Source organism: Sebastes umbrosus, chromosome 16 (genome assembly GCF_015220745.1).
Source record: "Sebastes umbrosus isolate fSebUmb1 chromosome 16, fSebUmb1.pri, whole genome shotgun sequence".
In the NCBI taxonomy this organism is placed as follows: domain Eukaryota; kingdom Metazoa; phylum Chordata; class Actinopteri; order Perciformes; family Sebastidae; genus Sebastes; species Sebastes umbrosus.
The window spans coordinates 3,139,188-3,211,276 of record NC_051284.1 but is presented as its reverse complement, the minus strand read 5'-3'; the positions used below and the strand labels follow the sequence as shown (position 1 = coordinate 3,211,276).

At 40.1% G+C, this 72,089-nt stretch overlaps 1 protein-coding gene across 1 annotated transcript; it reads left to right on the top strand.

Annotated features, from left to right (window-relative positions):
• The first annotated feature begins 46,321 nt into the window (after positions 1 to 46,321).
• gsc (goosecoid) lies at positions 46,322 to 50,198 on the top strand. The gene is made up of 3 exons (XM_037796482.1): positions 46,322 to 46,830; positions 47,804 to 48,063; positions 49,454 to 50,198. The coding sequence occupies exons 1-3, from the start codon at positions 46,503 to 46,505 to the stop codon at positions 49,601 to 49,603; spliced, it is 738 nt and encodes a 245-aa protein (XP_037652410.1). The 5' UTR covers positions 46,322 to 46,502; the 3' UTR covers positions 49,604 to 50,198.
• The last annotated feature ends 21,891 nt before the right edge of the window (positions 50,199 to 72,089 follow it).

Below are 72,089 nucleotides of genomic sequence, written 5' to 3'. Positions count from 1 at the left end.
GCGAGGACGTACTCCTTGACGTCCCTCTCCATTGTGGCCCACCAGAAGTGTCGTCTGAGGAGTGACAAAGTCCTACTCATCCCAGGATGGCAAGCGAACCGGGAAACGTGTCCCCACTGCAGGACCTGGGAGCGAACTGACACAGGAACAAACATTCGATTAGTAGGGCCAGTACCTGGATCCGGTTCTTCACGTTGAGTCTCCCGAACCGCTGACTCAACCTCCCAGGTTAACGTCCCCACCACCAAGGCTGCCGGCAGAATGGTGTCTGAAACACTTGGTGACTCCTCTGATGAAAACTGCCGGGATAACGCGTCAGGCTTGATGTTCTTGGAACCAGGACGGTAAGTAATGGTGAAGTCGAATCGACCAAAGAATAAAGCCCACCGAGCCTGGCGGGAATTCAGTCGTTTGGCTGACTGGATGTAAGCAAGATTTTTGTGATCAGTCCATACAATAAACGGGATCTCCGAACCCTCCAACCAGTGTCTCCATTCCTCCAGGGCCAACTTCACTGCTAACAGCTCACGATTTCCCACGTCGTAGTTGCTCTCAGCTGGAGACAGGCGTCGAGAGAAGAAAGCACAGGGATGTAACTTCTTATCTGGTCTGGAGCGTTGGGAGAGAACAGCCCCCACACCAATGTCCGAGGCATCAACCTCCACAACAAACTGAAGAGAAGAGTCAGGTTGCACCAGGATGGGTGTGGACGTAAAGCGGTCCTTTAATAAGGCAAACGCCTGATCCGCCTCAGGAGTCCAGCGAAAAGGAACAGCAGGAGATGTGAGCCTGGTCAGTGGCGCAGCAATTCTGCTGTAATCACGGATAAACCGGCGGTAAAAGTTGGCAAATCCAAGGAAGCGTTGTAAGAGCTTTCTGGAGGATGGTTCAGGCCACTCTGCCACCGCCTTGATCTTGTCCGGATCCGTCTTCACCTGCCCACTCTCAATGATGTAACCAAGAAATCCAACAGAGCTGACGTGAAACTCGCACTTCTCAGCCTTCACAAACAGCTTGTTCTCCAGTAGTCTCTGGAGCACTTGGCGCACATGAAGCTGATGTTCTGCGAGGTCAGAGGAAAAAATCAAAATGTCATCCAGGTAGACAAACACAAACCGGTCCAAAAAAATCTCTCAAAACATCATTAACCAGTGCTTGAAACACTGCAGGAGCGTTAGTCAGTCCAAAAGGCATCACTAAGTACTCAAAGTGACCCAGTGGTGTGTTGAATGCTGTCTTCCATTCATCTCCTTCCCGAATCCGTACCAGATGGTACGCGTTTCGCAGATCCAGCTTGCTGAAGACAGTGGCTCCCTGTAGTGGTTCAAAAGCAGAACTGATTAATGGCAGGGGGTACTTGTTCTTTACCGTGATATTGTTTAACCCTCGAAAATCAATACACGGGCGGAGAGTCTTGTCTTTCTTGCTAACAAAAAAGAATCCTGCCCCTAGAGGCGAAGAGGAAGGTCTGATGAGACCTGCAGCCAGAGAGTCATTTATGTAGGTCTCCATAGCACCTCTCTCAGGACGTGACAGGTTGTACAGGCGACTCGAAGGCAGAGTGGTACCAGGTAGCAGCTCAATAGCACAATCATACGGACGATGAGGTGGCAAGGATAACGCTCTTTCCTTACTGAAAACCTCACCGACATCATAATATTCAGGGGGCACAGTAGACAAGTCAGGAGGAACACAGGGCGGAGGAGCAACACTAATATCTACTGGTGGTAATGCAGACTGCAGGCACGAGGAATGACAAAAACTACTCCAACCCTTAATCTTACTAGTCGACCAGTCGATCTGGGGGTTGTGTAGCTTTAACCATGGGTGTCCGAGAACAAGAGGAGTCTTAGGGGCAGAGAAAACAAAAAACTGTATTAGCTCACGGTGGTTTCCAGACAGAATTAGAGACAGAGGTTCAGTGCGGTGAGTTACTAATGCTAAGGACTTGCCGTCTAAAGCACAGACTCTGACAGGAGTCTCAAGGGGTTCAATGCTGATGCCAGCCTGAGAGACTAACTCAGTATCTAAAAAACTCTGCTCTGCACCGGAGTCAATCAACGCTAACAGGGGCAAGGACATTTTACTCATACACAGTTTAGCAGGTATTTGAGTTCGAGGTCTAGTGTTGGTGGGGGCATCAGTCTTACTCACCAGTATCCCCACAGCTACTGGTGAGCCCGCTCTTTTGGGCGGAGAGGACATGCAGCAAGGAAATGTCCGACTTGACCACAGTAGATACACTCACCCGCTCGGATCCGTCTCTGACGTTCAGCGGGAGTGAGCTTAGCCCGACCCACCAGCATGGGATCATCAGAGAGAGCAGAGGAGCTGGAACCGGGGCCGTGAGTCTCTGACGGGCCGGAGGCAACTCTCGCGAGAGTAGGAGTAGCAGCAACGGAGTTCACGGGAGTGTGGGATTTGTAGTTCTTCTCCCGGCGTCTCTCCCGCATACGGTTGTCCAGTCTTATGGACAGATCAATAAGAGCATCAAGGGAGTTAGTTTCATCACGGACAGCAAGTTCATCTTTTAACTGCTCACACAAACCGTGTAGAAAAACTCCTTTTAATGCCTCGTCATTCCATCCAGCCTCCGCAGCCAGAATCCGGAACTCCACAGAATAATCCGCCACACTTCTTTGACTCTGTCGTAGGTTAAGCAAACGTTTAGCAGCGTCTCCAATACATACAGGGTGATCAAAAACCTTCTTCATTTCACTCATGAAACAATCATAGGACAAAGAATTTATCCCTCCTCTTCCCAACATTGCTTCAGCCCAGTCCAGTGCTCTCCCTCTTAACAGTCCCATAACATACGCTACCTTGGCTTGGTCTGTGGTGAAGGTGACTGGTTGTCGGGAAAAAACCAGAGAACATTGGAGCTGGAATCCTTTGCATCTCCCCAAATCACTGGCATATGGTTCAGGTGGGGGAACAGGTGATTCTCTGAGTGGCTGAGGCTGAGGAGGAGGAGGCAGAGCGGGGGATGGTGCTAATTGGCCTGAAATTGTCTCCAAACATTTTCCCATCTGAGACATTTGATTCCCTAAGGTGTGTTGGGTCTCCAATAAACCCTGAAGTAACTGGTGATGTTGTCCTAACAAAATATCATGGCTGCAAACAGCCTTCTGAAATACATTTGTGTCTGCTGAGTCCATAGTTAGGGCCAGATCGTTCTGTTATGTTCTGGTTTTAGACAACAGCGTGGACTCAAATGCAGCACACAACTAGAGTTTGAAGTATGAACAAAGGAATATTTATTATTAACCAAAAAAAGGTTCCAGGTTGATCCAGGAGCAGAGAGCAGGAGTGAGCAGGCAGGAAGGTAGCAGCCACAGCTGGTAGAGGCACAGACCTGAGCACAGAGCAGAACGAGGTAAGTCCAAAACAATCCAAAGGACAAGAGCAACAGCAAAAAACAAGAGCAACAAAAAGTGAGCCTGATTTAGATCAATACCACGGAGGGCGACGGAACGATCTGGCGACGAGTAGCAGGAAAACCGGGATATATATACTGCAGGTGATGATGATTGGTGGCAGCTGCTCCAGCCGAGCCCGCCCAGAGGAGGAGGATGAGGAGGAGGAGGAGAAGGGAGGCCACACCTCCCGACACACTGACAAACTAGACAAACCAGGGGAAAACACACAAGAGACAAAAGGACAGGGAAACATAGGAAACAAAAGGAACTCCTAGACTAACGGTAGTGAACATGACAGAATGCTTGTCTGTCTCTATGTGATAGTCTGGCGACCTGTCCAAGGTGTACCCTGCCTTCGCCCATTTTGTGTTGATTTTGGCAGTCCCTGTGGACAAAAGCAGTAATGTTTATGAGTCCCTTTAGAACTATTGATTTGGTAAATGAATCAGTTATCTGAATGTTCCCTTGCTTCTGTCCAGCAACTGCAAATCATAATTAATTACTTTTCCAAATCTGGGGGAGGTGATTAAGCTGCTAACCCCCCTCCCCTCCTCCCCTTTTAAATGATTCAACACACAGTACAATGGTAAAACAGTCAGCAGAGTTTTGTTGAATTCTGGTGCAGTCTAGTGCTTGGAGACGTCACACAGAGACACTGATGTACCCTGCATTCAGTGCTTGTTGTGAACTGTTGTGACTGTGGACTGGACATTTTTGTTGTTCCTGGGTCTTTGTTTTGGGAAGATCCCAGGTCAGTGTGGTCAGAGACTTCTCTCCACTTGAGCTGGGACTCATGATATAATGCCCACTGGAGCGGTGCTGGTGCACAAACACACAGCTGCTCTGTGGTACTGGAACCTGGCCTCTTGGAACGGACTTCCTCTCAAATATATTCTCTATAATCGCACGCTGCTGCTGTGAGGCGTCCAAATAGAAACAGATCTGGTTACCTTTGTTTGGTCACTGACCGGACAGCAAGAGTCACAGTGGGAAAGAAAAGCAAGTACTCACTACTTATGGTTTACTTGACGGAGACCATAGAAACAACCAGGACTGCCTTTTTCCCCAGCAGTCAGTCCCATCCCTGCCAGACCATCTAAAAGTTCAGAGTTCTTTGAGATTATCATACTGAAAGATACCACAACGTTGCATCAGAAATGTATTGTACAATATGCATGGCATTTAGTATGTAAGTGAGGTTGGCCACACGGAATAAAACACTTGCTCAATTCAGGACACTCTGGGGTTTTGCAGCTACAGTCTTACTTGGCAACACTTTCTCACTCCCAAGGCTGCTTGATCAGTGCCCCTCGGCATCGGAGACCGACGTTACTTTTGGATGGACCGGGGACGGCGTGTCAATATACGCTCGTTACATGCATAGTGTCCTTTCAAAATAAACTTCATGTTTTCACAGGAAGTTAGGTTTAGGCAACACAGCACTTTGGTAGAGTTAGGAAGCTGTTGTTCATATATTTCAGAATAAAAGCCTTGTGTTAACAAATTAAGGAATTCTGTCCACAGAAAAAAACGCTTGAGGGCTTTTATTTTGAAATGAAAGCAGTAAGTGTTGATTTAAAAATATTCTTTACTGTTGACAGACAAAGACTTTGTGATAGCATTAATTACATTATTGGATTATTTCACAATTCCATTGTTATATTATATATTTAGTCTCTTTGTTCATTTGATTTTTTTTAAATGATTGAGTTATTTATTTAATTTTGAAAACCTTTGGCCTCATCAGTCGAATTTATTAATTTTACTGGATCCCAAATCTCTTATAGTCAGTTGAGAAATCTGCAGCTACTGATTGGGTTTTAGAGGCAATGTAGATCAATCTCACTCAGTCTTATAGGCTGAGAGAGATTCATGCAGAACATTACTGACAGCTTAGATGTCACTCGGTCGTTTAAATGGATGATGTCAAATGCTCTGCAGTTTCTCAACTCGGACTCTGTGAAATATGTGCGAGCTGAAAAAAGGCTTAAAGCGTGCTAGATTTTCCCACTCAGCAGCGGAACAGTGCGAAAAAAGCTCTATATTAACTTAACACATGGTCTGAGAATGACTCTTTGTTTCCTCCCTTTTCCACAGCCACCACTTAAAGCTGTGCAGAATAAATAAGCTGGCAACGCGAGGAAACACTAGAGAGACAGAGTGTGTTCTCTGGAGTCGTGCCACCGCTTGGTTGTCAATGGGAATGTAAGTAGGCCGCAAGTGTGAGCAATCACTGGAAATTATACGCTTTTAGAGGGATTTGATATAAAGGTATTAAGCCGGTCTGAGATGTTTGGCAGCCCAAATCGATGGGAATTATATTCATGGACATGATATGCACCACAACTGCGGCTTCTTGTCAATTCCATCGTATTGCACATTTTCCGACTGTTTGAGTGTATGAAGTGGATCCCAGCAGATTGGTGTAATAGGATAAATGTGGCTATGGAGTGGGCTCGGGTCCGGTGAGGGCACCACACGGTAGGTGGGATGGAAACTCTACTCTTCAGCCCGTCTCCCTTTCCCAGTGCCTCTGCCTCGGCTTGTAGCGTCATTGGAAACTTGAGAAAGCCTCTAACAGGCTGCTGAAGGGAGGATGGTTAGGATGAGCCAGGCCCACATTCATTGAGACTCCACTTTTTTCCCTCGTTTTCACCAAAGCCCTCTACGATAGCGAGGGGGGAGTGGGGAGGAGGGTGAACGGCGAGTTAAAAATTATGTCTGCTGCGTTTAGCATACGGGACGCTATGGTTCAGTCTACCATCAACTCCCAGTGTGGCCAATTGCAGTCGGCACACAGCCATGCAATCAGGTCCAAATTTCAAGCTCGGTTTAGTTCAGCGTCCAACGTGGTTTCTCTGAGCACGCGATGCCAGGGTGTTATGACAGTACACTCGTGGTTATCAGGTCGTGAAACGGCTGAGATGTAACTGAGATCAACCAGGGTGTCCTTGTGTGTGTGTGTGTGTGTGTGTGTGTGTGTGTGTGTGTGTGTGTGTGTGTGTGAGATCACCAGCTGGAGAGGTGATCTGCTCCTGCCGCTTCACGTCTGATTGTAAATGGTCAAACCTGACGCTGAAACTCAATAGGCCTTCGTACCCCAGCGTTTCCTCCGACTGCTGACATACATGCTTTGGAAATTGGAAATCTCTGCAGTCTGATCAGGTCAAAGTAAAACCCCCATCTCGCTTGTATGTATCTTCACTCTTTACTCTTATTTCTAAAAATGAATACTACAAATTAAACGGAGCACAACAGCATGGCCATTAACTCTGGGTTGTGCTGTACAAAAACTTTTGTATCATGTCCCAAGAAAATGTTTTCTTCTGATGAACTACTACGTTCATCAATTAACAATGAAATTTCTGCCATATTGACAGGTTTTAGGCGTGTTTTTGGTGTGTTAAGGGTACATTAAAGTTGGTTACATATTTTTCTTAAAGGGATAGTTCAGGTGTTTTGATGTGAGGTTGTATGAGGTATTTATCCATAGTCAGTGTATTAGAAGCCAACCCAGTCGCTCAGCAGTTCGTGAAATAGCGTTCTTATCCCGTTTGAAACCACAAATCAAAGTTGATTTATTTGTCACATAACTTCCGTACTTAAGTTACGGCACTTCCGGAGTTATTTAATCCCGAACCATAATCTTTTCCTAAAGCTAACTAAGTAGTTTTTGTCACGTAACATCCGAACTTGAGTTACGGCATTTCCGGTGTTATTTAATCCCAAACTGCGATCTTTTCCTAAACCTAACTAAGTAGTTTTGATGCCTAAGCCTAACCAAGTCGATCTATTCCTAAACCTAACAAAGTAGTTTTATTTTGAAAAGACTGGAGCGGATATTTAAATTTCTTGACTATTTCACAAACTGCCATGAGACTGTGTTGTAGAAGCAGACAGGAGTACCAGCACGGGAGCAAAGCAATGGACTGCTGTGGACGGGGCAGCACCTAAAAAAAAATCAGTATCAGTTGAAGTGTACACTATATTTAGAATATTATCACCGCTCTACCTCGCCGTAAGACAGCCCTTTCCGACGGGGAACTGAAGGCATAATGGATGCTTTCTTCAAAGCCACCAGACTCCTTTGACAAAAACAGTAATTTTACCTCACAGAACACATTAGTTGCTGGTCTACCACTGCCTTTATCGACTAGTTTATTTGTGTTATGGTGTGACTTTTTAAAGGGTCGGTTTGGATTCTTTACTTGCTCGTGCTTTGAATTGACGACTCACCCACAAGTAGGTGCATTGCGTACACAACAAATTCCTTCACAGGAAGATAATCCGAAAATGCTTTGTTAAGCAACAATTTAGCGAAAAGCGACATCTTATAACCTTTTTTGCTGTGGACTCCACCGAACTCCTTAACGCCAATCGATAGAAATTTTTTTCTAGGACCATAGAGAGCCTGGAGAGGTGAGTACTATATACAATTGATATTGTTTTAGGGTGAACTATTCCTTTAACATTCAAGCAGAATATAAAATAACACCTGCACCTTTAATCGTCAGCAGTTAGACTGTACCAAGCGCTGCCACATTAAGGGGGATTTGGGAGAGAAGACTTCTGTTTGTGTATATTAAAGGTCCCATATTATAAAAAGTGACATTTTCATGCCTTTTATATTATAAAGCAGGTTTAAGTTCTATATAAATACTGTTAAACTATCAAAACGCTCAATATACGGAGAAATACACACAGCCCGTATTCAGAAACGGAGCTTTTGGAACAAGCCATCAAGATTTCTGTCCATTTGTGATGTCACAAATCTACAATATTTAGACCATTTTTAAACGTAAACGTAAACATTCTAAATGGGTCCGAGTTTATTTCCCATTGCAGTGTATGTGAATGACATCAGCTGACAGGAAGTGAACATGGACCCAAGATGTTGCCTAGCAACGCAATTCCGTTGCAATTCCATTGTAGTGTACTAAAACGAAGCGTTTCAGACAGAGGGTAAATACAAGCATATTCAAGCAGACAGCATGAGGAAAATAAAGGGTTTTTTTTAAACATTAAAGTATGTTAACATGTTCTAGTAGAAACCCAAAATACAAATATGTACCTGAAAATGAGCGTTATATGTCCCCTTTAAAGATCATTTTGCAAACGAAGCTAATAGTTAGTTGTTGTTAGCTGCATTGGTAATATTTAACCGGCTAGGGTTTATTCGTAGATATTTTATGCTTGTTATTATGTGTTATTATATGTTATTATGTGTTATTATGTGTTATAATGGTTTGGCCAGACACTATAATGTTACCCTTGTATGTTATTTGCAGTTCAGCTAATCTCTTATGTCCAATTTATGAACTATTGTATTTAAATCTATTGGGGGTGTAAAGCTCACATTTTTGAAAGCCTGTGCATCGTACCTGCACGGTTCCTCATAGTGGTCATTTACAAAAGGAACGTCCAGTAAATATAATCCAGAAAGAATGGACTGCGGAGTATACAACTAAAGCCTTACAAATATGGTGTCTCACTAGCTTTAAAGCATCCTGACGGTCAGGAATTATAATATATCCTTAAAGACGTTGTGCTACAGCATGAGAAGCCATGTGCACATTCATGTAAATCAAAAAAAGTCCCGACGTTATTAATTAAGGAAAACCCACCCCAATACAAGGCAAGTGTTAAAGGGTAAAACATTTAATTTCTTTGTATATAAATAAGTCAAAGAAGGACTCACAAGCAATACAACTAAAATGACAAATAATTATTTAATTCTACAATATCACATTTCCTCTCTCTTAAAATGGAAGATCTCATTTAAAAAAACAACATTTCTTACGACTAAATAAAAGTCTGCCGCGGGGAAAAAATAACAGCAAATGGAGTAACTCTGACCACATGTCATGAATATGAAACAAATTAAACATTATGGCAGGAGGTATGCCCCTCTAATGCTCTATCTCCAATACATCTCCTCTATCAATACAATCTAATCCAGCCGAGGCTGAGGCCGAGAGCAATATGCACTTAATGGAGAGGGGGCATGTTTGTGCTGACGGTGTATTCATAAGGTATAGTGGACAAATGAATAGATTTTTTTATTTATCACTGCCATGCTGTTATCAAATTCTTATGTTTGCTACGAGGAGCTGACCTGACGCGAGACGCTAAAATGCATTTGTGGAATTACAGCGACCGGGCCGAGCCATTACTCGCTGTAACAGATAGCCTGTTCCTGAAATGCACTTCCAACTTTCATTTCTCGCTCAGAGACTTGAGATTTCCCCAAGCCTCATGTAGGGATAAGAAACTTTTATATTGCTTGTTTTTGACATATGAGTGTGTTAAAATTGCCTGCCGATGCAAAGCCATTTGCCTTGTCAGAGGTTTTGCAGCTGAGCGAAAATGTATTTACTGTCGTGGATCTGGTGTGACTTCTCATCTCCGAGGGACGTCACAGAGGAGAACAGAACGATTCCAGGTGCTCTGGTAGTCTGTTACCTCCAGATAGACTGTGTGTGTGTGTGTGTGCATATCTTAATGTATAATATGTCCCTTTAACAGCACTACTGCTTTTCTTAGCTTCTTGGGCAGTAACAATAATAATGTTTTTGTTTTTAAACTGGAACTTTCAACTGCATCTCATGCTCTTCCTCAGCAGCTGGTTGTCATGTTGGTCTTGTCGTGGTCACCAGACAATTCAGCAAAATCCAGGGCTGGTTTAAGGCCATATAGGCTTGTCGCCCTCTAAAAAAAAAAAAAAAAGAAATAGTTAAAAAAAATTGCATTGAGGTACAACGGAGTATTAGGGCCACATTGAGGGGAAATTTTTTTTTGATTTCGAGTCATAATATTACGAAAATAAAGTAATAACTTTACGAGAAAAAAGTCGTAATTTAATGAGAATAAAGTCATAAGTTTAAGAGAAAAAAAGTCGTAATATTATGAGATTAAAGTCATAAGTTTAAGAGAAAAAAAGTCGTAATATTATGAGATTAAAGTCATAAGTTTAAGAGAAAAAAGTCGTAATATTATGAGAATAAAGTCATAAATTTAAGAGAAAAAAAGTCGTAATATTATGAGATTAAAGTCATAAATTTAAGAGAAAAAAAGTCGTAATATTATGAGATTAAAGTCATAAATTTAAGAGAAAAAAAGTCGTAATATTATGAGATTAAAGTCATAAATTTAAGAGAAGAGAGTCGTAATATTTTGAGAATAAAGTCATACGTTTATGAGTAAAAAGTCGTAATATTATGAGAATAAAGTCATAAGTTTAAGAGAAAAAAGTTGTAATATTATGAGAATAAAATCATACGGTTAAGAGAAAAAAAGTCGTAATATTATGAGATTAAAGTCATAAGTTTAAGAGAAATAAGTCGTAGTAATATGAGAATAAAGCCATAAAATTATACATAATTTATATGTAATTTTACGTGTTATTTTAGAGGGGAAATAGAGCAGCGTGCCGCCTGTGTGAAAATGAGGAACGCGGAGCGTGTTGAGCAGTTATACTTTAGTAAAGGTTTCACAAATAATGAAATACTTACATACAATGCAACATTATCATCAGTATCACGACCTTGAAAAGATTGTGCAAGAAACTGCCAAACAGACCTGATGGGGAAACTTCCTCTTTTGTGGAGAAGGAAATTACTTTTTTTCTCGTAAAGTTATGACTTTATTCTCGTAATATTACAACTTTTTTCTCCTTAAGTTATGACTCTATTCTCGAAATCTCTGATTTTTTTTTCCCTCAATGTGGCCCTAATACTCCGTCGTATTGAGGAAACAAACGAACATGTAAATAAATAGATAAAGAAATACACTTTTCACCCCCTGTAACTCTCTTTCTCACACGTTTTAATCTGCCCAGCCTCACTTATTAATAATAAAAGATTAACTTTTAGTGAAACTGATTAAACACTTTTAAGCCAACAATATTAAAATCCGAATTTCGCCTAGGGCACCAAATAGGCTAGAGCAGGCCCTGGCAAAATCTATCTGCTGAGGAAAACTGCTAGATGCAGTTGAAATTACTAGAAAAAGCTAGCAAGTGGACCTTGAGGGTAAAAAAAAAAAATCTAAATACTGTTTCCAAGGTCAAGAATTAACTTTCACCGCAGAAACTAAAGTAAAATAAAAAAAATAAATAAAAAATGACCCCCTAATTAAAACTTGGACCCCTCAAAAGAGGTCAAATAAAAGTGTGGAAGGGGGGAGGTTGAAACATTTATATATCCTTCTTACCTGTGATGATAATTATTACAATATATTTCCCATATTCATGCCTGGATGAATTTTGAAATACGATTTCAGACACTCCTAAAGCGGACCATACCATTTATTAACCTTGATGCTAGTTGAACGTCTCGTCTGCCTGCCTGAGCTGCAGTGGCACACATCCTTCTGTGCGTCGCGCGAAGCCAGTGGAGACGCTAATGTAGATAGCGAGCTGCTATCTCAACACAGACTCACAACAGTTCTTGAAATAATCCCAAATTTCCCTTTTTTTCGTGACGTTCAGCACGATTTATATTTCTTTTGTACGTTTTCCTACGAATGTTCAGGAACACATGACACACGTGTCAATTTCTACTTCATTCTTCAAAAATGAAACTACTTAGTTAGGTTTAGGAAAAGATCGCAGTTTGGGTTAAAATATCTCCAGAAGTGGAGTAACTTAAGTACGTAAGTTACAATAATAAATAAATCAACGTTGACTGCTGCTTTCACACGGGACATTAACAGTGGTCAACAGCCGATTACATAAGAATTGATTTTGTGCTGACCGTCACGAAAAAAAGGGGAAATTCTTGTCTATGTACGGGAATCAATACATTCAATTTCATGACTATTTCACAGACTACTGTGCGACCGGGCTGGCTATCTAGATATAAATACACTTTACTTCCCTACCTTCAGAGTTTCTTCAGTGTCTCCACTGTAATGGATTTGATTTATCATCATCTGCAGACTTTACGTTAAACAAGCAGGATTGTAAGAATTCAGTTCACTGAAGCAACGCGCCTCATGGGTGCAAAAGCTCCGTCCACAGACAGATTTCCCTCAAAAGTGAATTATTTGTTGGACCGTTAAAATAAGTACAAGTTTTTGTTGTTCAGTAAGGAGAAAAATAGGCCTCCTTCATCACTAGTAGCAGAGTTTTTGGAGGTAAAAAAATGTTTTATTTTATACTTTTCATGCAGAAATTGGTGCCTTTTCCAGGGATAAAATTGCCTTATTCGCACTTTGGTTAGAACAAATGTTTCAACAAAATCCTAAATCTGCGGAGGCCCTGAAGTCCCAAAAAATTATAACTTTTTATCTTGTGCACATACGATCTGCATCTGATGCCCACGAGTTATAAGCTTTAGATATTAGATCAAAATCTAGGGCTGTCAATCGATTCAAATATCTAATCGTGATTAATCACGTCATTGTCCATAGTTAATCACAATTAATTGCAAATTAATCAAGCATTTTTGTATCTGTTCAAAATGTACCTTAAAGGGAGATTTGTCAAGTATTTAATCTTCTTATCAACATGGGAGTGGACAAATATGCTGCTTTATGCAAATGTGTGTATATATTTATTAGTAGAAATCAATTAACAACACAAAACAATGACAGATATTGTCCAGAAACCCTCACAGGTACTGCATTTAGCAAAAAAAATATGCTCAAATCATAACATGGCAAACTGCAGCCCAACAGGCAACAACAGCTGTCAGTGTGTCAGTGTGCTGACTTGACTATGACTTGCCCCAAACTGCATGTGATTATCATAAAGTGGGCATGTCTGTAAAGGGGAGACTCGTGGGTACCCATAGAACCCATTTTCATTCACATATCTGGAGGTCAGAGGTCAAGGGACCCCTTTGAAAATTGCTATGCCCGTTTTTTTCCTGGATCAAATTTAGCGTTAGTTTGGAGCGTTATTTAGCCTCCTTCACGACAAGCTAAAACCTAAAAATCGCAATTTGCGTTAATGCGTTAAAGAAATTAGTGGCGTTAAAATGAATGTGCGTTATTATTGCATTAACTTTGACAGCCCTAATGTGAACACAAGACATGGATCTTATGTGCACATCTGTGGTGTACTGGCATAGTATACTATATGATAGTATAACACAATGAAACTTTACTGACTACCAGATGATTTTTTTTCTCCCCTCTCATCTGTTGCAAAAGACAATCTGTGAAAACGGAGAATTCCATTAGAATTCCATTAAACGAAATGAACAGTGAGGGAACAAAAACAAACTTTAGCTCTATGAATGTTAATGTTTGTATTGATTATGTATTAGCTCTCCTCAGCCTTCCTCCTCCTCCTCATCAAAGCCAGTCACCTCAAGCTCTATAATTATTTTCACATGGACTCTGAAAAGGCAGGTTTCATCAGCCGCTCTCGTCTGTCACCTAAAGCAAGACAAATGAGGGAGTCGTTCGTATGCATGTACTATTTCTGCACAGACTACACAAAGCCCATACATTAGGCCAGCTAGGTTCACTGCAAAGGCTAGCGCTGGTTTCCTGCAGCCCGAGATCAGATTCACCTCTTTGATTTTTTTCCCTGTGTAACGCACCCCTGCCAGCTGCTGAAGCCGGTGTCACAACGGCTTAATTCTCCTGCTGGGGAGTAATGATGAATTCAGCGGAACACTCTAAGTTACAGCCCGGTTAATGTGAACGCTTTACAGGACACGATGAAATGCCATATGTTTTTATTTAGATGGAAATTATGCAGCCTGTCTCTGACACTGTTCGTGACATACAGTTAGATGTAGATATTGACATCGCTTTTAGACACATGAGCTGAGATGAATGAATTAGATTAGATAGATGCAGAGAGGTCGGGAAACATCGTAAGCTTAAATAGAGACAGACAGTAGATGAGATCTTTAATAAGACGTACATAACTGAGACAGTGTAAGAACATAAATAGATATTATCTTTAACGTAGATGTACACATGATTTTGAGTTTCCATCATTCTCTCAGTTCAGTTCATTGTAATTCGGATGAGCCTTCACTGGAAAAAGACAAAGTAGAATATTGCTGCAGAAGTAGATGTACTGTCATGTTTTCAGGGCCGTAGTTAGAATTTGGGCTCAGGAATACTGGGCTCATACATTTAAAGGTCCCATATTGTAAAAATAAGATTTCCATGTCTTTTATATTATAAAGCAGGTTTGAGTGCTATATAAATACTGTGAAAGTATCGAAGCGCTCAATATACGGAGAAATACACACAGCCCGTATTCAGAAATTTTGCGTTTGAAACACGCCGTTTTTCAGAATTCTGTCCATTTGTGATGTCACAAATATACAATATTTAGAGAATTACACATTTTTAAACGTAAATATTCTAAATGTGTCACAGTTTATTTCCTGTTGCAGTGTATGTAAATAACATCAGCTGAAAGGAAGTAAACAAGGACCCAAACTGTTGCCAGGCAACTGTTGCAATTCCGTTGAAATGCAGTAAAACGGAGCGTTTCAGGCAGAGGGTAAATACAGGTATATTCAAGCAGACAGTATGAGAAAAATAAAGTTGTTTTTTTTAACATGTAAACATGTAAACATGTTCTAGTAGAAACACACAAAATACAAGTAAGAACCTGAAAATGAGCACGATATGGGACCTTTAAACTGAAAGAGATTCACATAAAGAGGTTAAAGTGGTGAATGAGAATACTGAGGTATGTGTCAAAATATCAGTGATTATAAACAGGATGATAAAACATTTGTTTTTCATTTAAAACACATTTTTAACAACAATATAACTATTTTTAAACTGTTGTTAAAACACCTAATGTGCAGCGCTCGGTCTTTTTCACAACAAACATTTTTTTGTCATAGTAGGAAAAAGCACAGGTGTTATTAATAACATGTGTCCCAGTTAAGTGGTGACAGTGTGACAGTGAGCCAGCAGGAAACGGCACCAGGAGCCTGAAACTGAAGCAGCAATGTGGAATTCAGCCGTCGTTCATGTCATTATTTACACCTGTGCTTTTCCTACTGTCACACGTCAAAATGAAAAAAGGGCCGACTGCTGACAAAACATGTCTTTCTCCACTTTGTGTCATGAGAAATGTGTCAACAGAACAGCGTCCGGTAGTAAGGGCTCCCCTCGGTGTTCCACAGCGGTAACTGCAATAAAATGAGAACTAAGATTCATTCTTTTTAGTTTTACTTTAAAAAAAAATTCAGGGAATTTATTGATGTTATTGTTGGACATAAAGAGGTGGAAATGAATTGCAAACACTGTAGTTTACCATTTATTTTTCTGATTATCTCAACGAATTCTGACACAGCATGCATTGCTGTCTCTTCACTTTCTACAATGAGAGCACTTTAGTTGACAGTGCTGAGGACACCGAGGTGATGCATGTCCTCGGTGGAAATCTGGTATTTTAATGACCAGAGAAGAAGAGCTATATTCACACATATGCTGAGTTCTGAAGACTGATTCAGACGAAATATCTTTAACTTTGCATTTTTGTACAAAAAAATGTATTGAATGAAACATAAAAGATGGATTCTGTATTTCCCCACCATATCCTGGCCGTGTGGAAGCCTTCGAAATACAATTTAGGGAGATATAATATATTGAAAATGTTGATGTTGCTAAATGAAATAAATACATTAAAAACATTTTTTTTTTTTAATTCTTTGGAGACAGGGGTTGCACTGAGGGACTTGAGCTCATCGGTATTTCTAGAATCTTGGCAACAGCCCTTTTGGACCGCGTGGTCCTGGAGCACGAAACACATCGAGTTTAGATGTGTTGAAATCAGGGCTGCAAATCAATTGAATATTTAATTGTGATTAATCGCAAATTAATCGCACATTTTTTTTATTTATTTCAAAAATGAAAAGAAGAAATGGCTACATTTATAGTACATATTTTTTTAAGGTTATTGCATTTGAACATTTCCATTTGATGCAACTTTCTAATTTAACCTATGGAAGTCAAACACTGCCTATATTGAAATTAAATCATTAATACAACTGAAATTTCATTTTCCATGTCTCAATGCATTTACAATAGGAAAAAAAAAATGAAATCCAATTTTCATTTGAAAATATGAATATTATTATAATCGATTAAAATATATAATCGCAATTAATCGGAAATTAATCACACATTTTTGTATCTGTTCAAAATGAACCTTAAATGGAGATTTGTCAAGTATTTAATACTGTTATCAACATGGGATTGGGCAAATATGCTGCTTTATGTAAAATGATGTATATATTTATTATTAGAAATCAGTAACAACATAAAACAATGACAAATATGTCCAGAAACCTCCACACGCATTATATACAGGCATGATTCTCTGTCTATTTCTAAGGTTAATATAGATTTGTCTTCCCTATTTTAGTTACATGTTGCTTCCCCATGATCCCATTATTGTGATGCATTGGCTAAACCCGGCTAAATATCGGCTCTATATATCTGATTAACATCCATTGCCAGATATTTAAAAAAACTGATATTTTGTGTTATCTTTTAGTAAAATACATTCATTCTCCAAATGAAGCAAATAGAAAACAGAAACTTTAAAAAAAAGAAAAAAAGGCATATAAGGCCCAGTCCTCAACCACACATATTCCCCTTCCCTCCCTTTTGGATCATTCCGATCGTTCCTGCAGCCTCGGCCTGAATCCACACGGGCAGAGCGTCGGAGCGGAGAAGACATCTAGATCTGTGAGGCTTAGTAACATGGCGGCGCTGCTCGGACCACCCGTAAGGATCAGATAAGTGTATGTGGCAAGCCTGGCCCGGATCAGCATGGCACTTGGAATTACACTGATGTGCCCCCCCCCCCCCCCCCCCCCCCCCCCTCTACCCTCTACAGCCTTATAACCACACTGTTCCCTTGTAATAGAATTCAGCAGGTTTTGAGCTCTCCTCTGCGCTTGTTTATTATTGTTCCAAATGACAGAGTGCAGAGTTGAGGGTGGAGGAGTCGGGCCGATGGTGGTGGTGGTGGTGGTGTGTTTGACTGTGTGCCTGTTTTGGGTTTTTCTATATTCATAAGAACCAAATGTCATGTCAGGGATCAGGAGAAGAGGGAAATCATCCAAGGTGAGGATATGCTATATATGCTACAGCTGAGGCCTTCACAAGTACAAGTGCAAGTGTGTGTGTGTGTGTTGCACGGAAAACTAACCATCGTCAAACTGGAATACGTCAACTGTCAGTCCACACTCAGAGCTGAGTTTTAGCCCAACAGCTCAGGAGGTTTATGGGGTTTTAAAAGCCACATATCCTGAAGGTGCCATCCGTCCGCTCATCTAACCGTCCTCAGTCTGATGGGCAATTTGCTACTGACGACAGCTGTTCGTGTGTGTGTGTACACACACACGCTTCATTGATGAGAGTGGGTGAAGAGGGGGTCAACAGTCACTCTCCTGCTCCATGCCCCCTCAAACCAGCTAACCAGAGCTACACAACAACCAGGAACAGTTTGGTAACTCCGCTGTGAAAAAAAAAGCATAATTTTCCACATCAATTCTTGGGTTGTTATATCTCTCTTATTTTCTTTATATGCTGTATATGACAAGGTGTTTATTTATGCTCATTTATTCAGTTCCATCCAATAACAACACAACAATGAAAAGAGAAATGCTACATTTACAGTATACATATTTTGTTAAGGTTATTGCATTTGAATATTTCCATTTGACGCTACTTTATACTTTAATCTATGGAAGTCAACCGCTGCCTTTATTGAAATCAAATCATTAATATCGCTGACTTGTCTCAGTAAAGAGAAAAAACAATGCAATCTAATTTTCATTTGAAACTATGAATATTAGGGCTGTCAATCGATTCAAATCCCTCAAAAGTGAATTATTTGTTTGACCGATAAAATAAGTACATTTTTGTTCAGTAAGGAGAGAAATATGACATTACCAGTAGCATACTTTTTTAGGTAAAATGTTTTATTTTATTGGGGCCTTTGCCAGGGATCAAAATCATGGCCAGAATGCACCAAATTGCATTATTCACCCTTTGGTTACAAAAAATGTTTCAACAAGATCCTAACTCTGCAAAGGCTCTGAAAAGAACTGCATCTGGTGCCCACAAGTTATTAGCTTTAGATATTAGATAAAAACTAGGGCTGTCAATCGATCAAAATATTTAATAGTGATTAATCGCAAAATTGTCCATAATTGAACACAATTAATCGCAAATGTTTTATTTATTCAAAATGTACCTTAAAGGGAGATTTGTCAAGTATTTAATAGTCTTATCAACATGGGAGTGGACAAATATGCTGCTTTATGCAAATGTGTGAATATATTTATTAGTAGAAATCAATTAACGACACAAAACAATGACAGATATTGTCCAGAAACCCTCACAGGTTAGTACCTGTGAGGGTTTTAGCATAAAACAATATGCTCAAATCACAACATGGCAAACTGCAGCCCAACAGGCAACACCAGCTGTCAGTGTGTCAGTGTGCTGACTTGACTATGACTTGCCCCAAACTGCATGTGATTATCATAAAGTGGGCATGTCTGTAAAGGGGAGACTCGTGGGTACCCATAGAACCCATTTACATTCACATATCTGGAGGTCAGAGGTCAAGGGACCCCTTTGAAAATGGCCATGACAGTTTTGCCTCCCCAAAATTTAGCATAAGTTTGGGGCGTTATTTAACCTCCTTCTCGACAAGCTATGTTCCAACTGATTATTCAGGTTGTCTAGTTTCATATGATGCCAATGTCTTCTCTCCAGCTTTAAAACTGAACTTGTTACAACCTAAAAATCGCAAGTTGTGTTAATGCGTTAAAGAAATTAGTGGTGTTAAAAGTGAATTTACTCTGACAGCCCTAATGAATAGGCAAAATTGCTGCCAAAATGAGAGTCCTGATTTGAGCTTATTTCAAATAAAAAATGCTCATAATGCCAAGACTCTCCCGAGCCCTTTCGTGAGTTTGCAATTTTATTTTGACACTAATTATGTTGGGGTTTTTTTAACCTAAAAATTTAAATCAAAAATCAAATTTCAGAACTTTTATTTTAATCTTGTCATAAATAAGATGCACACAACTGCAAAATTAAATTTCAAATTGATTAAATGATTTAATTTTAATCTTTGCAGCAGAGTCACTCATACACCTTCATTAAAGGGACTGCTTGTAAGAATCAGAAATGTCTTGTTAACAGCGACACCTGTGGCCGTTAAGTCAACGAAAGTCAGCATCCTGTTGCTCGCGCTTGTGCTCGCTCTACATAGACATGAACGAGCATCACTCAAAACAGTGAGGCGACACACGTCAGCTAAATCCACAATATCACTCTATATTTCAGCTGCTTGGCAGTAATGTTAGCTGACCAGACGGAGGTCTCTCCATGAATCAATGCTCATCCTAGTGTTGGCTTTTCCTGCTGCAGCCTCCCGACCGCGGCCGGAGGGAACAGGGGAGACACCGGAGATTTGGTCGGAGATGATAACATTTCTCTCTGCGGAGCCCCGTCACTTCACAAGACACGGGAAACCTCTGTTGGTCTGGAGGAGCTGCAGCAGTTATTTCTGCACAAACGTCCACTGTACATTCACTAGATATTCTCAGAGCTAAACTAACTCTTCTGCAGTGTAGAGTGTGCGCGCATGCACGTGAGGTGGAGTGAGAACGAGCACGGTGTGTGAGTGAAGGCAGGCAGAGGAGTACAGCAGAGACTCCGGCCCTGGAGACCAAAGCTACGGTCTCCCCCGCGTCCTCCGACCGCGGCCAACACTGTTTAACAGACGGGCTTCACTAGATACAACTTTGCGGTTTTGGTGTTTCCGTGTAGTTTGTGTTGGAGTCTGAGTCTGAACAGCGTAGCCACACGCAAGCGCGCATGGGACACCTACCCGCAATGATTTATACGTGTAAGAAGTTATAAACAGTCCCTTTAAACATAAGGACTATTGTACTTAAGACACGTATTTGTTTCTTTGTTATTAGTTATATTGCAGACATATGTTCAGAATAGGTTCAGAGGGTGAATACAGGTATATTCAGACAGACAGGAGGAGGAAAATAATGTGTTTTTTGAACATTAAAGCATGTAAACATGTTCGAGTAGAAACCCAGAATACAAGTATGAACCTGAAAATGAGCATGATATGTCCCCTTTAAGTCTGAAAAAAATAACCTTGATGATGTCATCAGGGTTATCTTGGGGCTACAGCTTGGGATACAAATGGAAGTCCTGTGTAAGGTGCAGGCTGTCAGTAGCGGCGAGCGAAAAGGGAAGAGCCAAGCGCCAAATCGCTGTCCGACGGGCGGATTGAGGAAATGTAGCATACAGAAGACCGCTTGCCGGGTGTCGCGGAGTCCTTCTGATCGAGGCTCAGCCCGTGGACGGTGTGAGGCAGGTAACGGTAAGTCTGCCCGGGGGGGCTCAACTCGGCAGGTTAGGGATGGACGCTCGGTGTGGGAGGATCTACTCGCGGGACCTCTCCCCGGCGCTGGCTGGCCCCCACCGGGCGCATTTCATCCGAGGCGGACGGACAGCTTGGAAAGGTCCGGCCACGAAGCTGCAAGATTTACAGCGCCCCCCCCCGCCCGGACCTTTTTTACAAGTTTAGAGGGAAAAAAATAACTATACATAAGACATTACAATTACAATCATAAAAATACAACACAAAAACAGTGATAAAGGTGCCAACGCCCAATGTGGGGCTCAAATCCATGATTTAGAAACAAATCTCTGAATTTCCTTTACACGGCATTTAAGGCACATGATTATACATACTTCTTCTGTACTTTTACATGCTTTTTACAATTTTGAATACAGGGCTTGTAATGGAGTATTTCACAGTGTATTTTAGGATCTCAAAATTTCTCCCACCAATGACAGCAATTACACTAGACCCAACTTGAAAAGGAAACACACACATAAATATTATATTTATATAAACAAGTTTAAATGTACAGTATTACTGGGTCCTATCTTAGTAGAAAAAAAAAATGTTTAACTGCAGTTTTCTGTGTTCCATTTGCCAAACCTCCGTGACTTTATTCTTCTATTGCATTATGGTCAGAGGCTGTGGCTTTAACCAGGAGATTGGGATCATCTTCTTGGCTCTTCAAAGTAAAACAAGTATATTTTATTCTTTACTCGATTACAAAAGGTTTTGTAGGATAATGCCAAACAGGATGGAAGTCAAGGGGTAAATCTGTTCTTAGGATTTGTTTTATTTCTTCTTGTATGTTCCTCAAATATTACTACAGTTTTAGAAGTCCCAGGTTATAGGCCATGGGACTGATGTCCCCGCTGATCTCCAGCCTCTCCAGCACGATTAAGATGCCATACTGAATTTTGATATCAGCTCTTTCAGTTATATTATCCATATTTTACCTGTATTTTACCAAAATGTTGTTATGCTCCTTTACTTTAAAGCAAGACTATCTAACATTTGCTCAACAGCGCCCACTGTGGCCACAAGTGAAAGTTACAACCTACAGTATAGGATATAAATCCCGCCTCCTCCATGTTAGAGGATGGGATATGGGCAAAACTAAAAAGTCAAGTACACATCAAATAAATTTTCCCCAAAAATGGTTTCTGTCATTTTAGGTAGTTCTCATCACACTGATGTTTGTTCAAGTGTTAATTTTTCTGATCAGTTTGGTTTTAATTAGTTATTTGATGTTATAAAAAGGGGGAGAAATCCTGATTGATAGCTGTGATTGACAGCTGCTCTGAGTGGTGCGTCGTGGAGCCAGAAGAGTGGAGTATGTAGTGGAATGTAACTTTGACTTTCCATAACCGTCACCAGTCTGTGTAATAGAACATGAATGTAGTTATAGAGATATTATGGTTGGCTGTTGTGTTTTGGCTTCACTTTAGCACAGTGGGAAGAAGTGGAGACGCGTCGTCCATCTATATATACAGTCTATGGTTAGTACATGTGAGCATGCCCCATTGGCTAGCTAATGACCACCGCTCTGCACTGCTCTCACACAACGGTTACAGCTGATATTACCGTCCTCACTGACTGGAAGTGTAGCACCCCCCCTCCGGTTCTCCCCTCAGGTTAACACTGTTATAACTCTGCCAGCACTGTTGCCGTTGTTTTCACTGTTAGCGCTGTTACCACCGTGAGCCGCGAGCTCAGCTGTCGCCATGTTGAGAGCCATGCGGAGGCAATAGAAATGCTCTGAATCTCGCATTTAGCACCTTAATGTTTGCGAACATTAGCCAACATTAACCACCATAAGCTACCGGTCATACCAGACCAAGTGAGGCTGTAGAATCCCAGAGTGTACTGAATTAAGCAAGGATGCTATTTTTCTTATCAATTCAACTGCTAATTAAATTATATATTAATTAATATATATATATATACATATATATATATATATTAATTAAATTGCTAAATGTTGTTTGAATGTTAGTTTTCTTGTCGAGTTAGAAGGTCTTTGCTTTAACAATGGAGAAACTGAACATCCCTTAACCATAAAATACATCAATTCCAGAAAGCTCACTGCATTACACCTTTAATTAATCACAAACACAGCACATCACAGCACTCAACCACACCCCTGGTATCCACCTCCTAAACAACATTGTTCCCAGGACAGACGAGATATATAGTCTCTCCAGCGTGTTCTGGGTCCACCCCGGGGCCTCTTACCAGCTGGACGTGCCCGGAAAACCTCCAAAGGGAGGCGTCCAGGAGGCATCCTGATCAGATGCCCAAACCACCTCAGCTGGCCCCTTTTGACGCGAAGGAGCAGCGGCTCTACTCCGAGCTCCTTCCGGATGTCTGAGCTCTTCACCCTATCTCTAAGGCTGATCCCAGATACCCTACGGTCGCTTGTATCCGCGATCTCATTCTTTCACTCAGTCACATCAGTTTCAATTCATATTCAATTCTAACTAGTTTTTGCTGCTGTACGTACTCAGTGCATGTTTGGCCCCATCCTGTCAACCTTGTCAAGTCACCCAATGTATTATGCTCTGTCTTTTCTCACCTATTATGTGAGAGTTTTTTTGCTGAAAACAGCTGCTGCAGCTGGAAATGAGGTTGAGACCAACACATCCTTACTCCCGACTCGTCAACCACCACCGCTCGGCATCGGAGACCGACGCACGGTGTTCCCCTCTTGCGTTACTTTTGGACGGACCAAGGACGGCGTGTCAATATACACTTCTTACATGCATAGCGTCCTTTCAAAATAAACTTCCATTTTCACAGTAAGTTAGGTTTAGGCAATACAAACTTAAGGTGAGGAAACGGTCGTGGTTGACGTTAACTTCACCGACTAGCAACTCACGGCACTGACAATACCGATGAGTCATGTGACTAAAGTCTGACGTGACAAAACAAGTCAACGTTACTTTTAGTTTCACACGGAACATGAACACCGGCCTTCTGGTTGAAAGTCTTGTGTTTCCCACCCGTCCTGAACGGACTCTCACGCTATTAATACTACGTCACTTTGCGTATATGTGTATGTATGTATATAGTATGTATATATAAATGGATTTTATTTTATTTTATTTTATTCTTTTTAATTTTATTTTTTTACTTGTGTATACTCTTTTTATTTCATTTATCTATTTTTTGTATATAATATGTTTTTCCTGTATCTATACTGGCTTATTTTATATTAATATTAGGTTTGTTAAGTTTCTTTGTACCGAGAATGTTATTATTGGGGAGGTTTGTGAATGTTTGTTCTGTTGTTTCAAAATGAACAAAAAACAATAAATATAATATTGAAAAAAAAAAAAGAAATAAAAAATACTCTGTCACTTGCTCCGACCGTCGAATAACGTTGAATGTGGATGGGTTTACATTGGAGTTAGTTGAAAGCCTGGTTCGTCACATGCTGTTGCTAAAGGGTGCCTCCGACGTCGGTTTCCCGATGCCGAGGGGCACCGACCAAACGGCGGTATTTGACGATTTGGGAGTGAGAACAGTTTGTTGAGACAGAACAGCAACAATAAATTTGACCGACTTCAAACATAAACTATGAGCTAAAAAGCTGAAAGAAAACTAAAAAGCTCTGAGGGAAACTGCCGAGCGGTTGTTAATTCTCTGTGGGTTTGTCACTGCGAGTGATCGCTCAGATTACACGTAATCATTTGATCCACTGTTAATACAAACAGATTTATTGGTGTTACTTTCCTTATTTCCTTATTGTATATGTCTTCCAAGCATCCCCCAGGGTTTGAGCTCCCAACACACACACACACACACACACACACAGCTGCAGGTCTAATGGCTTTAGCTCTTTAAGACGTTTGTTCCCCGGCCTCCTCTATTGTCAGATTAATTACAGAGCTACTTATTAGTCCATTCTAATTGAGATGGGATTAGGCGACTCCATGGGCTCCAATTGGCTCGTCTCAGTGTTTTTCAATGGACTCCACTGAGGAGGCTGCCGTTTGCATTTGTATTGACACTACACCTACTTAGTGCCGCTCCATTTGTGCAAACAGCTCATACTGACTGGATACACATAACCGAAATCTAAAGGATGTTGTAGTTAGTGAAAATAGCTGCTATTATGCATTGATCCAACGGGGAGAATTGTGAAAAAGTATTTTTTCCTGCAGCTGCCAGTCACAGTAAAAGTCTTATTTATCCCAAACATTGTATGAACCCCAGCATAATTAAATAACTCGGAGTCTGAGGGGGAATCAAAAGTGCAACTTGATATACAGACTTCAGCAACAATTGAATTTTCAAAAAATCATCGGTCACCACCAGAAAGTCTCTTTAGGAACATGGGGAAACTTTATCCCAGAGTTCCCCCCCCTCCTTCACCTGGGCAGGACGCTTGCATTTCACTGCTGATTTAATAGAAACGAAACAGGATGGATTTGAGGATATTTCATTAATCTTTCTTCTCTTTCGTTGCAGAGGAAATTAAGGCGAATAGAGTTCAAAACAGAGGTTTTTTTTCCCTCTTCCCTCCTTACTCAGGCTAAAGTCTGCCAGGGACTAGTCTCTCTCTCTTCTCTCTCTCTCTCTCTCTCTCTCTCTCTCTCTGGAAAGTTAAAACCCAATTAGCCGGCCAAATTCCTGGCTGATCCCTCCGACTGAGTGGATGTGTATTCTGCTGCAGGTGTAAATATACAGTAAGCAGAGGGGTTAAACTACCAGGGATTTTACATTCTATCCTTCCCTCTGTAATACTGAAAACAAGGCATGTAAAACATTGTTATATTCAGCATGTGATATATCCAACACAGTCTCACGGCACTTTGTGAAATAGTCACGGAATTTCATCTATTTGAGTCGTGTTTATGGACACACCTTTTTTATTTTGGTGACGCTCAGCACGACTTTCAACTTATTTTTTGGCGTTTTCCTACAAATGTCCAGCAAGAGGTGACGCATGTGCCAACTTCCACTCCAGTCTTTTCAAAATAAAACTTCTTAGTTAGGTTTACGAATAGATCGACTTAGTTAGGCTTAGGCAACAAAACTTCTTAGTTTGGTTTACGAATAGATCGACTTAGTTAGGCTTAGGCAACAAACTACTTAGTTAGGTTTAGTAAAACATGGTGGTTTGGGTTAAAATAATACTGGAAGTGCTGAAACTTCAATATAGAAGTTACGTGACAAATAAATCAACTTTGACTTGTGGTTTCACACGGGACACAAACAGTGGTCTCCTGGGTGAAAGTCCTGTGTTTTTTTAATCCAGACACCCACCTCGACCTCCTCTCTAAGTGACGTTCGCCGCTCTATATCTCGTGCTGACCATCACGAAATTTTTTTTTAATTTGTGTCGATGTACACAAGTCAATACATTAAATTTAGTGACTATTTCACGAACTGCTGTGCGACTGGTCTGCTATATAACATGCATAGGTCAAAGGTCATGATAAGCACTGGGACATGTTTTCAGTTGTAATGGAAGAGAGACATAGTCTAACAATACCACAGTGTAACTAGAAGTGCACTCGCGAGAGCGCAGACCTCCGCAAAGGCCGGTTTTATGAACGCGTCATCACTTACACTGCGCATGTCTTAAAAGCCTGTGGTGTTAATGCACAGGCTGAGCAGAGTTATTAAAAAACATTCCCGAAGCCGGATCATGATCCAGATCGCCACCAAAATCTAATGGATTGTTCATTGTGCCACACCCCACCACTCCAAAAAAGTTCATTCAAATCCATCACAGACTTTTGGAGTAATCCTCCAAACGGACAAACAAACCAACAAACCAACAAACCAACGCTGGTGAAAACATAACCTCCTTCCTAGGCCTCCAGCCTTGGCGGAGGTAATAAATACTCTGTTAAAGTAAAAGTACTCATTATGTAGAAATTGTTAAATTATTATTATATATATATATATATATATATATTGTATTATTATTTCACTGAACACCAAATGTGGATGCATTTGTAGAGGAAAATGTAATTTCCAGTACTTTATATGCTGTTGGGTTAGGTTTAGTAAAACATTCTGGTTTGGCCTAAAATAAGTTTGTTTGTTATGTCATTTAAGTTACAGACGTAAATTTGAAAAAAAAAATGGTTTCATATGGGACCCATCCACCCCATCCTCCTCCCTACGCGGACTTCCGTGTACCATGATTAGAAACGTATTTGTGAAATGTCAAAAACAAATTTCCTCACAATGTGTTTCCCACGCTATAGATAGCTTACAAAATATGAAGCTTTGTTAATTTATCTAGTAGTTTTATTTCCTAAACATAACCAAGTAATTTAATTCATTTGTAAGTAAACAAAGTAAAACAAGTCGCAAACATCAACCAAAAACATGTGGCGTTCGTCACGTGACAATTAAACGTCACTAACGTAACTTACAAAACAAAACACCGATCAACAACGGTTTTGAACACGGGTCTCCTGTTTAAAAGTCCAGTGTTTGTTGGACCCATCAACCGCCCACCATAAGTTGTTTTTTTCGCTTTTTATACTACGTCACCAACTCTTCCCGTAGCATTTATACATGGCATACAAAAGACACACGGAAATCAAGAAAGGCGTACTTTTTGCATGTTAAATGCCTTTCGCATTATACTGTATGCCTCTTTGTGCATGCAGTTTAGTTGTATGGGAACAATTATATAGGAGACATGGTTTCAACAAACATAGTTTCTTTTGCTCAGTTTCACAAACACAGTTAACTGCTGCCTTACTTCATATTTCGGACATAAATGTTTATTGTCTCCCAGTTTGCATGGACCTTTGTATTTTGCATTTGCTCATGCTGTTTTGCATTAAAGCATTTGATTGCGAGGTATGAGAAAATCATTTTCTATGAAGTCTGTGGTTTACAGACGCTGCACATCTCTGCTGTTTCCTTTGTGTGCCTTCACAGAAAGTAAAAAAAAAAGCTCGTGTTTGGAACTGTTTGCTGTTTATTCCGAGTTGTATTATCTGTATATCTCCCAGCTTTTTCCAATAAATGCATATTAAATCAGTATTACATTAACCATAACATAACCCAGTGAATTGGTCTGAGGCTATCGCTAGAATGCCCTCATGCTTATTGAATTACCCAAGCTGCGATAGAAATCTGCCGCGGTTACGTGCCAATAACAACATACTGAGAGGGGTCTAATTTGAGAGGGTGCAGTTTAAGGTTGAGTAAAGGTTTTAAAGCATTATCAGGCATTGTTTATTGCAACAGATATGCTCGCTGTAATGAAATGTTCTGTCGATTTCAGGCATGAAGTGTTTTAAACGGGGAGACGTAGCAAATTAACTCCATCCATCAGACGTAGACTCTGTTCTCCTAAAAATGACATTCCCACACACCGAACTGCATTGTCAATTACGTTTCAGGGGAACAAATTTTCTCCCTGATTGCGTTTGTTTTTGACGCATCACAAATATGTTTAATCAAAGTCCGAGCAAGTCTGCATAGGGAGGAGGTTGGGGTGGGTGGACGGATGGGTCAAACACGGGACTTTCACCCAGGAGACCGGTGTTAATGTCCAGTGTGAAACTACAAGTAACGTACTTATTTCAACCCAAACCATAGTCTGACTCACCGGATGTATCAGCCCGTTCGTACGAAAAGGCGTATAAATGCCACAATAATGTGCAAGGCGTTTAGCGTGCAATAAGTACGCCTGCATGTCTTTTGTATGCCATGTATCCTGTGCTGACTGCAATGTAAACACATCCACACATTGGATGGGCCCAACAAATGCCGGACTTCTAACCAGCAGACCCGTGTTCAAGACCAAGTTTTATAAGTTCCGTTAGTGACGTTTGTCACGTGACGATTGTCACGTGCTTTTTGTTAACGTTTGTGACGTGTTTTCCGTAGTTGTTTCCGTACGTGTTTTACTTAGTTTATCTACTTATTCTAAGCCCAACCATGATGTTTTCCCTTAACTTAACTAAGTGTTTTTCATGCCTGAACCTAAGTTAGTGGTTATTTTGCCTAAACCTAACTGCGGATGTTTGCATGGTGTACAAATGTCAGTGTAATGTCGTGGGAATTTATACGCCTTCCCGTGAGACCGGGTTGGATATAGACTAGGTTTATAAGCCTGCCAATGCCCGCCTTCAGTCGGTATTCTCCTCCCCTTGCACTATCGATTTTGCAAGGGCACCGTCAGTGCATCCTGTACTTAGCGCCACCCAAGGATTGTGATTTTTGAAGTCTGAAATACAAACAAGCCAGAGCGTTTGTTTTCCACCTACAGAATGATAATGTGTGGAGCCTGACCTTTCTTTAGCACTGTGGAGATAGGTCTGTCTATGCAAGACTCAACCTGATCTAATGAGAAGGCGTATAAATAGCACGCCATTTTAAGGACATTCCAAGTGTCACACATTTAAGGCTTTTCTTTTGTTATTTAACACCACGTTATGGCTGTGAAACAGTCGCGGTTATGTTTAGGCAACAAAACCACTTAGTTAGGTTTAGGAAAAACATCATGGTTGGGCTTAAAATAAGTCTGTAAACTAAGTAAAATAGACATGCAAACAACGTAACATAAGTATGGAAAACATCATAAATGCCACTAAAGTAATTTCAAAATAACTCAACAACTCTGTTGGATATGAACACCGTTCTCCTGGTTGAAAGTCCTGTGTTTGTTGGAACCATCCATCTCCCCTTCCAACCACCAGAAGCAGTCTTTCTCACTTTTTATTCTACGTCACTAGGTCTGAGCGTAGCATATTTACGACACAAGACACGCCAAAAGCAACAAATGCGTTCTTATTGCACGTAAAATGATTTACAAATGTATTCATACTTCATTTGGTGGGACCGGGCAGGTGAGACTACCTAAACCATTATCTTTAGCTAACCCTAACCAAGTAGTTTTGTTGCCTAAACCTAAGTGTAATTGAAAATGCAGTTTCGAAACAGAGCGGTTGAAACACTATAATGTTAAAACCCGTATGTAGAAATATTGATATGAAATGTATTTTTGCTCCAGAAAAGTAGAGATTCAACATATTCATGGTTTGCGGAAACATACAATGCCGCCAACTTATTTTGGCGACTGGGTCGCGCTAATAGGATCTGCCAAATGCCCGAAACCAGTCCATAAATATCTGCACAGCACCGCATCTGCTGCATGTTTCTCTTCTTAAAACAAATGTATGTCTGTGTGATGAAAATACATTGTAGTGATTATTTGAATCACCCCAAAAACCAACTCAGTAATTGAATTTTACACAGGTTCTTGCAGTAAAAGCCTCTTACTTCCTCTCTGGGAGTGTGCTTGGAAAGGAAGGGGGGGAAATATGGAAGTTGACCTTGTAAACTCCTGGGAGAGAGCACGGAGCCAGAGAGCTGCAGGGCAGAGCTCTGGCAGTTTTCAGCAGTGGGGGGAATGTTGATATGTATTTCCAGGATTATTAAATTATGTATATGACAACGTCTCAGGGAACGTGCAGCATTAGCTTCAGGTTTATGAGCAGGGCCTGCATCTCCATGCTCCAGTTACCCCTAATGATGGTAATTATTACATGGCTTAACTGTAATACTGGATTGATTCTCAGGCTCCTGAATAACCCCTCATGCTGCCACGCTGCACCCCACCCCCGCCCCCCCCACTCAGCTGCCCAACAAAGGCCACGTTGAGGCTGGGGAACAAACGCACCATGCCTCGCAAAGGGGTCCCTGGAGCGGACTGGCAACCCGTGTCAGTGTTTTTGACGGGGGTTAATACTCAAACCATATAAAGATGGGATTAGGGCCCAGGCTTACACAACGAGGAAGAAAATTAAAAAGTTTGGAGGGAAATATGCGGCTAATTCCTTTCTGTCATCAGTGGATATTAAAGATTTTTAGCCGCTCTGTCAAATTATTTGTAAATCACAATGGCGGCACTGTTAAAATCAGCTTTAATTTCCAGGGGCAAGACGTGAGCAGGGAGTTTAAGTGGGGTATTGTCTCATATCAATCCCCCATAAGACCTCAAGGTTTTTAAAGGATTTACATCCTTCTGTTGAAAAGATTCCACCCATTTCCTCTTGCCTGTTTTCCCCTTATTTTATGAGTAATTGTTCTATTTTCTTCACATATTATTTTATGTGTATTTAGACAGCACATGCAAACTACAATAAATGGAAAGAAATATCTCTTCAAATTGACCCAAACAGGTATCGAAGCGTCTTCTCCCCCTGCCGTGGGTAGAATGGGCCGTTTGGCACCTGTACTGGATTAATGGGGGACCTCTGCCAGTAGCTCAACAGAGTTAAGCTTTTAGATTGAGTTACACAGAGGGGTGGGACCCATTATGGCCAGGTGCTGGCTAGGTAATACCTCCCAGATCTCAACAATCTGGTTCTGTTTCAGAGCTGCACTGTGCTCCCCTTCCCCTGCTGCCCTGGGTCTTGGTGCTGTGCCATCACACTTGGTATTTATCAGGCCTCTCAAGGTAGACGAGGCAGGCTGCGAATTACTGTGGCCCCACGCTTTACATTGGAGGAGAACAGTTACCAGAGTGTAGAGTAAAGACACCATGCAGACTCCAGCAGCCTGTTGCACAGCTATGCTGAAGTTCAAACGTTTAGCTTAGTTTCAACCTAGTATGGGAGTTACCAGGTATGCAGGTGGAAGTCATTCCTTATTAACTGTTGCTATGATGAAAAAAATGGGAGGTAACCTTAGTCACAACAAGCTAGTATGACTTGGTTGGTACCAATGTATTCCTTAGGTTTTATAGTTTCATATGATATCAGTATCTTCACTCTAGCTATAAAACTGAGCCGCTGCAACCTCCAAAAGTTTGATTGCGTTAATACATTAAAGAAATTAGTGGCGTTTAAATTAATTTGCTTTAACGCGTTATTATCGTTAACTTTGACAGCCCTAAAAATAACAACAACTCATAAATATCACATAATCTAATTTAGATTGTAATGTTTTACAGTAATTATAATGATTGGATTATTAAATGAATGGGCTAAAGAAATACTATTGGTCCATTGATCCCAATTAAGACTAAAAAAATCCTTGGATGATATTGCGTGGCCTACTGTACATACTGCTCTTTGATGCTTTTTGAATTTCCTGTCAACACCAGTACTGATGCTCTGGAAAAAGTTTATTCATCAATACCAGTAACAGTAGTAATATAGGCCTATGTCTGTTTCAATCCATCCATCCATCTTCTTCTTATAGCATCATAGTAGCAGTATAGCAACATGGTGTATAGGGGGCATTACCTATGCTAATACCTGCACTTATATAGTGTTTAGGCGACATTACCTATGCTAACATCTACCCCTATATAGAGTGTGTTCAAATCTGCGTACTTCTGTACTTAAACTTACTATTTTGAGTGCATAAGTGCGTTCACACTGGGAAGTACGGCAAAATGCAGTGCTCTCAAAGTACCCGGATGTTGTACTCAAAACGGTCAGATCGTTGAGTGTGGAACGCTGGACACGTTCCACACTCAACTGTCGCCATCTTGGCTACGTAGCGGAAGGGGCGGGACCACGACCACTATTCAAACAGATGTAGATAACAGAATAAAACAATACAATATGTAAACATACCGGTGCATTTTCAGCCAACAGGAGGACACATCGTAGGCGTAGGTGACGACGTTGGAGACGTAATTTCCACTCTGCTTTAATTTTTTCTTCAACAAAGCAGGCAGATATTTTGGCGGGTAGCGAGCTGCGGTGAAATGTTGCGATCGTCATTTCCGGTCAGTGCGCCGCAGAGTATTCGATTTGAGACGACCCTACCCCGTTGAAATTTACGCATTACTGAAGTAAATACAGAGTGTACAAAGTGCACTACATTGAAGTGTACTTCAGTACGAGGATTGGAACACACTCATAGTGTTTAGGGGATGTTACCTATGCTCACATATGCCCTTATAGTGTTTAGGGGGTGTTACGTATGCTAATACCTGCCCTTGTAGCCTATAGTGCTAAGGGGGCGTTACCTATGCTAATACCTACCCTTATAGTGTTTAGGGGATGTTACCTATGCTCACATATGCCCTTATATAGTGTTTAGGGGACGTTACATATGCTAATACCTGCCCGTATAAAGTGTTTAGGGGACGTTACCTATGCTAACATCTACCATTATATAGTGTTTAGGGGACGTAACCTATGCTAATACCTGCTCTTATATAGTGTTTAGGGGACGTTACATATGCTAATACCTGCCCGTATAAAGTGTTTAGGGGACGTTACCTATGCTAACATCTACCATTATATAGTGTTTAGGGGACGTAACCTATGCTAATACCTGCTCTTATATAGTGTTTAGGGGACGTTACATATGCTAATACCTGCCCGTATAAAGTGTTTAGGGGACGTTACCTATGCTAACATCTACCATTATATAGTGTTTAGGGGACGTAACCTATGCTAATACCTGCTCTTATATAGTGTTTAGGGGACGTTACCAATGCTAACATATGCCCTTATAGTGTTTAGGGGGCGTTACCTATGCTAATACGTACCCTTATAGTGTTAGCGTTACCTATGCTAATAATAATAAACAATCAGCCACACGCCTCCAATTTCTGATCAAGTGGGAGTCATCATTCAGCACATCCTGGTAGGAACGTTTGGTGCATCTGGAGTTGACTACTCTCATTTCTTTCTCCTGAAAGAAAATAAAGAGAAAATATAAGAGAAATTGAAGAGAATGTTGCTGCATGAGGCTCATTGTCACACCAAATGTTACTTATATTTTGCACTTGGGTCAGGCAGGCCTCTGCTCCTAAAGCTCGGAACAAGCATAGTTGATATTGACCATCTCAGTTTTGACACTGCAATGAGATCAGATCCTAGATTAGTATTGTGTGATAGAACTGATTTCCATCGGCCCTGGATATTGTCCACGTCTGGGCCATATACCAGAGCTACTGGAAGCAGAAACACATGGTGAAATGCAGCTGCCCGAAAGCTGCTTTATGTCATCATGTCACCTCTCTCCTTCTTCATTTGCTCTCTGGATCTCTGATGGCCAGCCCTCCATAAAATACTGCTTTTTAAAAAAGACCAGAGCTTAACATTGAGAGTGTGTTCATGTTTTATTTTTATACATTGCTGTAAATCACTTGCAAAAATGGAGCCCGGCTATGCAAAAGGCACTCTCTCACTATGGCCGTTATACACTTATAGAGCTACAGTATGGAAACATCCAACCAACCAACAGAGATTTGATATCTTAGGCTCGGATGTAATATGGAGCTAAAAAGGAACACACATGCAGTTGCTCTTAACCCTTATCCTACCAACAAATATTTAACATACAAATACTACCGACTAAATAAAGTACTGTAAGAACAGCCCAGTCACACAGCAGTTTGTGAAATAGTGAGGAAATTGAATGTATTGATTTGTGTACAGGGTGGATATGTGGGTCAAAAAACACAGGACTTTTGCCCAGAAGACCGGTGTTCGTGTCCCATGTGAAACCACAAGTCAAAGTTGATTTATTTGTCACTTCCGTACTTAAGTTACGACACTTCCGGAGTTATTTTAACCTAAAACACAATCTTTTCCTAAGCCTAACTAAGTAGTTTGTTGCCTAAGCCAAACCAAGTCGATCTATTCCTAAAGCTAACTATGTAGTTTTATTTTGAAAAGACTGGAGCGGAAATTGACACATATTATTATTTTTAGGAAAGTTACAGTTAATTTGCATATAGTGGAAAATAAAAATAGACCTGTGTCTGTCTCCTTCACAGTGACTGACAGAGTGCCCCTCCCCCCTGATAGTGTGCGATACTTTAAATTAGGACCCATGGCAAACATTTGATCCATCTATTATATTTTAAATATTTGAACTGTATAGGCTGAAATTGGGTGCTTTCGAAACAAACAAACTTTCTAATTTTACAGCTAAACAGTACACTACAAGATGTTTCTGAAAACATCTGAGGAGAGAAATAAGCATTACAGTAACAGAATATTGATTCATATTTGATCAGCGTGCCTAGTTTGACCGTTTGTTCGGAGTTCCCGAGTGATTGACAGCTGGCTCTCATAGACAGCAGCTGGACAGCAGACCTCAGATCAGCTCTTACTGCTTGTTTTCCTCCGGTCTGTGAAATCTTGCAGATGCCGTTAGGAGCACCGGAGGACACAGAGGCACATGATTTCTTCATGTACTACTGTCAGGATATAGCGACCGATTTATAAAAAATAACTTTTTTTAATCATATTTCTCCAATCTCGCCTACTTCGGCTTTAAGTAACATTAACGTAGATTACATAGCATGCTCAACTTAAGGCGCACATGTAACATAGCCTACTTTGATTTATTTTATTGGGTTATTTTAACCCAAACCACAATCTTTTCCTAAATCTGACCGAGTAGTTTTGTTGCCTAAACCTAACCAAGCTGTTTCTTGTGAACGTGGAAGTTTATTTTGAAAAGACACTGTATGTATGTAATAAGCGGAAATTGAAACGAGCAAAACTGACAAAACGTAGGGGCCACTGACCAAGCTGCTGTATTTGACGAGTTGGGAGTGAGAACACGTTACATATGTAACTAATAATCATCACGCAAACACAAGTCATAAATTGATGCTTTTCACCAGACATCGAACTGTACTCACGACTTCCACAGGTCCCACGCTATTTATTATGATATACACAAAGTTCACCTAATACACAGTTGTAGCAAGGTATTTACAAAACTTATAAAACTTATATTTATGACTGACATAATAAGTGCTTTAGTGCTTCTATGGAGATTATCATTGCTGTGGGCGCCCCTCCAATGGTATCTAAGATATAGATCATTTTGATTGTGCATGACATTGGACACTATGGTTTTGTTTTTTTATGTAAATTACAAATTTTGTGAAAACATCTCAAGTAGGATCACATCATGACTGGAACAGACTTGTGGTGTGAAATAAGGAACAGCATATAACGGAGTGGGAATGTAAATCGTGTACAGTGTTAGAAGTGACGGGAGTTGGATGTAAATACGCACTGAGTGCCCTTTTTTAAACGCTGCCATAACAATCCTATGTGGATATGTAAAAAGACGTTTTAAAGACAGGGCTGAGGTTTAAATTCTAATGTGTTCAATCCATCCCGGTAGCGTCTGTGCCGGCTTGTTTTGATCAAATAATTCTAGGTTCCATTATGTTCCTGCCACAGCCTGCAGAGCTCATTTGAATTTCTTATAATTCCAAAGTGTGTTAAGTAGCACCTCTGTGAAAAGAGTGGGGGAGTCGGAGAGCATGTTTCAGACCTTCTAATGTGTAAATGTGTTTCTGATTCCTGACATGACACACGGTCAGACAGCAGCGTGCATATATGTGTGTATGTGTGTGTTCCCTTGATCCGGCCACATCACCGCCTGCCTGTAATCAGTAATTACCAGGATTGGCTGATGGATTCGGGTTCTAATGAATGATTGATGACCCCTGAAAGAAAGCGGTCGGGGCCTTTATGTCCTCTGACAACATGACGTTAGCACTGAATTGAAACCATTTAAGTAGAAAATGACTGGACACAGGCATGGCTCAATAGCAGGTACCACACTGCCATTTGAAAAAAAGGACACATTTGCATTCGCCCCCTTTCTTTGAATAGTCTGTATATTCATCTGAAATCTGAACTCTTGCTGCTGCCAACAGCTCAGGGCTGTTCTTAGGGAAATCAACCCAAATGCTACACTGCCTTGAATGCTTCTAAAGTGCATCTCTTTGACAAAACCACAGGAAATAATAACACACTGATTTGTTATGTAAAAACGAGTTTAAACTTTGAAATCCATTTTATGTGCCAACATTTATGTGAAGACTTTGTTTCTATACCGTGAAGCTTTTTACACCCGACTTCCTAAAAGAAGACTGTCCTCCCAAGAAGATGGTGAGAAAATGTAAAACAGGAGAGCGCTGTTCGCTTCCCGTTCCCAGTGGTTTCTATTGCCATGACCACGATCGATTGTAACCATGACAACAAAGGTTCCCTAAACTTAATCAAAGTATTATTTTAACTCAAACCAAGATATTTCCCTGAACCTAACCAATGTGTTCTGTGCCTTAACCTAACCAAACCTTAAAACATCATAAAATGGATTTATTATTATTATTATAATTAGGGCTAATATCAAGTTAACACGATATTAACGCAAATTCGAAAAAAAGGCCACTTATTCCTTTAGCGCATTAACGCAACTTGCTATTTTTAGCGTGAAGGAGGTTAAATAACTTAAGCAAAATTTTGGCGAGGAAAAAAACAGTCATGGCCATTTTCAAAGGGGTTCCTTGACCTCTGACCTCCAGATATGTGAATGAAAATGTGTTCTATGGGTACCCACGAGTCTCCCCTTTACAGACATGCCCACTTTATGCTAATCACATGCAGTTTGGGTCAAGTCATAGTCAAGTCAGCACACTGACACACTGACAGCTGTTGTTGCCTGTTGGGCTGCAGTTTGCCATGTTATGATTGGAGCATATTTTTATGCTAAATGCAGTACCTGTGAGGGTTTCTGGACAATATCTGTCATTGTTTTGTGTTGGTAATTGATTTCCAATAATAAATATATACAGACATTTGCATAAAGCAGCATATTTGTCCACTCCCATGTTGATAAGAGTATTAAATACTTGACAAATCTCCCTTTAAAGTATTTTCCCTACTTATGTTGTGTTGTTTACGTACGTATTTTACTCAGTTTAAGTACTTATTTTAAGCCCAACCATGACGCTTTTCCTAAACCTAACTAAGTGTTGTTGTTTCCTAAACCTATCTGCGCCCGTTGCCGTAGTTTTGTTGCCTAAACATACACCGCGACTGTTTCACGGTAACGACGTAACGTTAAATGACACGCGAAAAGCTGTTTCACAACGTTTACCCTGTGGCGTGAAATGCCACGTGAAACGCCTAAAATGCGTTATCATGACCCGCGGAATGTCATTAAAATGGCATGCTATTTATACGCCTTCCCATGAGATCATCAGGTTGGGTAAACATTGAAAGTGGTTAAGTTTAAAGCCCCTAAGTGTAGATTTTTTTTTTATTATTAATTATCATTTAGGATTTACAAAGCTCAGACAATACTGACATCTTGCCACAGTATTATATCTCTGGACTGTGTCACAGTTACAATAATATTACAGACAAAAGAATCAAAGAGGTTGAATTCTCCAAAAGAAAATCATCACCCTCTCCTTCAGCCAGCCCCACAAGAACTATGTTAATGTGTACATTTTGTACATGCGATCTCAGCATCTGTCAAATGATTTTGATGGTATTTACTTGTAGACAGTCCAAGTAAAACTTCCAGCAGTCTGTATTTCTCCGGTGTCATCCTTGACACTACCACCAGGCGCCACCAAAGTCAGACACCACACTCCTTATTCCAACATTGTCATCTATTAGTATTATTTGCAATAAGTTTAGTTATTACACATGTAATAATTGATTCAGATTGATAAGATGGCTTTTATGATTTTGCCTCATGCAGCTTTAAAAGGAAGGAAAAAAGTGAATTACACTTTGTCTCGAGAGCCTCTGTGTCTCATTGAAGGGGGCATGAAAGGAAAGCACTGTTCATCACTGCCACTTGTTTCCAGTGAGCAGAGGCCTTTCGGTGCGAGGATTATTACGTTTGCAACTTACTTGAACCTCATGTGTGAAGTACATGACTGCCGAACAAAAACTACATTTTGTGATCCGTGCCCTTTGATGTGTGAGGCAGATATTAAATGTGTGGTCAGGTTACAGGCACTTTGTGGTTTCGTTTGAGAACCAGACGGTTTTCATGGGGTGGTGGAGGGAATGAGGAGGAGGAGGAGGACGGGGGTGGGGGACGGGAGGGCGGGGCTCCTTGAACTGTAGCAAACGGCTCTGAGCAACACATGGGTTTCATCGTAGACATTGAATGCAGCCCCCAGCCCCGATCCACCGAGAGGATCTGACATGTACAATAAATATGGATATCAGTAGTGTGTGTGTGTGTGGGCTTGTTATGCTATCTTTATGAGGACCAATTTCAGTTTTAAACTATCGCAGTGAGGACATTTTAGGAATTAGGTTTATGTCAGGGTTAGGCATTTAGTTGTGATGGTTAGGGTGAAATAATGTCAATGAGGGTCCTCGCAAGTATAGAAAGTAGGGCTGTCAAAGTTCACGTGATAATAACGCGTTAACGCAAATGTGTTTTAACGCCACTAGTTTCTTTAACGCATTAACGCAACTTGGGATTTTTAGGTTGTAGCGGGCTCAATTTTAAAGCTGGAGTGAAGATACTGGTATGAAGCTAGAAAACTTAATGAGGTTAAATAACGCTCCAAACTTTGATGAAAGCACATTCATTTTTTTTTTATAATTATTTCTGGTACTGGTATCATATGAAACTAGAAAACCTAAGGAATCCATTAGTACCAACCATGTCATACTAGCTTGTTGTGATGGAGGTTAAATAACGCTCCAAAATTGCGCTAAATTTTGGCGAGGAAACACTGATATGGCCATTTTCAAAGGGGTCCCTTGACCTCTGACCTCCAGATATGTGAATGTAAATGGGTTCTATGGGTACCCACGAGTCTCCCCTTTACAGACATGCCCACTTTATGATAATCACATGCAGTTTGGGGCAAGTCATAGTCAAGTCAGCACACTGACAGCTGTTGTTGCCTGTTGGACTGCAGTTTGCCATGTTATGATTTGAGCATATTTTTTTATGCTAAATGCAGTACCTGTGAGGGTTTCTGGACAATATCTGTCATTGTTTTGTGTTGTTAATTGATTTCCAATAATAAATATATACATACATTTGCATAAAACAGCACATTTGTCCACTCCCATGTTGATAAGAGTATTAAAGGTTCATTTCGAACAGATAAAAAAATGTGTGATAAATTTACGATTAATCGTGATTAAATATTTTAATCGATAGACAGCCCTAGACAAACTGCTGTGTTTGTGTGTGTGTGTGTGTGTGTGTGAACTGATAGATGGGATTGAAAGAGGTCTATTAATAGAGTTTTCTGTGTCTCCTTTCAAATACACAGGAAGTAAATACACCCACCCACACACCCACACATAGGCCTGTCTGGCACCGCACCAGCCTGCATGTGTATCTGTGTATGTGTCTATCACTCACACACTCACACAGACACATTAACAAACTTAGACATTAACAGGACCTCAAATACACACATGCATTCTTCACACCCAGTCCAGTTATGTCCACTGTTGCCTCCACTCATATCAATAACAACAAAAATCAACTTCATTTTTACGGCTTCAATGTCCAGCTTTTAACATCCCTCTCATTATAATTCTGACTTTAATGCTTCTACTGTGTATTCAGTGGATTTTAAAGATGTTATATTCATTCCTCTTTCCTTTGAATACCTCTAACTGACATTTGTTTCATGCTGTTTACCATAATGTTTATTCTTAAGAAGATTTGCCAACCTAGAAAAAGGAACAAGTAATAGTGATATTGATAGTGATCTAGTGATAGTGACAATAATAGCAATGTTAATAGTAATAGTGATTAATAGATAAAAATAATAGTACGATAACAGTACCAGGAATAGTAATGTGATCGTGAAAGTGAAAAATTACACTAACTGTAAAAATAATAGTATTGGCAACAGTAGGATAGTGAAATAGAAAGAAATAGTAATACTGATGGTAATAGTAAAAACAATATTAAAAGCAACAGTAAGATTGATAGTTATGATAGGGGTCATATTTAGCTGCTGAAAAACACTTTTGTTTTGTCAAAAGTTTAAGCCTGAGTTTCTAAAAAAAAATCAATGAATTATAACAGCCACCATTATTAGGGGGCCCCATGGCAAATATGGCCCCTATTGAGACCCCCTTCCCCCCTCCCATTTACCCTCAGCCCATTTTACCCAGCACCCCAAAAAACAACCATTATTCCAACACTTCAGTTTTCTCCTGATCCAACTTTGCTGTGTTTCAGTTAGTTTGTGATAGTTTGATTAAACACAAATGTATTTACATCAACTAATACATTAAATGTATTAAAACTACAGTTTGAAACAAGACTTTAAAGGTGCATATTACCCAAAAAGAGTTAATGAGTTGAGTTAATCAAATTTCCACACAGTAACTGCCATACAGGCAACTCTGGGCCTTTAGGGACCATGAGGGTGTGGGGGTCCAAGAGGACATATTAGCTGAGGCTAATCCCAACACCAAGCTAACACAACCAACCACGTTAGCTTGCAGCCTCCCAAAATGAAAACCACAAGCAGAAGAAATGTATGTGTGTGTGTGTAAGTGTGAAAGTAGTACGAACTTCTCTCTAAGCTCTCTTTCATATTCGTCAAACATCTACTTCTATCGGTTTCCATGCACACAACAGAGTGCAACACCAAGAATGCTTTCAAGGAGAGACTGTCTCAAAGTGTGCACCGTTATCGCTGTGTGAACGATTCGTTGAGTCAACTACAAAAGCCATGCAAAAGTTCTTGAAAAGAGATCTGTGGCATGGGGTCAGTGGCCCTCAGCATCCTCCTCTGCATCTGTATGCGACGCACCGGGCTTTCCACTGACTCCAATGTAAACCCATCCACATCATTATTAGACAGTCAGAGTAACTGACGTAGTATAAAGAGCAAGACGGTCCACTTTGGGTTAGTGAGTGGAGGACTTTCACCCAGGAGACTGCCGTTCATGTCCCGTATGAAACTAAAAGTCAACACTGACTTATTTCTGCCGAGTCGCACAGCAGTTTGTGAAATAGTCACGAAATTAAATGCTTTGATCCGTGTACATAGACACAAATTTCACATCGTTTTCGTGATGGTCAGCACAAAATCAATTCGTATTTAATCAACGTAATTGTGAACCAAGTAGTAAGAGCGGCGAACGTCATGTAGGGAGGACAATGTGGTGGATGCGTTGGGTCAGAAAACACAGGACTTTCACCCAGGAGACTGGTGCTCGTGTCCCGTGTGAAACCAGAAATCAAAGATGATTTATTTGTCACGTAACTTCCGTTAAGTTACAGCACTTCCGGTGTTCTTTAAACCCATACCACAATCTTTTCCTAAACCTAACTAAGTAGTTTTATTTTGAAAAGAGCGGAGCAAAATTGACACGTGTATCACGTGTTTCTGCACATTTGTAGGAAAAAGCACAAAAAATACATTGCTGAAAGTCGTGCTGAGCGTCACGAAAAAAAAGGAAATTCTTGTCTATGTACACGGATCAAATAGATTCAATTTCATGACTATTTCACGAACCGCCGTGAGACTGCGTTGCTTATTTTGTCACGTCAGCTGTTAGTCACGTGACTCGTTAGTATCGTTAGTCCTGTGAGTCCCATACCTAAGTGATTTTGTTGCCTAAACTTCCTATGAAGAAGGAAGTTTATTTTGAAAAAGACACTATGCATGTAATGAGTGGAAACTGATCGCTGTTCTTGACACCTCCAATACTGACGCTAGAGGGGGAACCTAAAGTGTCATAGTTTGAAGTGTATAGGGCCACTGACCAAGCGTCGGTATTTGACGAGTTGGGGCACTTCATTTGAAGCAAACTGACGCCTTAAAGGTCCCATATCGTGCTCATTTTCAGGTTCATACTTGTATTTTGTGTTTCTACTAGAACATGTTTACATGCTGAAATGTTAAAAAAAAACTTTATTATCCTCATACAGGCTGCCTGAATATACCTGTATTTACCCTCTCTCTGAAACGCTCCGTTTTAGTACATTTCAACGGAATTGCAACAGAATTGCGTTGCTAGGCAACAGTTTGGGTCCATGTTTACATCCTGTCAGCTGATGTTATTTACATACACTGCAAGAGGAAATAAACTGGAACACATTTAGAATGTTTATGTTTAAAACCGTGTCATGGTCTATATATTTTATATTTGTGACATCACAAATGGAAATAAATCCTAACGGCTTGTTTCAAACGCACAATTTCTGAATATGAGCTGTGTGTATTTCTCCGTATATTGAGCGTTTTGATAGTTTAACAGTATTTATATAGCACTTAAACCTGCTTTATAATATAAAAGACATGAAAATCTCACTTTTTACACTATGGGACCTTTAATGCAGTATTAACAGCCTGAGTGACATCACTCAAACTTGTTTCTGATTGGATGAAGTTCGAATTGTTACAATTAAACCCACTCTCCCCTATCTCAGACATGCGTGGCTCCAATTATCTGCCCTTTGATGGGTTAAAAAAGGTCATAAATATAAGAATAAATCTATCTATCTATCTATCTATCTATCGGGTATTTTTCTGATGTTGTGATTATGTAAATTATGCAGATGCTACTTTCTCCTGCAGTCAAATGTAAAAAGGACATCAGTGTGAAAGCCCATACAGCCCTCACCATGTATTTATCCCCTCTCGGAAGAATGCATTACCAAGTCTTCCTGTTTTTATTTGCCGTATTTAACCAGGTTTTTACAGATCAGGGCTCTGATATATAAAGATGCATCCACTATTGTAGCTTTGTGAGTCTTCAGCCTCCATCAGCAGCCTGATTGACACTTCTATTCACCTATAAGTGCCGCCTTCGCGTCGCTTTTCCACAGCTTTTATTTTCAAATGGACGTTTCGTTTTATAGCAATCCCTTTTGACTCAGCCCTTTCACTGCCACTTGGAGGTAGAAATATAGAAATAAATGTGGAAATAATAACAGCATATGGCCCTGTTTTTTTCTCTCTCTCTCTCTCTCTCTCTCTCTCTCTCTCCCCCACTCTCCACTGGGCTGGAATCACAGTGTGACTGTATTACAGAAAAGGCTTTTCAGCCAGAAGAACATGTTTCCATATCAAAAGGCAACAACAAGCGGGGCTCTTCTCAGATTCATGCATGCAGGAGAGCAGAAAAACCTCATCCATGCACGCTATTATTACACACAAAATCAAATGTGTCACATTCTAATTTTATCCATCTGTAAATGATTTGAGCTGGAATGTAGAAAGGGAATAAAATTTAAATTTTATTTTAAACCTAAAAATCCTGTTTTGCTTTTGATATAACTAGAAAGGTGTATGGAATAACCATAACCTATAAGGGCTGGAGTACTGATACTGAATATACCCTAAAAACACGACCCTAATAATTGAAATTTTCATGTGATGGTGGACTTATAAATATTCCAATTTTTTTACACATAATATCGGATGACATGTCTATCAATAGAATGTTGCATTTTTGGATCAGGAACAACATTTCAGGAAACTTGAGCCACGTGTGGAAAAACCACAAAGCATGTGCACGACTCTCTCAAGAAGTAGGACCGATGTTTTAATACACATTTTTATATGAATTTCCCCAATTGTTATTTTCCATGTGTTGCCTCAGGGACAGAGCTGTGCAAGTTAGGACAAACCATCTGCTCAATGTTTTTGTTATAACACTAACAGGTAATAATGGACAACAGGTTTTCATGGTCTGAAGGGGTGAAAAGAACTCGATCAGGTCTTTTCCTGTTGATAGTGAAAGATGGGGATAGTGAGGGGGAATGGATCCACCAATCAGGTTTTAACAGGCATTTCTGTAGATTTCACCAGTAAACACACATTGTTGGTCCTCACAGAATTAGACATTTCTTAATTAATGATACATATTTGATTATCTTTGATAGAAAATAAAGCATTTTTTTGGAAGTAAGGAATATAAGAAAAGTACACATAGCCATAGAAATACTGCTATATCATTTACAGAGCGCAGTGCAGAAAATAGGATTTCTGTTTCACGATCAAAGCTGAGGTTCCACAGAATGATGAAATTGGAAAAATAAATGAATTATTACATAAAGAAACGAGGGATCATATGTAATACTACTTTAGTAATGCATGTTTTTTTCCCACCCTTTTTATACCCATACATTATCAGAGGTCCCCAACCATTGACCTTTTTTTTGTTTGCGTGAATTATGAAGTTATTTTAAAACATAATTCATAACAACAATAAAACGATAAGTCTGTGTTAAAACCCGGAAAGGAATAAATTATATCTTTCTTTCTGAACATATTCTGTATAAATTGGTTTCAGCGGTGTGGAGGGCTGATGTTTAAATGCGGGGATAAATATTTTCATTCAACAATTTAAAATATTCATATTTTCCGTGCAGGGAAACAAATAGGCGGGATTCATCTGTAGAGCTGATTGAAATCAGTTGTTTTACCGCATTAGTGGAGGACAATAAGCTTCAAACGGAGCTCTGACTCCGCGTCCGCAGCGCGCTAATCATCTTCCATATCTGAACGGCACATTTTCAAATCACAAACTTATCTGTCAGCCCTGACAAGGAGCATGCGTTAACACCACGGTGAGTGTTAAATGCAATCAGCGAGTCCCATTAAGGTCTGAAGTGGGAATCCACGTTCCTCCACACAGACAACCAGCAGCACTCAGCACATGTTGATTAGCGGTGTAAATATGCAATAAGTACTCTTGTTTCCAGGCTGAATGGAGGCGATAATGGGGCCGTTATCTTATCCCGGTCAGGGGGGAGATGTTCGGTGTTGTTGACCCCGCAGAGAGGAGCTGCTGCCGGGGGTCTGATCTGCTCCCCGCGGAGAGCCGAGCAGACGCTGGATAATGAGATGAATCCCACATATAATGCTCAGCGGCTTCTGTCTGACATGGAAATATAGTTATTTTTCATTTACTCATGTAGGGAAATGGAGAGGAAAACAAATAAAAAGCCTTGATTACAGTTTTTACTGCGTGGTTACGCACATGTTGTCCGTGTAAATCTACAGGCCACGAGGTTATTTTATTAACTTCTTCTACCTGTAATCATATATTCCTTGTGAGTGTTTATACTAATGCTAAATTATTAATAAATAATAATTTAATAATAATAATGATGACAATAAGGAATGACCACACACATAATGGCGTCCCTATATCAATAACCTACATTAGCATGAACTATAATAAAACATAAATAATTGAATAGAGTTTTTGTGCAGGCCTAGGTCTGAAATTGTCTGTTTGAAATTGTTAAATTAATAATAGTCAAACATTTATCTTGAAATAACTCACTTAACCACTTTTACGCGCAAAGTTCAGGCTGTGATTTGCCGTTAAATAGATTGATATAAATCCAAAGCAACAAACTCCTCTTCTAAACCTGCTGACAACAATTAAAAAAATATGCTACCGGTTCAATATTATTTGAAGATGATGAATTTAATAATAAATTCCTTATTTTTTGGGTGTTGTTTTTTAGATTTGACTCTGACTTCATGAATTAAGGCCCCTTATTGTAAATCCTAATGTAAATGTGTTCCATAGATTATGATGCCTTCGCTGACAAGGAAATAATCGGATTACTCTGTGACCCAGCAACAGAGTTTTTCCAAAAGTCTGCAAACAGTGCGGATTATCTTAATTGAATTAATTCTCAATACACAGACGTGTGGCCGGTTCACACCGCGAGCTGCAGCAGCTGATCCACGAGCAGCCGCTCCGCCGTGACGTCAGCAGGGTATAAAAGCAGCGCAGCTCTCAGCGGGTCCCATTTAAGACCAGCAGTCCGCATCCAAGACACGAGACGCAGGGAAGAAAAAAGTGTCCTCCAGAGTCACAATGACGCAGTTTTAGGAGAACTTTTTTCCCACGGAGGTCTCTCAGTCCAGGACGGTTTCTTCTTCTACCGAGCAAGTTTCACTTTCCACCCCGAAGTTCTTCCGTTTCCCGCCGCGCACCGGTGTGATGCCCGCCGGGATGTTCAGCATAGACAGCATCCTGTCCGGCCGGCCGAGCTGCAAGGAGCCGCTGCTGCTGCACCGGAGCGGCCCGGTGCTGCTGTCCGCCGGACTCACGGACTCTATCTACGCCGACTACAACGGACTGTACTCGGCCACGTGCGGGCCTTCTCCCCCCAGTGTTCAGTCCGTGAACGGGACCCGGTTAGGATATAACGGCTACTACTACGGACAGCTGCAAGTCCAGGGCGTCGGAGGAGGGCCGCCGTGCTGCGGCTCCGTGCCCGGCTCCGTGCCCGGCCTCGGCCCGCAGCAGTGCCCGTGCATCCCGGGAGGTAGGACAACCGAACCGGTTCTCTCTTCACAACTTACATTTAGGCTCAAATCAACACAGAACTCATTAGAAAGTCTTCTTTTTCTATGTTTCAAATGCAAGATTGGTCGTCTTTCTCCTATTTTACTGCGTCACATTAACAAGAATAAAATGTTATTTGCAGACACCGTATAATAAACGGTGGTTTATTCGTTGCGCCATGAAGGTCTCATTTTGACCCCCCAATTACAGGACAATATATTATTTAAAGGGCTGATTGTGATTTTTGTTTGTGAAGTTTATTTGCAACCTATAATGATTTGAAATGTTGATGACGTCCTTAAATCTGTATTTCCATGACAAAGTTCCTTGCGAAGACACAAATATTATTTCTAATCTTATGCGTAAAACGACGAATTGCAGCGTTAATTTTTACGCACGGACTAAAAATCTGCACATTTAAACATAAACCGGTTCCAAACTACTCTAATGTTATGTCAGATGCACGCCTGATGTCTTTATCTCGTTGGTTTGATGACCCCGGTGTTGTTTCAGTGATAAATGTCAATGACCCGTTTCCGTTTAAGTATTGCTTTACGCGTAAAGTTATATGTTGTATGTAGAAAAGGGATAGCAGTTTCAAACTGGAGGCTGTGTCAACCCAGTCTTTAACATATACAGTATTTTGTTATTTTGAATGCATGAGCAAAAATATTCATTAAAAGAGATAAAGCTTCAGTTTCAGATTTCTGCAATTTAACGCAACAGCTGCAATGTGAAAGTAAACAACCGAAGCCAGAGTTTCCAATCAGCCATATTACTCCTGAGCTCTGTTTATGTCTTTCTATATTCTCCGTTTATGTGTTTCTATATTCTCTGTTTATGTGTTTCTATATTCTCTGTTTATGTGTTTCTATATTGTCTGTGGCACTTTGATTGTTCCAACCATCCCAACTCACCGTGATGTTTTCTTCCGTCCCTCCGCCGCCGTGCAGGCTACGACAGCCCGGGCTCGGTGCTGATCTCTCCGGTCCCCCACCAGATGATGTCCTATATGAACATGGGCAGCCTGTCTCGGACCGAGCTGCAGCTCCTCAACCAGCTGCACTGCCGCAGGAAGCGGAGGCACCGCACCATCTTCACCGACGAGCAGCTGGAGGCTCTGGAGGGCCTCTTCCAGGAGACCAAGTACCCGGACGTCGGCACCCGGGAGCAGCTGGCCCGTAAGGTCCACCTCCGGGAGGAGAAGGTCGAGGTCAGAGGCCCTTCGTGGCTTTTCACACTCACACACACACAACAGATTCATACACTGATTTTTACAAATCACGCACTTCACTGATTCTGGTTGGTTTAGGATTCAATGCAAGCTAAACAACATTCAGCTGCTCTCATTTTACTTCTTCTCACTTTAGGTTATTGTAAAATAAGCAGCGCTCATTACAGGAACACAGACATTATACCCGGAGTTAGGACATGTGGTTGACAGGAATAATAAGAATAACAAGAATAACAAATATTATTATTATAACATTAATATGTGCCTTATTGTAGTTGTTGATATTGACCTATGTACATTTTAGATAATTAACTATTTCAATCATATATTTTCGGTTATAACTGATCAATTTCAAATATTTGATTAGAGTTTTTGTGTCGCACCTCTCCACATTTTAACGGCCTATAAAGCCCATCTAAATAATAAATTTTAAAAAAGGAAAAGGAGGTGATATAATTTATCTTTACTTTATAATAAGCACACAGTTAATTATTATTTGTGTTTTATTGTTATTTATTATTATTTTTGACAGTGGAATTACAACAGAAATGCATTATTCTAGACTATATGCTGTGGTTCATTATTTTTCGATGTGGAAAAAAAACAGACATTTTCTACGGAAAACCACATGAAACAACAAAATAATAGCTATTGTTACTACTACCAATAATAATTATTATCACCATTATTATTATTATTATTATTATTATTATTATTACTAATAATAATAATAATAATAATAATAATAACAAGTAACAAAACCCAGCAGAATGTTCCGTGTCCGCTTGACTTTTCACGTTATTTTAACGCGAGAATAAAAAGATAATCTGACTTGTTGCAGGTGAAAAAAAAGAAGAAAATTTAAGGTTTCGATATTAAAATTGTTCTTTTTATTTTAATCATGCTATGAATAATGTTTTTTTTATATTAGTTTCTAAATAAAACAAATAAATTCATAAATAAGACAATTACGCACCGTGAAGCCCTTTAACGCACGTGTGATTTAGATTTAGTTTTATCTTTAATATCTATAAATCTAATTGACTCGACTCGCTGTGGGAGGGAATAAAACATTAACAGCTAAACAGGGAAACTTCCACATTTCAACACACCACTCCTCACAATCACAGGCAACGAATATACAATAAGAAAACAAAATGTAAAAACATGTAGTGCGTCATAAAGGAAATATGTAAGGCTAATGTGTGTGAGAAATGTGTGGATATTAATTGTAGGCTACTTCTTTAAAAATTAAGCGATGGAATCTTGAAATAATGACAAACCGGGAACATTAATTAACCTTATAGCAAAAAAATAATAAAATCCTTTAGGCTTAGATATTAAAACTGTGCTCTTTTATCACGTTTAGGTTTGGTTCAAAAACAGACGCGCGAAGTGGAGGAGGCAGAAAAGGTCTTCATCAGAGGAATCAGAGAACTCTCAGAAATGGAACAAATCGGCCAAACCGTCCGCGGAGAAGCCGCAAGAGGAGAAGAGCGAGCTGGACTCAGACAGCTGATAGGAACAGCGTGTGTGTGTGTGTGTGTGTGTGTGTGTGTGTGTGTGTGTGTGTGTGCGTGTGTATGTGTGTGTGTGTGTGTGTAAATATATCAAGTGGGAAGTGGCGTGGACTCGACGGCATGCTGGTGGTGTGATGAAACGTGTTGCCATGTTGCACAGTTTGTACATAATCTACATTTTATTATTGATCCTGTGTCCGCTATTTATATTTAATTTAAGTTGGTTTTGTAATGTTGAGCACGCCAGGGTGCACGCTCGGCTCAGCTCGGCTCGGACTGACGGGTCTGAATAATATCGTAATGTTCTATGTGACATTTCTGTGGATATTAAATGTTGTGATTCTGGTATATTTTTTTTCCCCCGTTGTAACATTATTCATTGCGCTCGCCTCGGCTCGGCTCGGCTCAGCTCGGCCGCAGAGGAAACGTGGAGACTGTAAAAACACTCCGAGGCTGAGCAGAGCGCAGCATCACCACACAGCTGTTATGAACAATATGCCCACATTTTTGTGTTTTTTTTATTTTGCAAAAATAAGCAAAACCTACGTAAAAGGACAACGAGTATTCATTAAAATATAAATGAAACACCATCAATATGTTGTCTGACTTTTTCTTCGAGGGGGAGAGACGTTGGTCTTATTTTTATTTTTTTAGTTATTTATTTATTTTAAATAATAATAGGCCTTATTTTGAAATTGGGTAGGACAGATTCGAAAATTAACTTCCCGTTTTTTTTCCTGAGCTCCCAGTTCCCTGATCAGACTGTCAGAACTGGACAGCGCAGGAGAAAAAAAAGAAAAAGGTGAAGCTGAGCGCATTAAAACGAGAAAAGAACTGGAGGAAAAGTGACGCTAAATGCTGCAAAATTACAGATATGTTCACAATATAGTTTATATAGCGTCTGCTATTAATAAAAAATCCGCTCTAAGAGGCTCGTTACTGTGACGCGTAAAACAAATCCATTGGATACTCAAATCCAGATGCGTTTGACTGTTTATTAAATGAAAAAAAATGAGAGGCAACAAGTGTTATTATGGACAAATTAAAGTAGGACGTTGAAAGTAGAACATCTCGGAGCCTAACTCACTCTCTCTGTCTGAATCCCGCCGTCCGATTGCAGGTGAATAAAGTGAACCCCCTGTGCTCATTACCGGAAATAATAGAACCAAAAGAACGCGTGCAGCCTAAATAAATAAATAATAACAATAAACAATAGTAAATGGACTTTATATTTATTTAGCTCCTTTCTAGTCTTCCGACCACTCAAAGCTCTTTACACTACATGTCAGCATTCACACGCACATTCATAAACTGATGGCTGAGGCTGCCATGCAAGGTGCCAACTTTGCCCATCAGGATCTAATCTAAATACTCATTCACACACCGATGGCTCAGCTTTCAGGAGACATTTGGGGTTCAGTGTCTTACTCATGTGGACTGGAGGAGCCGGGGATCGAACCGACGACCTTCCGATTGGTGGGCGACCCGCTCTAACCCAATACAACGCAGGCTAAATGCACGTTTTGGCTCCTACAGTTGGTGTTTAAAACAACAACAACAACGACCTTTTCCGGTTTTAAAAAAATGAAATGAAATGTCATCAACAGTTAACCCTGCTCTGCTCTGTAGGGAAGCAGGATGACATCGAATAGAAAATAAAGAGCTGTATAGACTCTCTCTCTCTTCTGTCAGGTGGAAGAAGCTCCTGTTACTCAGATGATGATCAACACAAGTCCAGAGCCAGAGCTCTGAGGAAATGAGAGCTGCAAAATAAACACTCCAAACGTGCACAAAGATTATCTTAATAAATATTTATTCCCATATAGCCTAAATTATGGAAGTGCAATTGACTTCCTCTTGAAACTGGACACTAAATTAGCTGTTTTTGAAGCAGTTTTTTAGGTACACATGTCTAATGTCCAATACAAATGTTTTGACATAAGGTCTACATTTATGATGCTTATAATTATTCATTTTTTCTCAGTTCTGTATTTCAACATTGAGCTCATAGTGAGTGTGAGGACTGCATTAGATTCAGAGGGGATTCTAATATTCTTATGTTTCTGTAATAATGTATTGGGTGTAACATCAGGTATAGAGAAACATAAATAATATATAAAAATAAATACAAAATAAATAAAATTATAAAATAAATAATAATATATAAAAATAAATAAAGCTCAAATGTAAATGATTGTCCCCCCATATTTTGGTATTTATCCCCCTCCCTAGCTACTTCCCACATAACCCGCACCCACTGCAGATGCAAAAAGGATAAAAAACAAATTTAAATAAATAAATAAATATATTTGTAAGGTTTCTAATATTCTGACCCCTCCTGTAAGAAAGCAACTTAGTGGGTAGAGCGGGTCGTCCTTTAACTACAAGGTTAGCGGTTCGATCCCCGGCTCCTACTGTCTGCATGTCGAAGTGTCCTTGAGCCAGACACTGAACCCCCAAATGCTTATAGGATGGGTTAAATGCAGAGGTCAGATTCCATGTATGTACCTCTAAGTATTTTACATACATATACACATATTTTTATATAACTGTGACTTTAATAATAGTTGTAATGCATGTCATGTCATTGAATTAACTAATTTCCCACCGTGTCGACTAAAACTGAACATTCTAAACTTTGTAATGGCAGAGCTGTTGGACTGAATAGATTGTACAGGCGTACCTAATAAAGTGGACACCGAGTGTATGTTACTGGCATAAAAAGTAAACAATATCTCAGCTAAGTGGTGACAGTATACATGGGCCGTGGATGTGTGGAGATCGGCCCGGACTGCTGTTAGATTCTGTCGTTTATAATCTCACAGTATTGGGCAGATGATTTTTAAAAGGTAGATCAAGGGGAAATCAAAAAATCTTTAGTTTTCAAAATGAGAGTCACTTAAGATAAGTGCTGCAGGTACTGAAACCATGTCCTTTGTTGGTTTTCATGCAATTTGGGGGTAGCTACATCCTACAATTTAAAATAACTAACACATGTTGGGTAGTTTATAGGCTGATTTCAGTATTTTTATACCTAATATATCTATGTTAAGGCAAAAAAAGACAACCTTTTTTCTCAACCGGCAGTGTGGATAAATACAATCTGCAGAAATATTTGCATAAAGCAGCATATTTTTACCCATCCCTCATGTTGTTAAGAGTATTAAATACTTGAAAAATCTCCCTTTAAGGTACATTTTGAACAGATAATCGTGAATAACTATGGACAATCATGCAATTAAATATTTCAATCGATTGACAGCCCTACAAAAAATACAATTGAGTTGTTAGCTGGATAAATAAAATAAGAAAAATCCAATTAATATGACCTAAAAAAAACAAAAAACTTTGGACGGGGACTTGGACTCATGATGACCTCTGTATTGCTAAAATTCTTGTTACGGCCCTGCGACTGTAATGATTCTTTCCATTAGACTAATTAATTAATCTTTAAAGTGTCCAAAGTGATAAAGAAAAATGTGCCTCACACATTAATCATTTAGATAGTTAGAGAGACAGACAGGAAAGACAGGAAAGACAGGGAAAAGGGAGGATGGGCCCTGAGCTGGACTAGAACCCGGGCCGCTGCAGTCACAACTCAGCCTTAGAGGTACGCACTCCACCCAGGGAGCTACCAGGACGCCCTGTGTGTGTTACAGTTAAAAGCAACAAATCGTCACGGTGAAGAAGCTTTTGTCATCCACTAGTTTTCTGTATGGGCTAACACAGGGGTCAGCATCCTGCGGTTCTGGAGCCACATGAGGCTCTTCAACTCCTCTCCAGTGGCTCCCTGTGGATTTTTAAAATGTAAATGAATAACTGTTTTTTGTTTACATTTTCATTTTTATTTATCATTGTTGTAGGACTAATGTACGACGGTGTGACGGAGTATTAGGGCCACATTGAGGGAAAAAAATAAATCTCAGATTTCAAGAATAAAGTCATAATATTACGAGAATAAAGTCAAAGGTTTACGAGAATAAAGTTGTAGCATTATGAGAATGACATCATAATGTTATATAGTAGTAATTTTACTTGTTATGGTTTTTTTTATCTGGTAAAGTTATGACTTTATTCCCGTTATATTACAACTTTTTTTCTCGTAAAGTTATGACTTTATTCTCGTAATATTACAACTTTTTTCTCATAAAGTTATGACTTTTTTCTCGTAATATTATGACTTTATTCTGGAAATCTCAGATGTTTTTTTCCCTCAATGTGGCCCTAATACTCCGTAGTACATCTGCTCTTTGGCCCTCACTGCATTAGACTTATATACTATATACTTAGACTATAAACTGTGTTACCTTCATCACAATGCTCAAATGTTTTGTGGCTCCAGACAGATTGTTTTTGTTTGTTTTTTTGTCTAAAATGGCTCTTTTGATAGTAAAGGTTGCTGAAACCTGGTCGAACACATGAATTGGACTACTGTATAATGGTTTTAACGTTCGTCACCATTTAATAAAGTAAATCAGTCTTCATACTGTCAAAAAATTGGTCATGTGCTCCTTATATGACCTGTCAGTGTCATATATATATATATATATATAGCCCTTTCTACTGGAACAGAAAATGGGAATAATCAGACACATAAGGCAATGTGATATATTGGCTTTGTATTATTGTGGTTGATAAAAAGCAGGTAAATTATGCTTAGAAATAGTAAATCACCATGAATAAAAATAATATTCAGAAATTCATTCAATTCTGCTTTCTGTTTCTCAGTAAACATTCAGCTCACTTCAATTCAATGTGGCTTTATTGGCATGAAAGTTTCAAAAAACAGTGTTGCCAAAGCATCAAAATTACAAAACGCAAATACACAATAACATTAATACGAATATTAACACAAGATTACAATTGTTATTGTAAGCTTTACAATTCTACTATAGCTGACCGTTAACAGATATTGAGATCTTTTATGCTTCCATGCCAAAACAAATGAAAACAATTCAATATTTCCTCTCGTATGCTATTTTTGTCAGCAGAAAAACAGCATTCAGAGGATACAACTACAATGAAAGATAGTGTATTGGGAATTCTTTCAGGGCTCAAGTTTGGTTTTTGTTTACCACACTTTGGTTGGGAATTCCAATCAAAGTAAAGTATTTATTTTCCACAGTAGTGGCTGTATCAAACGGATGTCATATATATGGCCTTTTTTTTGGATGGGCTACAGCGTTAAAAGCAACACTTGAGCCGATCGGCTGAAGTACGTGTGCCTTCCTCACTGTGCTATAAAATGACCTGATGGTCAAATTCTAACACCATACCATCTAATTCATGTGGACGTCCGAAATAACCTTCATTATTGCGGGAATGTGACACAATAAGCAAAAGCAAGGCTAAACAATGCAGTAAAATGTGGTTATAACAAAAATGACTATCAGAAGTCAGAATTAAAAGTGTCGCACTAGCAGCTGGCTCAGATTTACCGTTACTTTAATAAATTAATCTGATCCATCATATAGCAGCACGGACGGGAAAAGAGCCTCCAGAAGGACTGAAGGCTCATTTCAGCAAATGTGGAAAACAGTCAATTTTTTGGCCCGGGATTCTGGTTCTCGTTAATGTGCTCTGCAATCGGATATTTCTTGATTTAATTCATAATTTGATAGAGTATTTTATTCTGCAGTGATCTTGTACAACTGTTTGTGTTAACCCCTTCAGACCTGACTTTTTTCTTCCTACCCTCCACCCATGAAGAAGAAATGATTGAGACACAATCGTGGATTTTTTTTTTTTTTTTTACATGAATGTCTGTTTTATCCATACATGTGTTTTCACTGTACACATGGGCAGGACAACAATGTAGAGTTTCTCCTAAATGTTTGTTATTGTATATGAACAAAACTGTTTGGAGAAGTTCTTTTAGCAGTTGTGTCTGTATATATTTTATTTATTAATTTTTATTTTAAGGCTAATTAGACGTCTTCCGAGTAGACTTTCTTAAAACCCACAAAGCAAATATGTTGGTCATGAAAGCCATCAGGTAACAACATAATAGAGTGCTACAGGATGACCTATTTTTGTAGTCCAACAGGAAGTTAGCATCACTCTGGTTCCCTCAACAAAAAGCCAATGGGGATTGTTCCATTGGGTTTTGGATTATTGCAGAAAATAAACTCTGTGGCAAATACACATTTATGATACTTACACGTTTTGTTCAGCAAGATAATCTCCACAAATGAACACAGCTTTTATGACTTTTGAAGTGTGAATGCAATCGCCAGAAGTAAAAAGCTAACGTTAGGCTATAAACCAACTACACCACGGTCTCATGAACATTTAGTAGTCTCATTTAGCCACTTGTTAGCAACCGTCTTTTTTAAGACTTGTAAAGGCTTCAAAATTCACAAGTGAGATATTTACTGAACAAAACGTTAACATTTCTCCCATTCAAAAAACCCCTTGACCTCCAGACGAGGGAACAGGAAGTGCTAATAAATGCTAACTCATTTCCGGCTTTTAGGACTCATTCCTGTAGCGCTCTATACTCACATGGGTTCAAAGATTGAGTGATTTAAACATCTCAAATGCATTTTAACAAAACAAAAAATATTGGTTCAAGGGCCACTTTCAAACTTTTTTTCTGCTGCTTTCAACCACATCTCATTGTCTTCCTCATCAAATAGACTTTGCAAGGTTGACATGGAGACAGCTTAGTTGTCACCCCATTAAATAAACATAAGTATTCATGGAGGTTTCACTTTCCAAGCTTTACTGACTCTGTAGCTAATGGCTTTATTAATGGTTAATCAATAATGTACATATGCTTTATAGATCAGTTATAAGCTGTAACAAAGGAAAATATAGGCTATCGGGTTGTGAAAAACTCTCTGATTGGTTTATACCCTCCTCCATCATGACACTGTTTTATATTTAGGGCTGTCAAAGTTAACGCGACAATAATGCGTTAACGCAAATTCGTTATTACGCCACTAATTTCTTTAAAACGTTAATGCAACTTGAAACTAGAAAGCCTAATGAATCCATCGGTACCAACCATGTCATACTAGCTTGTTGTGAAGGAGGTTAAATAACGCTCTAAACTTATGCAAAATTTTGGTGAGGAAAAACTGGCATGGCCATTTTCAAAGGGGTCCCTTGACCTCTGACCTCCAGATATGTGAATGTAAATGGGTTCTATGGGTACCCACGAGTCTCCCCTTTAGAGACATGCCCACTTTATGATAATCACATGCAGTTTTGGGGCAAGTCATAGTCAAGTCAGCACACTGACACACTGACAGCTGTTGTTGCCTGTTGGGCTGGAGTTTGCAATGTTATGATTTGAGCATGTTTTTTATGTTAAATGCAGTACCTGTGAGGGTTTCTGGATAATACATGTCATTGTTTTGTGTTAATAATTGATTTCCAATAATAAATATATACATTTGCATAAAGCAGCATATTCGCCAGCAAAACCATTGTTTTCCTATGTTACTGCCTCGCTGAGCCTCGCTCCTCCCCCCCGTCCAAATATGGTCACTTCTGGCTCTAACAAGAACGAGATGGTGACGGACAAAATGCCAAACTCGAGGCTTCAAAACGGTAGTCAATAAACCAGTGGGTGACGTCATGGTGGCTACTTCCAGTTCTTATATACAGTCTATGGCTGAAACCAATAATATGTGATGCTCATTGCTAGGATCATTTACTTACACATTTGAAAAGTGTGGCTTTTTTTTTAGGTTTATGTTCAGTAATTCTATTATCAGTAAGTAAAATACAAGAAGTCATCATATTGGTACTAGTATTGAAATATACACTAACACCATTACAAAGGTTAATGACTTCTAATCTTCAAGTTCTGCTTTAATGTGACGATGATGACAGCGTGACTCTGTGCATTTGTTCCTGACTGTGAATGATGTTTGAGGATCAGAGCGTGCAGACATGCAGCCTGACAGCTTCACTGTGATCTCTGCTTCATTCTAATCAGAGCTGACTGCGCAGCACACCCTGCAGCCCACACCGCTAACCAGGGGTGAACTCAGCAAACACACTGTGCCACAAATCATTCGTGCCACCGTTTTTCCATTTAAAAAGACAGTCACGTCTATAATCTAGCTGAATACATGTTATTGGAAGACTGGAAATGAAAAAGTTCCATTGAAGCAAAGGTGTTTTATTCTCCAAAGGGTATGAATCATGTCGCCTGTCTTGCTTTATTCAAAGGGATTTAATGACGCTTGTCGTTATTAAGTAGATCGCAAAAACATTTAAACATGTTTGATGTGGAATCTATCGCAGTTTAAGTCGCATTACATTTTTAAAATACCATATTTTTTCAGGAAGTTTCAGCCAAAGCAGCTGGGTTTACGCCGGTTTACCAACAGGTTCACTGTTTGGTCATTACTTTGTAGTAATTTGATTAATTGAAAATTTGCTTGAGAATCCTTTTTGTACTACTAAAGCACCACTACAGCTATAAACAGCAGTGGTAAGTGGCCTTAAAGGCCCCATATTATAAAAAAGTGAGATTTTCATGTTTTTTTTATTTTTAAGCAGGCATAAATAAATACAGTGAAAGTATCGAAACGCTCAATCCACAGGGAAATACACAAAGCACGTATTCAGAAACTCTGCATTTGAAACAAGCTGTCAGGATTTCCGTCCATTTGTGATGTCACAAATATACAATATTTAGACCTTTTACCCAGATTCAAACGTAAACATTCTAAATGTGTCCCAGTTTATTCCTGGTTGCAGTGTATGTGAATGTCATCAGCTCACAGGAAGTACACATGGACCCAAGCTGTTGCCTAGCAACGCAATTCTGTTGCAATTTCGTCGCAATTCCGTTGAAGTGCGCTAAAACAGAGCGTTTAAGAGGGTAAATACAGGCATATTCAGGCCGACATTATGAGGAAACTAAAGTTTTTTTTAACATTACAGCATGTAAACATGTTCTAGTAGAAACACAAAATACAAGTACAAACCTGAAAATTAACATGATATGGGACCTTTAAGGAGGATCCTGTATTTTTACCTGACATTGAGGCCATGTCTTGTGGAGGGGCCATCTCTCAATTGGGGCCATATGAGTTTTAAAGGAGACATATCATGCTCATTTTCAGGTCCATACTTGTATTTTGAGTTTCTATTAGAACATGTTTACATGCTTTAATGTTAAAAAAACACATTATTTTTCTCATACGATCTGTCTGAATATACCTGTATTCACCTCCGTTTTAGCGCCTGTCTCTTTAAGACCCCCCTTCCAAAAAAGCCCAGTCTGTTCTGATTGGCCAGCGTTTTCAGCTCGTCTGCGTCTGTGTTGTCGCCGTCTTCACAGCGTCACTGCAGCCGGGGACTACTACGGAGTTTAGCAGCACTTCTACCGGTGACTGTATAGTTGTGACATCACAACCTTACGGAAGTCCCAAGGGCCCGTTTAAACTGAATACGGGCTGTGTGCATTTCTCTGCGGATTGAGCGTTTATGGCACCTTCACCTGCTTTAAATATTAAAAAAATTTTTGGAAATCTCACTTCCTACAATATGGGACCTTTAATATCTTTATCAGTTTATACGCATGTAAGGTCAATAATCAAAATATCTCAACCTAACTTGGGAAGTGGAGCTAGGGGCCAAAACCACCTTTTGTGCCGGTGCCCCAATGCGAGTTAATCCATCCCCTCTATAGTCCTGCCGCCAGCCTAGTTAGCGGCAATTACATACATTCGAAAATAAAATGAGAAAAGAATATGGTAAATTTAAACACTTTAGATACAAAATCATTTTGTAAAATGTTTTCTCTATTTACTGTGAGGATATTTGGGGGCGCTGTTGCAGGAGCACATACTATAAGTGCTATAAGCTGATAAACCAACACAGTCTCACGGCAGTTCGTGAAATAGTCACAAAATTGAATCTTTTTGATTCAAGTCCATAGACACTATTTCCTTTTTTTTCCTGTCGCTCAGCACGACTTTCAACAATGTATTTTTAGTGCGTTTTCCTACGAATGTCCAGCAACACATGATGCACGTGTCAATTTCCACTCCAGTCTTTTCAAAATAAACGTCTTAGTTAGGTTTAGGAATAGATCGACTTGGTTAGGTTTAGGCAACAAAACTACTTAATTAGATTCAGTGGCGTAGGCAGAAATCACAGTGAGGTTGGGCACAGAGAAGATCAGGTGGGCCTGTCCCGTCCAAGACCAAACATCTACTTATAAGATTCTGAAAGGCAGATGTTAGCCAAAATAGGCCATGCACCACAGTTTAAACAAGCCAGAGTCAGATTCCTGGTAGCCGACAGTATGTGTGCAGGTCTACTCATACCTCGACAATCAAGCGGCCGCATATTTACACTCACAGTTTAATCAGACGTATGGATAGATCACCTGCATTAACATACAAATTAACATATAGCCTGGCCACAATGGCCACATATTCATACACACACAGTTGGCAGCAACATCAGCATAACATCCAATTTGTACACCGAACATATACTATATATACCCAATAAACAATAATAATGAAATAGGCCATTAGTCCATAATTAGAAATGAACTTACTTTTGATGATTCCAGCAGGAGACGACGGGCTTCTTGGTGTTGAACACTGAAATGACTTCACAGTCCCTTTCAAAGGTGAGCAGGGACGAAGAGTTCAGTCTGATGTGATGCCCCCTGATGCCAGCTTTTATCCAGCTGACAGTTGAAAGGAGTCACTAGTAGGCCTTGTTCTGGGGAGGGTGAGGAGGGCAGTTCACACACAATTAGGAAGCCAATTAGGGCACTGATGGTACATGTCCAACAGCCGTGGAATGCATTCTGGTAGCGTGGCGGCGCGATTCGAGAAACGTTGTCGGTCCAAAATAAAGACAGATTCAGCAACTGCATGGATTATTTCTCGCCTCAAATGTTGTCAGAAACACATTTCGGTGATCTTTTTTCGTGAAATAAGAGAAGAAAGTTTCCAAACGAGCCACCATACTGTTTCCGGTTTGAAAGCTGGGAGCAGCAGCCCATGAGGGAAAGCGTTCGTCCAATCAGGAGCCTAGTAATAGACTACCTGAGCATTTTAAACCGCAGAGATGATGGAGGGACCAATCAGCAGCCGACACACCCCCAGACCGAACCCACACCTCCAGCCAATCAGAAAGAGAGCACCTAGATGGGAAACAAAGATCCTCACCAGACAAAGACACTCACTCTCACACAAAAAACAGTCACATTTCAGTATAGTGCCTTCGGTTGTTCTTCCTCCTGCTCCTCAGGCTCCTGTTCCTCAGTGTACAGGTGTTATCTGGTGACATTCAGCCAAATGTATACGCATACTCGTAGTAACTTTTATGTAACTGGTTGACGTGGATAATACAGTTTTTCTCAATTGTTTACACACAAATACTGGTACTTGACACACAATGACCACAACATGTAACTCATGCACCAACCCCCTGAACCAATTCTGCTAAACTACAAGCACAATTCCTGCTTTACACTCAAATTGCAGTTCTAAAACACACTTTTTTCAAACACTACACACAATTCTCTGCATTTGGCACAATTTTCATGAAGAAAATCTCATTTTCACAAGGAACACACTGTCATTCAAAATTCTAAAGTCAATTGCCCTACTATGCACACTGACTCATCACATGGGCAAACACCTGTCACACAGTGTTACAATTAGCAATCAGTTGATGCTTTTCATGGCTGGATTCGACATGCTAAGCGATATTTCCCCCGCTGCTTGGCCAGGGCAAACATTGCTTGTGATGTGGATGAGGTGCTGTGGCCAGACCGAAACAGAAGAGAGGATGCAGCATAGTTTTTTTTTCCGTTTTTTTTTACTGTAACTGTATACAGTAAATTCTTCTGTTGTTTTGTATGTAGACCACTGTATGTGCAACTTCGTGTTGGTTGGGATGTACACTGTGTACATTGTTTTTGTGGGGAAAATAAAATATATTTGTTACCGTGTATTTGTGTGTTCTGAGTATAAAAACAATATTCTAAAATATTTTACAACACACTTATGTATGTACTGTCTGTAGTAAGTGTAACACTGAACAAAAAAAGGCCTAAGTCATTATGATGAATGGAGAAGAAGTGTTTTCCATTCATCATAGTGTTTTACATTGAGCACATCAGTGTTCAACTGGTTCTTATAAATGTCTATTCATATGATGGTTTGTGTGTGTCATTTGAAAACAAAATACCATTTTGAGAAGAAATAACATTGTTTTGAATGTAAAGTTTCATTTTGCAGGAGAATTGAGGGGTTTTGCCCATTGTGTGTGTGTTTTTTGATTTGTGTGTAGAGTTCTGAGAGTATGAGGCATGCTTTCAGAAAATGTGTGTAAACAATCGAGAAAAACTGTAAACACAGAGGAGTATTCTAGGCTTTCTGTTTGTGTTTTCGACAGCTGCCGTCACTACGAGCAATCACGTGGCCGAGAGACGCCGGCTGTACGCTGAGTGAAAGAGGAGGGGCTGCTCGCAATCTGGCATTTGTGAGATGCACTACCATTTTACGGTCGTATAGTCAGATAATTGAAACAGTGCTGACTGCTATTCACTGGATGATCCAGCAAATAAAAGGAAGCCTTCTGATTGGGTGAGCCTGAGTGCTAAGTGGGTGGACCCAGGCCCACCCAGGCCCACCCACAGCTATGCAGCTGGTAAGATTTAGTTAAAGATTGCGATTTGGGTCTAAATAGTGCCATAACTTAAGTGCTGAAGTTACGTGACAAAAACTACTTAGTTAGGTTTAGGAAAGGAGTGGGTGGGTTAAGACGGAGCTCCTGAGGCCATGCTACGTTCAAATGATGCTAGCTTTCCAACATCGTCGACCCTATCTTTAAGTTACGGCACTTCCAGAGTTATTTTAAACTCAAACCACGACCTTTTCCTGAAGCTGAGTAGTTCTGTTGCCCAAGCCTAACCAAGTCCATCTATTCCTAAACCTAACTAAGTCGTTTTATTTTGAAAAGAATGGTGTGGAAATTGACACATTAGTCCCATGATTTGTTAGTCTGTCAAGTTAACGTCAACCACCATCTTTTCCTCACCCTACCTAAGTGATTATGTTGCCTAAACCTAACTTCCTGTGAAGAAGGAAGTTTATTTCGAAAAGACACTATGCATGTAATGAGTGGAAACTGACCCGCTGTTCCTGACACCTCCAATACTGGTATATACTGGTAATTTGCTACCGTTTTGAAAAGTACTTATTTGGTGTCTAGACTATGTTTTCTACCAATGGAATGAGGAAACCGCCTGTCAAAGAAACGCCCCCGGAGAGAACAGTTACAAGTTAAACTGCGGATATTGATCAATCTATCAATCTATCGCCATGTGTTAATTCATGTTAAACAGACCATAATGCTTTCCCCTCGTTATGCTTGGATCAGGAGGAGAGCGAGGTAACAACTGGCTTCTAAGGTGACTTTTGAAAAACAGATTAGAGCCGGGGCCAGATCAGGCTCTCTGAGATCTGGCACCAACACAAACCATGAAAACACACCATCCCTATTAATTCCTTGTATGCACAGCAGTGATTTATTAAGTGCTTTGCTGCACAGCACCAGTGAGATCCACAAAGCCCACAGCCAGAGTCATTAATCTTTTTTTCAGCAGCAGCAATTTTCTATTTCACAAATTTAATGCAACTCGTTTTTTTTTTTTTTTTGTAAACCATTATTTCTTTGACCTTTTTATGCACAGTTCCCAGCACTTGGAAAAACAAAGGTGGAGTCCAAGAAAAATTAGGTATTGAGTTAACTTTCAGAGTAGATAAATCTTTTCTCCTTTTGCAAGCATTTTGAGAAAAAAATAAGTCGTTTTTAATTTATTTTTTTTTCTTTCTGTGGGCGAGCTGCTCTTACGTAAGCCAAAGTGATGATGCAGAGGCCTTAATTTATTTACTCTTTTCTACCAAACACCTCCACATCTTACAGTATCAGAGCCTGCTGTGTGTGTGTGTGTGTGTGTGCGTGGTGGGCGGGTGGATGTCTCTGAATGATGCTGTTGGTGTTTGGGGGTCTGGAGAGTTTTAGCAGTCATGGATTTGGCGGCTCGACTGACAGCTCTTGGGTGGATTCCCTGCTCTAAAGATAGACAGGGGTGTTGGCTGCTCTGTGGTCCACGTCCAGAAACATTTCAGAAAATGGTCTCCCTCATCACGGCCGACTCTCCATCATAAACGAAAGCTAAGACAAATAACGCATAGTTTTACAAATGTAAACTTCCTCCTATATTATTACCATATTTCCCTGGGATGACGTGTGGTTTGGGGTGTGTTTTTGTTTTTGTCCACGGACTATCTTTTTGGCCTCTGGATCTTTCCAGAGAGGCCGAGTCTTGAGGCCGCATTAGGGCTGGATGGATACACCGATACGCATAAAAGGCATGTACAAATACACGCTGCTACCACAGCCATTTAAATACCCAACATGTGGCTGCAGTATATGGAGCTGCCTGTTAACTCCCTCACCAGCCCTGGCATCACTTCCAAAGAGATTTATTGAATTAAAAGTGCTTTTTGATTTTGTGATTATTTTACACAAGACTTTATAACTTTATCTAAAAACGTAACGTAAACCTCATTACAAGATATCTCAATCTTTTCTCCCTTAAAGGGACCATAAAAATGAGCACAAAGGCTATCTGAACGTCTTCTGTTTGTCCTAAACATATTGGTATATTATTGATGATCATTTAAAATGCATATTCAGCCCAATAAACACCAGACTTTCACTCAGGAGACCGGTGTTCATGTCCTGTGTGAAACCAGAATTCAAAGTTGATTTATCTGTCACGTAATTTCCATACTTAAGTTAGATAGATAGATAGATAGATAGATAGATAGATAGAAACTTTATTGATCCCGAGGGAAATTCAAGTTTCCAGTGTCACAGTTCCATAGTGCAAAACAAGTTAGTAAAAACGGCACAAGTAAGTAATACAGAGTATAAACAAATATACCAGATATAAAAATAACAGGAGATGAAGAAACTGTTAAAAAAGAATATAGTGCAGGGTAACAACTGAGATGCAGAAGAAACTTTTGATGGTGAGTGTCACCATATGAAGTTTATAAGGTGGTATAACAATGTTGTGTTTACAGCTTGTTCTGCATCCCCCAAGAGACTACAAAAAGAGGCAAAAACAACTAGAAAAATGCACTCAGTAGAGTGCACATCTCTGCCAGGTGTGTCTCCCTCGCCACTCCCAAACAAAGAAGAGTTGAATCTCACCAGTTGACAATCAAAAAAGGTGTCTTTTTCATCTCATATCGTGCCAAACTTTAGTGGATCATAACATATTGGGTATAGAATTAATCTGCAGATACAAAACTTTTCCACGGATGTCAGTTTTTGAGCCACGACAAAGGCCAAAATGTGACCTGCAACAGACTAGGTAAGGTTTGTTTTTAGCCTAACCGATTGCCGATAATGCATTTTGCTACTGAAGCAGTTGTTGATCATTTGCAGCTCTTACCAGCCCGTTAAGAATAGTGATGAGTCAACAGTCAATGACGGTATAATACAGTCAATAAAATATGTTTTTAACAAATGGGGAATCACTGCAACCACGAGAGTATTATCATAAATGTGCACAAAAATTCTTAGGCTGATTGGTCCAGTAGTATGTGGGATTAGCCGTGGACAGACAGACATACACATGACCGACCGAACACACACACCTGGCAGAGATAATAATGCTATTTAAAGGTGCAGTGTGTAGGATCTGGCGGCATCTAGCGGTGAGGTTGCAGATTGCAACCAACTGAAACGTCTCCCGTGTGCCAAGCTTGTAGAAGAACTACGGTGGCCGACATGAAAACGTGAACTGCCCTCTCTAGAGCCAGTGTTTGGTTTGTCCGTTCTGGGCTACTGTAGAAATATGGCGGCCGGCTCCGTGGAGAAGACCCTCTCCCTGTGGAGAATATAAACGGCTCATTCTAAGCTAACTAAAACACAATGATTCTGATTATCAGGTGATGATACACTAAAGCAAGGGTCAGCAACCTTTACTATCAAAAGAGCCATTTAGGGCAGGTCATAATATAACGAGGATAATGTCATAACTTTACGAGAAAAAAGTCGTAATATAACGAGAATAAAGTAATATTACGAGAAAAAAGTCATAATGTTACGAGAATAAAGACATAACTTTGCGAGAAAAAAAGTCATAATATTACGAAAAAAAAGTCATCACTTTACTAGAAAGAAAGTAGTAATATAACGAGAATAAAGTCATTACTTTATGAGAAAAAAGTTGTAATATCACGAAGATAAACTCATAACTTTACGAGAAAAAGAGTCGTAATATTACGAAAATAAACTCATAACTTTACGAGAAAAAAAGTCGTAATATAACAAGAATAAAGTAATAACTTTACAAGAAAAAAAAGTCGTAATATTACGAAAATCAAGTCATAACTTTACGAGAAAGAAAGAAAATATCATGTAAAATTACTACTTTATAATATTATGACTTCATTCTCATAATACTACGTCTTTTTTTTCACCTAAACCTACAACTTTATTTTCGGAATATTATGACTTTATTCTCGTAAAAATCCCAGATTAATTTTCTTTCCTCAATGTGGCCCTAATACTCCATTGTACCATCGTACCATAGACCTACAACAATGATAAATAAAAATGAAAATGTAAACAAAAAACAGTTATTCATTTCCACAAATTTTTTAAAAAATCCACAGGGAGAGGGGGTTAAAGAGCCACATGTGGCTCCGGAGCCGCAGGTTGCAGACCCCTGCACTAAAGAAAACCTACTTATTATTATATATCATATCTGCCAATAGATCCCCCTAAATGCTACACACTGTTCCTTTAAGATTGTCTTCTCTTTCTTTCCTCTTTAATCTTGTAATGCACATTTTTTGGCTTTAGATTTCTCTATATGTCCAACTAGTCTAATATATAACTGTCTAATATCTAATATTTAACTGGTGTCTGTAAGAAAGTTCACATTTTATTTCAAGGTATTCTCAGCAAACTTCACATCTATCTAAAGCGCTTTCTCCATTTTTAGCAACTACCACACTACAAACTCCGGGAAAAGTATGACCACCATGCTTGGAATACTTGACCTTCTTTGTGTTTTATGGGAAACTGTATGTTATGCATTATATATATTATATATCCAGAGATTTCCTGGTCAAAGGTAAGGATAAAGAAATGTATGCCCCCCTCTCACAAACTCACAGCAGCATGGCAGCAGCACCGCTTTACAAACACTGAAGTGTAAGGATCCTTTTATTGGCCGAGTTAGCGCCCGCGAAAGCTCTTAACTACTGTAATGTTCATTCTGACCAGCCGTGTAATTACACTGCCTGTCAGCACACAAATCACAGCACACCCGTCATCTGCAGACTTCAATTAGCCGCCCCCCCCCACCCCCCACCCCCCTCCGGCTCCCCCCACCCGGCTGCCTTAAAACCACAGAGGAGCCTTAAATCTGAGGAGCTCTAGCGCGGGTCAAAGCCGACCGCTGCCAGCGTTCACTGATCTCCAAGGTGGAGGAGGTGATCGTAAAGCCCCTGACAACCACGAGCTGAGCGGGCCCTCCAGGGGACAAGACCTGCACTGTAAAAAATACCTAGGTACTACTGCAAAACACTCAAAAGGAAAGGTCCATTCTAAAATGTATATATTGTAGCCTACTGCATTTACGACTATTGCTGTATACTTCCCATCAATACTTACTGCTTTGCTGTCAACTTGCAGAGGTTGGGTCATCCAACACTCTGCTTCCACTGTTGTCAGAGTTACATTATTGTTGGCAGTTCAAAAGTGCATATTGATTGAAAAGGTCTGCACTACATTACCACAAAGTAAGGGTGACAGGGTGGGTCACCAAAATCTGTTATCATGGCCCACACTATGAAACTGAGTACTTTACTTTCTTTTACACATTAATGTAAGTAAATAAGGGTATTTTTAATTAATAAACAACTGGATTTGCATGAAGCAAATCCGTTTTAACGTCACTCATTTCTTTAATGCATTAATGCAATCGATTTTCCAGAGGTTGTAGCAGGCTCAGTTTTAAAGCTAGAGTGAAGATACTGGTATCATAGGAAACTACAAAACCTAAAGAATCCACTGGTAATCATGTCATACTAGCTTGTTGGGAAGGAGGCTAAATAAAGCTCCTTGTGCTAAATTTAGGCGTAGAAAAACTGGCATGTTCATTTTCAAAGGGGTCCCTTGACCTCTGACCTCCAGATATGTGAATGTAAATGGGTTTCTATGGGTACCCACGAGTCTCCCCTTTACAGACATGCCCACTTTATGATAATCACATGCAGTTTGGGGAAAGTCATAGTCAAGTCAGCACACTGACAGCTATTGTCGCCATGTTTTATGCTAAATGAAGTACCTGTGAGGGTTTCTGGACAATATTTGTCAGTGTTTTGTGTTGTTCACTGATTTCTACTAATAGATATATACATACATTTACATAAAGCAGCATATTAATATTAATCATGCGATTAATCGCGTTTAAATATTTTAATCGATTATGAGCCCTAATAAGAAGTGGATGTAGTCACCATGATGTCATCCATTGGTTTGTGGACTGCGGTTTTGAAGTCTCAAGGTCGACATTTTTGCTGTCGCAAATGTTTTTGACACTTGACAGCCCTATTTGATTATATTAAGATATATTTAATGGATTAACTGTACATCTTAAAGGTCCCATATTGTGCAAATTTTCAGGTTCATACTTGTATTTTGTGTTCTACTAGAACATGTTTACATGCTGCAATGTAAAAAAAACTACTTTATTTTCCTCGTACTGTCTGCCTGAATATACCTGTATTGACCCTCTGTCTGAAACACTCCGTTTGAGTGCATTTCATTGGAATTGCAACGGAATTGCGTTGCTAGGTAACAGTTTGGGTCCATGTTTACTTCCTGTCAGCTGATGTTATTTACATACACTGCAACAGGAAAGAAACTGGGACATATTTAGAATGTTTACGTTTAAAACCGTTAATGGTCTAAATATTGTATATTTGTGACATCACAAATGGACAGAAATCCTAACGGCTTGTTTCAAACACACATTTCTGAATACGGGCTGTGTGTATTTCTCCGTATATTGAGCGTTTTGATGGTTTAGCAGTATTTATATATCACTTAAACCTGCTTTATAATGTAAAAGACCTGAAAATCTCATATTTTTCCATATGGGACCTTTAAGTAAATAAACTAAGTAAAACACGTCAAAAGTCATGTGACAAATGTCCCGGACGTAACTTACAAAAAAAAAGACAGATCAACAACAGATTCGAACACCAGTCTCCTGGTTAAAAGTCCAGTGTTTGTTGGACCCATCCACCTCCCCAGTCCCCAACCATAAGTGGTCTTTCTCTCTTTTTATCCTACGTCACTAACTCTTACCGTAGCATTTATACGTGGATGCGTTTACATTGCAGTCAATACAGGATACATGGCATACAAAAGACACTCAGAAATTAAGAAAGGCATACTTATTGCACGCTAAACACCTTGCGCATTATCGTGGCATTTATACGCTTTTTTTGTGCCAACGGGCTGAACTGCCAGTTGTATCAAAACGTCTACGGTAATGTCCAGGATGTCCAACACCTGCACCCCTCCGCCCCTCCCCCCAACACACACTTGGCAACTCTGTTCTCTGGGAGCTAGTATAAAAGGGCATTCTGGAAATTGTAGGAAAATATTAACAGATGCAAGTGAAGCAGGCTTTTACACACAGGGGTAGTGATGTATAAAGGACACAAAAATGCGAAATACTCACCTGCGAATATTATACGTCCAGGGCTTTTATTGTGAAAGGTAAGGGCGGAAGGAGTGGATCTGGTCTGCGCTGCCTTTGTCAAGTACGAAAGTAATAAAGTTTGCCATCTTGTTTCGTACTAGGGAGCCTCCGTGTTGTTTCATAAATATACTCAACCCCGTTCCGCACAATGTGATTGGTTGATGCTTTTAATAGCAGTGAGAAAGCTCAGAAAGAATATTCTGAAATAAGGCAGCGCTTTTTCGCCGCGTAATATTTGTCCTGTGTGAAAGTAGTCATGACAAAAACAACAGTTTGAAAAAATCTATTGACGTGTGAATTACTTGCACAATAAAGCGCCCCCCGGTGTGTAAAGGCCTTTACAGTAAGATTCATTGATTGCTGTTAACATGACAACCTGATGGTAGGTGACAGTGACGGTGAATAACGAGGTGACTTGGTTCCCCCATGCTGCTTTGTGGTTTTATAGAACGACTTCTATTCTGGAGGTCTTTAAGCCTTGTCTCGCTCTGCTAGGGGCGTGGGGGTATAATGTGTTTGCTGTGGTGGGCTCATGCCAAGACAAACACACATGAATAATCTAGATGAAGTATACCTATCAAAACACGTGTCCGCCTCACCCGCCCAGCATGGTGCGCACCGCAGACTGGGGCAATTGTGGTTTTTCAATTGGTTGGTGATGGAGAGCAGGGTGAGCGTATACTGGGATGAAGGTCTGACCACTTATTACTGCCTCGGGGTGAAGCTGAGGCTGCAGGCCCCGGCCCAGGGGGACAGGGTGTGGTTAAGGCCTGCAGGGTTATGGGGAGAGTGAGGCATACGGAGAGAGGGAAATAGAGTGAAGGGAAAGCCAGATACTTGGTGATGAATAAGAGGTGGGAGCTGTAGAGAATTGCTGCTAAACACTGGATAAGCTACCCATTAGCAGCACTGCAAGAAAAGGGGCAGTTTCATTTACTGCTCAAACAATATGCTGATGATTGTGCTATGTGATTGACAAACATCACATAACCATGAGACAAAGCTAACAGCACATTGGTCAACCATTTCTGAATGTGACATCATTCGGCTGGCAAAGTAAGCCAACATAGAGGTCAGACACCTGCTGATAACATGCTTTAGGAATGCTGATGGGCTTTTGGTCATAAACCACAGTATTAAGCTAGTTGAAATGTTGACCTGATGATGGCGCTGGATAAAATATCAGATCTTTAATGTCATGTTTCTGTATTTGCATCGTTTTTAGCTGCAACCAGCAGTTCTATAGTTTACTCTGTCGGTCAGTCGAGCCACAAATATTTCCCCACCCTTTGGCGACCACAGTTTTCGCCCTAGGAGGTTGAAAACCCATCCACGGTTTTTATCTGGCGGTCGGAGCAAGTGACGTAGTATTAATAGCGTGAGAGTCCGTTCAGGGCGGGTGGGAGGGTTAACACAAGACTTTCAACCAGGAGACCGGTGTTCGTTACTAAACGTTGACTTATTTTGTCAGTCGTTAGTCACGTGACTCGTCGGTATCGTCAGCCCCGTGAGTCACAAGTCAGTGAAGTTAACGTTAACCACGACCGTTTCCTAACTCTCAAGTGGTTGTGTTGCCTAAACCTAACTTCCTCTGGAAACGGAAATTTATTTTGAAAGGACACTTTGCATGTAACAAGCGTGTATTGACGCCATCCCTGATCCGTCTAAAAGTAACGCAAGAGGGGGGTAACCCCGTGTGTCGGTCTCCGATGCCGAGGGGCACTGACCAAGCGGCGGTATTTGTCGAGTTGAGAGTGAGAATGTTTTGGTTTATGCCGATTGGCAAAAAGGGTGTGTGGCAGTGAGAGTGGCCTATGACAAACACGCGCATAACTTCTAAACGGATTCGAGTACCATGGCCAGTCTCGTGAACCATCATAGACACTTCGGGGACATTTGGTTAGCCCTGCCCCCTATACTTAAACCCTACCCTCTTTCATAACCCATGAACATTTTCTCGTATACACTTGTGGGAGGTGTGTGAATTTTAAAGGAACAGTGTATAGCATTTAGGGGGATCTATAAGCAGAAACGGAATATATTATTGATATGTTTTCTTTAGTGTACAATCACCTGAAAATAAGAATCGTTGTGTTTTCATGACCTTATAATGAGCCGTTTATATCTTCATAGGGAGCGGGTCTTCTTCACGGGGCCGGCCGCCATGTTTCTACAGTAGCCCAGAACAAACAAACCAAACACTGGCTCTAGAGAGGGACATTCGTGTTTTCAAATTGGCCACCGTAGTTCGGTAGAACGGGAGAAGTTTCAGTTGGTTACAATCTGCAACCTCACCACTAGATGTCACCAGATCCTACACACTGCACCTTTAATATTGTACGTGTTGTGTGTCCAAATTGCACCAATTCGATGAGTCCTTGGGTCCCCAACGGTTTTCGAGATATGTCAAGGACACACACACGCTGTTCTTGTCGTCCTCTTGTTGTTGTGTTGTATTGTCTTTTGTCTTGCAATAAAAAAAAGACACACACACACACACATACAGAGATGCCTTGCTCTATAGTTAGATGTTTTCTTAATTTGCAGAGCGTTGAACTCTCAGGGCCTCCGTATGTGTACACTAGGAAGCCCATTTAGCAAACCCAAATGTAAAGAAAACGCAGAGGAAATCAGGAGATGGAAATCAAACCTCTGCATCTGTGAAACAAGTGTGAAAGAATATG

What these genes read in the sequence shown, in the direction of transcription:
- gsc (XM_037796482.1), top strand. Translation starts at nt 46,503, where the DNA reads ATGCCCGCCGGGATGTTCAGCATAGACAGCATCCTGTCCGGCCGGCCG. An exon ending in GTGCCCGTGCATCCCGGGAG is followed by an intron (nt 46,831 to 47,803) that starts GTAGGACAACCG and finishes GCCGCCGTGCAG; the next exon opens with GCTACGACAGCCCGGGCTCG. An exon ending in TCCGGGAGGAGAAGGTCGAG is followed by an intron (nt 48,064 to 49,453) that starts GTCAGAGGCCCT and finishes TATCACGTTTAG; the next exon opens with GTTTGGTTCAAAAACAGACG.